At 37.7% G+C, this 72,089-nt stretch overlaps 1 protein-coding gene and 2 non-coding genes across 3 annotated transcripts; 2 read left to right on the top strand and 1 right to left on the bottom strand.

The window, feature by feature from the left end:
* Positions 1-20,796: 20,796 nt before the first annotated feature.
* On the bottom strand, positions 20,797-20,900 carry LOC112798837 (small nucleolar RNA R71). The gene has a single exon (XR_003200434.1). It is a non-coding gene; the product is annotated as a small nucleolar RNA R71 (small nucleolar RNA).
* Positions 20,901-39,115: 18,215 nt separating this feature from the next.
* Positions 39,116-47,855, top strand: LOC112796817 (beta-glucuronosyltransferase GlcAT14C). Its single transcript, XM_025839444.2, has 4 exons — positions 39,116-39,938; positions 46,124-46,199; positions 46,296-46,411; positions 47,262-47,855. The coding sequence occupies exons 1-4, from the start codon at positions 39,395-39,397 to the stop codon at positions 47,765-47,767; spliced, it is 1,242 nt and encodes a 413-aa protein (XP_025695229.1). The 5' UTR covers positions 39,116-39,394; the 3' UTR covers positions 47,768-47,855.
* Positions 47,856-54,434: 6,579 nt separating this feature from the next.
* Positions 54,435-54,506, top strand: TRNAR-UCU (transfer RNA arginine (anticodon UCU)). Its single transcript has one exon. It is a non-coding gene; the product is annotated as a tRNA-Arg (tRNA).
* The last annotated feature ends 17,583 nt before the right edge of the window (positions 54,507-72,089 follow it).

The raw sequence follows: 72,089 nt of genomic DNA on the forward strand, positions 1-72,089 counted from the left end.
GGAGGAACTGCAGCATCCTCTGTGGACTGGCTGGTAGTGGCAAGTGGTGGCCTGAGATATCTCCCGTTGGGGATGTACTGATCATCCCGTGGAAGTATGGCTTTGGTGTCTCCAGCTCTGTAGGGGACTCCGACTGCTGAGATAAGATCAGAGACCAAGGCGGGAAAAGGTAGGTTGCCCGCGATCTGCACGTGTTCCATAGCATTCCGGATATGTCTCGGTAAATTTAGAAGCTAGTTTGTGAGGATGCACCATAGTAGAACGGCCATGTCTGCGGTGAAGGAGGACTCATGAGTACTCAGGAAGACGTAATGGGACATAATCTGTGCCCATACGTGAGCCTCTAAGGTAAGTGCGGAAGCCGAGATTCCCTTAGGATGGGAACGATGGTATCCGAAGATCCATTTGCTGCCAAGTTGAGCGATAACTCTAAGAACAGCGTCCTAGTCAAAGTTGTACGCCTGGCGCTTGATGGCGGCTTTCTAAAAAGCGTCCAATCCTTCTGGAGTAGGGGGAAGATCTAAGGCTCACTGAATGGCCTCTTCTGTAATAGGGACTTGCTTCTGACATATAAAGACAGACTGTAGGGTTGGCAGGTGGAAGTTGGAGTAGAACTCAACTACCCAAGAAAGATTGACCTGCCTTGGCTGTCTTTGTAGGAAACCCCATTGTCTTCGTTCAATTTGTGGCTCAACAAAGTCGGCAATACAAGGCGGAAGGATAAGAAGGTGTTCGTTGTTGTAATTCTGAGTTGCCAAAATAGGAAACATATGCTCACAATAGTGATTTGGAAATTGTGCAGTGTCCTTTGCTGGGAAAGCTCTCTCCTTTTCACCAACCTTTATGATCCTTTTAATTCTTTTTGTTGAGGGCTTGACTGCAGTTGAAGAAGGCTCTGTCACTAATGCTCTTTTTGTTCCTTTCCTTGCTGTGGGTTTGGGGGTAGCTTTCTCTTTGCCTTTCTTGGTGGCCATTCTGAAAAAGGGAAGAGAAAGTAAATTAAGTTTAAAAAGATAGAGCAAGGAAGAGGATTGAATGAGTGATAATCAGTGCACGGTAAAGATGAATGAAGTGAACACATGGTCATGACAACATGTGAAAAGTTCATCAAAGAGAATAAAACAAGTGCATGATAGGGTAAGTAGATGCAAGATGTTTATTGGCATGCTGGCAAGGGCATGAGTAGCATAGATCAAGCATCACTTTGTAACAAACCATCACGTTTATATTGACAATTAAATTCAATTAATACAATAGTAAAGTGAATTTGTGAAAAGCAGGCATTGAATAGTAGAATAGAATAATGTAGAAAAGTGCATGATGCCATATGAGCTTTTTCACAAACACATAGCATGCATGGTAACTAAGGTATGGAAAGTATTAGATGGAACATGTAAGCAATCCTAAAAAATATATAATTGTCAAACTATTTCTTAACAATCCACAAGCAAAATAATGACCCAAATAAATTTTCAACACCAATTAAAAGAAAAAAAAAGAAAAGAAAGGAGCAGAAAATATGGATAGTGAAAGTAAAAGGAAAAGAGAAGAAAAGAAGATAACATATAAAAATAAGAAGAATAATAGAAAAATAAGGGGATAAGAAGAAAAGAAAACTTTGTTAATGGAGGTGAAAGAGAGAGAGTAGAAAGTGAGAAAGAAGGAACAAGGAATAAGAGAAAATAGGATTTGGAGAAAAGAAAGATAAGATAATTGGCAAATTAGGGACGCTGTACGGCGCAAGCAACGCGGCCGCGTGGGGCACACGGTCGCGTGAATTACACTGAGACTGATTGACGCGGTCGCGTCGGTCACGCAGTCGCGTGACTCATTTGATGCTACTGGTGCGAGGGTGTCGCGTGACTCATTTGATGCTACTGGTGCGAGGGCAGCCTCGCACTTGCACAATTCTCTATTCGAAATGTTATTTTTGCCAAGTCTTGGGTCACCCGATCGCATGGGTCATGCGATCACGTGGTTAGTTATTAGAAGGCTATAACGTGGACGCGTGAGCCATGCGTCCGTGTTGGAAGAATTGGGCGTTCAGCGCCAATCCAGCACCTCTCTAGCACAACTTTCGGTCGTGCAACCTTTTTACGTCGAATTTCAGGGCACACGGCCGCGTGGGTGATGCGGTCGCATGGGAGGCCAATGTTCCCATTCGACGTGGACGCGTCGGTGACGCAGTCACGTGGGGCGATTTCTTCCACTGGCATGCTTCCAGCCACGCTCCTGCGTGACTCTCTGTTCGTTTCTTAATCTTTCTGATCCACCTGCGACGCAGACGCGTCAATGATGCGGTCGCGTCGCGTAAATATTATTATTATTATTATTATTATTATTATTATTTTAAATAAAGGTATGTAAATGCAGATGCACGAAATGTACTAATAAAGAGAAGAGTTATTGAATATGAAAATAAAAAACAAAGAAAAGAATGATCATACCATGGTGGGTTGTCTCCCACCTAGCACTTTGCTTTAATGTCCGTAAGTTGGACGCTCCACTAGCTCAGTCTACGGCTATGTGGGGATCTTCCAAGAGAAAGATCTCAAGCTCCATATTTTTCTTTATCTTCTCGCCATGGTACAGCTTTAAACGATGTCCATTGACCTTGATAAGTTCGGAGCTGGAAGGATGGCTTAAGTGATAAACTCCATACGGTTCGGCCTTCTCTACTTTGTATGGACCTTCGCATCTGGATCTCAACTTGCCTGGCATGAGCCTCAGTCGAGATTTGTAAAGGAGGACTAAGTCTCCAGGTTCGAATTCTTTTCTCTTGATGTGCTGATCATGTACAGCCTTCATCTTCTCCTTGTATAGTCTTGAGTTCTCATAAGCTTCTAGGCGAAGGCTTTCCAACTTTTGCAGTTGCAACTTTCTTCAGCTCCGGCTTTCTCAATTCCCATGTTGCACTCCTTTACTGCCCAAAAAGCTTTGTGCTCTACTTCAACTGGAAGATGACAAGCTTTTCCATAAACTAAGCGGAAAGAGCTCATCCCAATGGGTGTCTTATACGATGTTCTGTATGCCCAGAGTGCATCTTGTAGCCTGGTGCTCCAGTCTCTTCTATGAGGTTTGACTATCTTCTGCAAGATACGCTTTATCTCTCTGTTTGACACCTCGGCTTGCCCATTAGTCTGAGGATGGTAGGCTATCACAACTTTATGAATGATCCCATGCTTCTTCAGTAATCCTGTTAATCTCTTGTTACAGAAATAGGTGCCTTGATCGCTCACGATTGCTCGTGGTGATCCAAAGCAACAAATAATGGTTTCTCACAAAGGAAACAACAGTGTTAGCATCATCAATACGGGTAGGAATTGCTTCTACCCATTCAGAAACATAATCTACAGCTAACAGTATATATAGGTGGCCATTAGAATCTGGAAATGGACCCATGAAGTCAATGCCCCAAACATAAAAAATTTCACAGAAAAGCATAATTTGTTGAGGCATTTCATCCTTCTTGGATATATTACCAAATTTTTGGCATGGGAAACAAGATTTACAAAATTCAGTAGCGTCTTTAAGAAGAGTAGGCCACCAGAATCCACAGTCTAAGATTTTTCTAGCTGTTCTTTGAGGGCCAAAATGTCCTCCACTCTCAGATGAGTGACATGCCTCTAAAATGGACTGGAATTCTGATTGAGGCACACACCTTCTAATTACCTGGTCAGCGCCACATCTCCATAAATATGGGTCATCCCATATATAATATTTAGACTTGCTTTTCAGCTTGTCTCTTTGATGCTTAGTAAAGTTTGGAGGAAAAGTGCGGCTAACTAGAAAGGTCTTCAAGAAAGGTCTTCCGAGTAGGATTGATGATGGCTTCTCTGAGTCATGTTGGGGCATCTCCGGGATGTAAAAATCAATAGGGAAAGTGAGACATTTAATGCCCACTAATACATCTTCAGCAACTCCAGCCACTGTAATAATACTTTTATCTGCTAACACAAAACGAGCTGTCGACCTTTTTAAGGGAGGTAGCCTCAAAACATCATATACAGACAAAGGCATTATACTAACACACGCTCCTAAATCACACATGCAGTCAGAAAATATCACACCTCCAATGGTACAGTTAACCATGCATGGGCCTGGGTCACTACATTTTTTAGGTATATTTCCCATTAAAACAGATATAGAACTTCCTAAAGGAATAGTTTCTAATTCATTAATTTTGTCTTTATGTATGCATAAATCCTTTAGAAACTTTGCGTATTTAGGTACCTGTTGAATAACATCAAAAAGGGGAATAGTTACCTCAACCTTTTTGAATATTTCTACCATTTTGGGATCAGGTTCCAACTACTTCTTGGGCTTCTTTACAAGTTGTGGAAATGGAATAGGAATGGCATTTTCTACAGTGTCTGCGCCCTTTGGTGCTTCTTCCTGTGATTTAGTGTCTTCTTCCTCAGCCATGTCCTGTAGATCCTTTTCTTCCTCAACATCTTCTAATTTCACTACCTCTTCAGCTGAGGTGTGTTCAGGTAGGTTTGGTTCTTCTTGGTTCCTCTCGTGCAATGTGGTTCCGGACCTTAGGGTGATGGCATTAATACCACCCTTTGGATTGGGTAATGGTTGAGAGGGGAGTCCACCAGAGCTTGAGGACTGGTTGTTGGAGTTGTTCATTGATCCAATCTGTGAGACAAGGGCTTGCAAAGTAGAAGTCAGACCATTCAGAGTAGTAGTAAAGTTGTTTTCCATGGCCTGTTGTCTCCGATCAATAGATTGTAGTAACTCATCATTAGGAGATGAAGAGGGATAAGTGATCTGAGAGGGCTGCTGAGATGCTTGAGGCTGTCTTAGATGAGGTGCTCTGTAGGCCTGATTCTGATTCTGCTACCTGAAGTTGTTATTGTTATTCCACCTCTGATTTCCATTGTTATCTCTGCCTCCTCTGTTATGATTGTCCCTCCAACCCTGGTTAGAATTATCTCTCCAGCCTTGGTTAGAGTTATCCTGCCATCCTTGGTTATAGCTGCCACCTTGATTGTACCCTTGATTGGGGTGGTCATAGAAGTTATGAGTGGCTGCTACAGTGTGGTCTTCTGGTTAGAGTTGCAAGCACTCATCAGTGTAATGACTATAATCTGCACAGATTCCGCATACTCTTTGTGGAACCAACTGCTGACTGTGCTGTGGTGGAGAAGGCTGAACTTGCTGAAGCTGTTGTTGATTTAGTTGCATCTGCTTCAGCAAGTTAGTCATTTCACATAAGCTCTGAGCTATAGCAGCAGTCTCTTTGCTAGTGGATACTTCTGCAACAGCTCTTGACCAACTTTGTTTCTGCCTGTGATTCCTAGTAGATTCAGCTAAGTCGCTGATCAATTGCCATGCTTCTTCCGTAGTCTTGTACTTTTTCATAGACCCATTGCTAGCACCTTCCAATGTGGTCCTATCTTGAGATTTCATGCCCTGTGTAAAGTAGCTGAGCAACAATATCTTGTCAATCATATGGTGGGGGCATGCTTCTAAAAGATTATTGAAGCATTCCAAGTATTCATAAAGAGTCTCAAATTCATCTTGAACAATCATGGACATGTCTTTCCTCAGTTTATCTGCAACCTCAGTTGGGAAGAATTTCTCCAAAAATTCTCTTCTAAGCGTATCCCAGTTGGAAACAGTTGTTCTGGGTTAAGTGTAGTACCACTCTCTTGCCTTTCCCTCAAGAGAGAATGGGAAGGCTTTTAACAGAATGGAGATTTCATCAGTGCCATCACGCTTAATAGTAGAACAAGCAGTCTGAAAATTCCTAAGGTGCTTGATAGGCTCTTGAGCAGGTAAGCCATGAAACTTGGGCATCAAGTTGAGTAGCGAAGATTTTATTCCGAAATCCTTAGCCACTGCTGGATGGTGTGCTTGAAATGATTGGAGTGTAAAATCAAGGGCTCCTTCCTCCTGGATAGTGACTCCCTTGGGTGCTGCCATGTCACCTATGTAACATCCTAAGTTAATATTCTACCTTTAAAGGTCTTTAAGTAGGGTGTCACACTTAATATGAAAAAGCAAGGAACTAAATCGTTAGTTAAGAAAAGAAGGAAAACACGCGCGAAACTTTGGGTGGAGATCGAGTAGTACTAAAAGGATGAAATTGAACAAAACTCAAAGAGGTTCAAGCAAATATAAAAGAATTCCCATGAACACGATTCTAAAGGAGATAGTGCTTAAAGGTAACTATGACGAAAAGGAAACTAACGCATCCTAACTAGTTTCATCGAAGAAACTTCCATCCTTGTGTCATGTCCTATCCTTGGCTCGGGTTGTCGGATTCCTCTTCCTCGGTTTCGAAGTCAGACTCGAGGTGTACCACCTTAGATGACCGCTTCTTAGATGCTGAAGCGTTCCTATCAAGGAAGGTTACGACGGGCAGCTGGGGTTCTTCGTCCACGAACTCTCGATCTAAGTAGATAGTTTAGAGCACGGTAGTAGTGGTCGCAACTACCCACGCGTGCTTCGAGGGGTCATACTCAGAAGTTACCTTCGGGGACACTGCGTCGTCTCTATCCGTTGTGCCATGTTCCTCTGGAGACAGTATGGGAAAAGAAAGGGAGTGAGAACCTAACGTCTCAGTAGGAGTGCTATGCAACACCTCCATATCCATCTCCAGCCCACGTGCGGGATTTTTAAAAAGAGCGCATAACATGGCATGTAATATGTATCTTTCTTGTAAAACATGTGTGAAAAAAGGAAAGCATATAGGAAAATAGAAGGATAATATCTTAAGTAACATCAACATAATCATAATTAAATCTAAAGAAAAAAACATAAACATCAAACTTTCATTCATGCTTTCTTCTTTCTTAACTTTTAACTTTTATGGAAGGTATTGAGCTCAAACCGGTATAAATGAGAGTCCCCTTCCCTTACCGAAGGTTCTTATCTCGATTGTCTTGGCGATCACCTTCCCTTACCGAAGGATCATCTCTATCGATCACCCTCCCTTACCGAGGGATCATCTCGATATCTTGTCTTTGGGGGTCACCTTCCCTTACCGAAGGATCACTCCCTCAGTTCAATTTACAATAAAGGTTATTTAGACATACACAAGAAAAGAGTTATATCAACAAAGATATCTTATTATATAAAATTGATGGGAGTTCCCTTCCCTTACCGAAGGTTCCCAAAGGTTTGCCGATCACCTTCCTTACCGAAGGATCATCTCGATTCGATCACCTTCCCTTACCGAAGGATCATCTCGATTATCTTGTCTTTAGGGGTCACCTTCCCTTACCGAAGGATCATTCCCTCAGTTCAATTTACACTTAAGTTGTTTAAACATACATGAGAGAAAAATCATATAAGAAGAGATCATGTAAGAAAAGGAACAATTGTGATAATAAAAGGATATATGAAAATCATGAGACTCTAGCATGTGTATAGATTTTCTAATTAAAAGATCTTGGTAATATAATAGCAGGATTGAAAGAGGTCATATCAAAGTGCAGAAAATAGGGCATTTTAAATAATTGCATAAAATATTAAAGAAATTATGTATTCTCGATGCTAAAGGAGTAATATAATGGTGCAACGGTCATATAATAAGAATAGAGTATATTATATATTTGAATAAAACATTTAAGAAAGCATGTACTCTTGACTTTGAAGGAGTAACAATAATGATATGCACATAGTAGAATAGGGTATATTAGATGTTTAAATAAAATATTTAAGAAAGAATGTACTCTTGGCTTTAAAGGAGTAATAATGACATAATAATATAACAGGTCACATAGATGCACATAATAGAATAGGGTATATTAAATTTTTGAATAAAATACTTAAGAAAGCATGTACTCTTGACTTTAAAGGAGTAATGATAACATAATGATATAATAGGTCACATGGATGCACATAATAGAATAAGGTATGTTAAATAATTGAATTAAAATATTATAAATAATAATATAACCATGTAAGAGATCACACATATGCCTATATGTTGAACAAGACATAAGAAGGCATGTACTCCCGGCCCTAAGGGAATATTAATATAATAATATAGGATATTGAATAAGCATTATAAGAGGGCATGTACTCTCGACCTAAAGGGAATATTAACAACATAATTATATGAAAGAGCACAAAATGGGTATAGTAAATAATTGAATGAACATCATAAGGAGACATATAATAATGATTCAAGAAGACGTGAATGACATGGTGGAAAGACATGCTCAACATGAAAGATGAGTGAAAGAAAATTAGTGTCATGATAACATTCGTGAATGGAAGAAAGTAATAATAAAAAAATGGAACATAACACATGCCAAGCATTTAAAAAACATAATTTCCTACACTTTTTTCTAACGCTTCCTTGTTGCCTATGAGCTTGCCTCTTGTGTTCCTTGTATTTGCACACAGAATATATTTTTGTAGAGAGAGAAGAGAGAGGATTAGTGTTTGAGAGAAGTGATTTTCTACCTATAGGTGCACCCCTATTTATATACATTTGGTGATAGGGTGGTTGGGATAATTTTAAATTCAAACGGAAGGCAGTTACTAGATTCCTATCCATAAATTCAAAATTCTAAGCCCAACTCCCAACTGACTTTCGAATTTCGAATTTAATTTTTGTTTCTAGAAGGGGTGGTTGTTACATTATCACCCCCGTAAAAAAAGAATTTGTCCCCAAATTCCATATCCGAAATTGGTCGATGAGGATTGTTAAATAACTTAGGGGTCTTATTGTAATCTTCTACTGTTGGAAAGGAAATCTTCACCATGATCGTTACCTGTAAATAATTCCGGGATCTTCTGTGGTCTGTCTTACTAATTCGGGTTCTAAGTAGCCTTTCTCTTTTGGTCTATACCAGCATAAAGGAGATTGGCACTTTCGCCCGTAAAGTGCCTCATATGGTGCCATCCCGATGCTATTATGGTAACTGTTGTTATAAGCAAACTCGATCAGTGGTAAGTGACTTTTCCGCTCTCCAAGTCTGTGTAGGACACAAGCTCGTAACATATCTTCCAACGACTGAATGGTCCTCTCCATTTGTCCATCTGTTTGTGGGTGGTATGACGTGCTTAAGCACAATTTTGTCCCGAACGCCTTCTGCAATGCGTTCCAAAACCTGGAGGTAAATCCGGGGTCTCTGTCCGAGACTATGGTTGATGGTACCCCGTGTAACCCCAGGATCTCTTTGATATATAGCGTGGCTAGTCTTTCTAACGAGTCGGTCGCCTTGATTGGTAGAAAATGGGCAGTCTTGGTAAGCCGGTCCACAATGACCCATATGGCGTCACGTCCTGCTTGAGTACGAGGTAGTCCCATGACGAAATCTATCGATATGTTCTCCCACTTCCATTCTGGGATGCCAAGAGGTTGCAATACCCCCGATGGTTTTTGATGCTCGATTTTTACCTTCTGACAAACCAGACATTTATTCACGACTGTAGCCAAATCCTTTTTCATCCCTGGCTACCAGAACATCTTCTTCAAATCATGGTACATCTTTGTCATGCCTGGGTGAATGGTAAAGTCTCCTTTATGGGCTTCTTCCGCAATCTTGTTTTGAAGATCGCCTTCTCTTGGGACACAGATTTGACCTTGGTATCTCCATACCTTGTCCTCTCCTTTGGTGAAACCTTTCAATTTTCTTTCCTTGACAAGGCGCATGATTTCTTGAAAGTCGGGGTCGGAGCTCTGTGCCTTAGTTATTTGTTCCTTGAATTGACTTGTCATTGTTAGGTGGCTCAAACGTATGCTTTCTGGAGTGAGGGTGACTTGTAAGTTCATGTCTCTGAAATTCTTCATCAACTCTGCCTCTTTTATCATCAGCCATGATGCCTTGAGTACCTTCCGACTTGGAGTGTTAGCCACCAAGTTAGCCTTCCCCGGGTGGTAGTTTATAACAAAGTCGTAGTCTTTAAGAAACTCCATCCACCTCCCTTGTCGCATGTTGAGTTCCTTCTAGTCGAACATGTACTTTAAGTTCTTATGATCGGAGAATACTTGAAACCCAACTCCGTACAAATGGTGTCTCCATGTCTTCAGTGCAAATACTATTGCGGCTAGTTCAAGGTCATGAATTGGATAGTTGGCTTCGTGGGTCTTTAGTTGCCTTGACGCATACGCCACTACCTTCTTGCATTGCATTAGTACGCAACCCAAAAGACATTACTGTAAACTTCGTTCGAAAAGCCATCTTCGGAATGTCTTCTTCTTTTACCCTTATTTGATGATACCCTGATCTCAGGTCAATTTTTTGAAAATGCCGTTGCACCTTGTAGTTAGTCCATTAAGTCATCTATTCTTGGGAGGGGATACTTGTTCTTCACCGTGATTTTGTTGAGTTGTCTATAATCTACACAGAGACGCATACTGCCATTATTTTTGAACAATACTGGAGCTTCCCAGGGAGAAATGCTTGGTCTGATGAATCCCTTTTGCAGCAGTTCTTTTAGTTGGTTCTTTAGTTCAGTGAGCTCCAACGGAGCCATCCGGTAAGGGGCTATGGAGATTGGCCCTATTCCAGGCACCAATTCTTTGGAGAACTCGACTTCTCATGTTGGGGAAAAGAGGGTATATCTTCGGGAAAGATATCTGAAAAGTCTCGTACTACTGGTATCTCACACAACTCCTGATTGGGATCTGTTTTTACCGAATTTAGCAAGGCACATTCTTGTCTCGTACTTGTACCTTTGGAGGATCTTGGAAGGTCATTTATCACTTGTGTCATGTATGGATGGAGAAAGAAAGATGACTTTTCTCTCTAACAAGACTCGGTTTTTGTTGAGCCAATCCATTCCTAGGATGATGTCTAGTCCTACTAAAGGGAGGCACACTAGGTCAGCAAGGTATGACCTATCTGAAATGAGGATGCAAGTCCCCTGACAAACCTGCTGAGTTTTAACACTCTTATCGGCTGGGGTAGTCACCAGTAGGACATATGGTAGTTTGGTCATGGGTAAACTGATTCTACTAGTAGCAGAGAGAGATATAAATGGATGAGAAGCACCAGTATCGTAAAGAATAGTTAAAGAAACTCCATTAATTGTGCACTTACCCTTGATTCAATCTTCTGACTGGTGGGCTCCTTTGGCTTGCCATAGGTTTCCTGTTCATGGGTAACTATAAGGAGAAGTTCTATCAGTCGTACCTTCTAAAACAGGATCTCTAGGATCGACTTTGCTCTAATACCAATAATGTAACATCCTAACTTAATATTCTACCTTTAAAGGTCTTTAAGTAGGGTGTCACAATATGAAAAAGCAAGGAACTAAATCGTTAGTTAAGAAAAGAAGGAAAACACGCGCGAAACTTTAGGTGGAAATCGAGTAGTACTAAAAGGATGAAATTGAACAAAACTCAAAGAGGTTCAAGCAAATATAAAAGACTTCCCATGAACACGATTCTAAAGGAGATAGTGCTTAAAGGTAACTATGATGAAAAGGAAAATAATGCATCCTAACTAGTTTCATCGAAGAAACTTCCATCCTTGTGACATGTCCTATCCTTGGCTCGGGTTGTCGGATTCCTCTTCCTCGGTTTCAAAGTCAGACTCGAGGTGTACCACCTTAGATGACCGCTTCTTAGATGCTGAAGCGTTCCTATCTAGGAAGGTTATGACGGGCAGCTGGGGTTCTTCTTCCACGAACTCTCGATCTAAGTAGATAGTTTGGAGCACGGTAGTAGTGGTCGCAACTACCCACGCGTGCTTCGAGGGGTCATACTCAGAAGTTACCTTCGGGGGACACTGCGTCGTCTCTATCCGCTATGCCATGTTCCTCTGGAGACAGTATGGGAAAAGAAAGGGAGTGAGAACCTAACGTCTCAGTAGGAGTGCTATGCAACACCTCCATATCCATCTCCAGCCCACGTGCGGGATTTTTAAAAAGAGCATATAACATGGCATGTAATATGTATCTTTCTTGTAAAACATGTGTGAAAAAAGGAAAGCATATAGGAAAATAGAAGGATAATATCTTAAGTAACATCAACATAATCATAATTAAATCTAAAGAAAAAAAACATAAACATCAAACTTTCATTCATGCTTTCTTCTTTCTTAACTTTTAACTTTTATGGAAGGTATTGAGTTCAAACCGGTATAAATGAGAGTCCCCTTCCCTTACCGAAGGTTCTTATCCCGAGTGTCTTGGCGATCACCTTCCCTTACCGAAGGATCATCTCTATCGATCACCCTCCCTTACCGAGGGATCATCTCGATATCTTGTCTTTGGGGGTCACCTTCCCTTACCAAAGGATCACTCCCTCAGTTCAATTTACAATAAAGGTTATTTAGACATACACAAGAAAAGAGTTATATCAACAAAGATATCTTATTATATAAAATTGATGGGAGTTCCCTTCCCTTACCGAAGGTTCCCAAAGATTTGCCGATCACCTTCCCTTACCGAAGGATCATCTCGATTCGATCACCTTCCCTTACCGAAGGATCATCTCGATTATCTTGTCTTTGGGGGTCACCTTCCCTTATCGAAGGATCATTCCCTCAGTTCAATTTACACTTAAGTTGTTTAAACATACACGAGAGAAAAATCATATAAGAAGAGATCATGTAAGAAAAGGAACAATTGTGATAATAAAGGGATATATGAAAATCATGAGACTCTAGCATGTGTATAGATTTTCTAATTAAAAGATCTTGGTAATATAATAGCATGGATTGAAAGAGGTCATATCAAAGTGCAGAAAATAGGGCATTTTAAATAATTGCATAAAATATTAAAGAAATTATGTATTCTCGATCCTAAAGGAGTAATATAATGGTGCAACGGTCATATAATAAGAATAGAGTATGTTATATATTTGAATAACACATTTAAGAAAGCATGTACTCTTGACTTTGAAGGAGTAATAATAATGATATGCACATAGTAGAATAGGGTATATTAGATGTTTGAATAAAATATTTAAGAAAGAATGTACTCTTGGCTTTAAAGGAGTAATAATGACATAATAATATAACAAGTCACATAGATGCACATAATAGAATAGGGTATATTAAATTTTTGAATAAAATACTTAAGAAAGCATGTACTCTTGACTTTAAAGGAGTAATGATAACATAATGATATAATAGGTCATATGGATGCACATAATAGAATAAGGTATGTTAAATAATTGAATTAAAATATTATAAATAATAATATAACCATGTAAGAGATCACACATATGCCTATATCTTGAACAAGACATAAGAAGGCATGTACTCCCGGCCCTAAGGGAATATTAATATAATAATATAGGATATTGAATAAGCATTATAAGAGGGCATGTACTCTCGACCTAAAGGGAATATTAACAACATAATTATATGAAAGAGCACAAAATGGGTATAGTAAATAATTGAATGAACATCATAAGGAGACATATAATAATGATTCAAGAAGACGTGAATGACATGGTGGAAAGACATGCTCAACATGAAAGATGAGTGAAAGAAAATTAATGTCATGATAACATTCGTGAATGGAAGAAAGTAATAATAAAAATTGGAACATAACACATGCCAAACATTTAAAAAACATAATTCCCTACACTTTTTTCTAACGCTTCCTTGTTGCCTATGAGCTTGCCTCTTGTGTTCCTTGTGTTTGCACACAGAATATATTTTTGTAGAGAGAGAAGGGAGAGGACTAGTGTTTGAGAGAAGTGATTTTCTACCTATAGGTGCACCCCTATTTATATACATTTGGTGATAGGGTGGTTGGGATAATTTTAAATTCAAACGGAAGGCGGTTACTAGATTCCTATCCATAAATTCAAAATTCTAAGCCCAACTCCCAACTGACTTTCGAATTTCGAATTTAATTTTTGTTTCTAGAAGGCGTGGTTGTTACAACCTGCACGTAAATCAACTGGATCAGTAGAGAGGGAGCTTGCTTCTTCCTTAAATGAAGTTTCAGGTTCATCCTCAGAGAGGACTCGCCGACACCGAGCTTGCCTTATACGTGAAAAAGTTCTTTCAATCTCAAGGTCAAATATTGGCAAGCTTGGATCAGGAAGTGAACGCGTCATTTAACGAAAGAAACGTACAGCTCATAGTGACAAAATAAAAAGAAAAATTACAATTAAATAAATGCCAATCAATAAATTAGCACACTATTGCAACTCCCCGGCAACGGCGCCAAAAATTGACGTGGCAGAAATTGGCAAGTTAAGAAATTATCAATAGAAATACGTTGCAAGTACAGTCCTTAACCAGCCGAAAATCCGCTTATCAATTTAAAAGGGTTGTCACAAAGATTAAAATTAAAATACTGGGAATATGAATCCCAGGTCGTCTCCCAACGAGTTGCAGAGGGATGTGCTATTTTATCAATCAGGTGTTTTCAAAAATGGTTGAGTTGATAAACAGGAAATTAATTTAGAGAATTTAATTAATTTTAAATAAAACCCTTGACTGGGAGTAGATTAGTTGGAAACCCTATTCTTGTTGAAGTACTCTCAAGATTAATTGATAATTGAAGGTTGCTCTGTTTAGTTATCCCTTACTAGGTAAGGGAGAGTCAAACAAGTTAGAATGATGTTTCTATTCACAAGTCCCAATCCGCTCATTGAAAAGGATTAGTGTCAGGGACTAGAGGGCATCCCAACAATGAACCCAATTACAATTTTTCCTTTAAGCACCCCAACTCAAGGGTTCCTTTCAATCAACTCCCCATCAAGTTAGGGAACTACTCGCTCATTGTGAATGTAGAACTCATAACATTGGAAAAGGAATTAAAGAAAGACATGATAAATAAAAAATCAAAGGAATCAATTAAAAATAAAGGTAATTCTTGTATTGATAAATTCTAAAATAATCCAATAATAGAATTGAGTAAATTAAAGGACATGGAAGAGTAAAGCCAAGTAAAGAAAATGAACTAGAATGACGAAGTCTTGATAAGGTAATAACTCTTCTCAATATCCTGATGCAAAAAGAAATAGAAAATAAAATCCTAAGAACTATGAATGTGTAGAGAGAAAACCTATAGGAGGAGTAAAAACTAGATCTAAAACTGAAAATTGTGTGGAATGAATGTTGTGTCTTTTTTTTGCATGTTCCCTGGCTCTAGTCTGTATTTCTGGGCCAAAAACTGGGTTGAAATCCGGCCCAGAAACACTGCCAGTGACTTCTGAGATTCTGCAGATCGCGCACGTCACGCGGTCGCGTCATTCATGCAGTCGCGTCACTTCTCATTGGTCATCTCCTCAATTTCTTGTATTCCTTCCATTTTTGCAAGCTTCCTTTCCAATCTCCCACTCATTCATACCCTATAAAGCCTGAAACACTTAACACACGGATCACGGCATCGAATGGAATAAAGGAGAATTAAAATACCTAATTAAAAATCTCTAGGAAGTAAGTTTTCAATCATGTGATAATTTTAGGAAGGAAATATAAATGCATGCTAACTATATGAATAAGTGGGTAAAGATCATGATAAAACCACACAATTAAACACATTGTAAACCATAAAATAGTGGTTTATCAATAACTCACTTGACTTTCCCTTGCTATTAGTTAGAGGATGACTAAGTGGGATTAATCCTTGCAACTACCATACTTGTGGCTAGTGATAATGATGAAGACCCTTGACAACCAAACCTTGCCAAGACCATTTTGTTAATAAAATTTTATTACCATTTACTATTCATGTTTCTCATCTAACACCCCAAAATAAATAAATCCATAACCAATAACAAGAACACTACCCTGTAAGTCCTTTGAGAGACGACCCAAGGTTTAAATACTTCGGTTTATAGATTTTAGGGGTTTGTACTTGTGACAAACAAATTTTTGTATGAAAGGATTATTGTTTGGTTTAGAAACTATACTTTACAACGAGATTTCATTAGTGAAATTCTAAACCGTCAAAAATCTAATCATCATGGTCGCCAGAAGAAGGGGTGGCCTGGGTGGCTGGGTTGGGGTAGGGTGAATAAGGAAGAAAGAAAGGAGGTGGGGAGTGTAAGGCACGGCAGGGAATCCTTCCTAATTAACGCCCAGAACGTGACTTGTGCGTACGCACAAGGGGGAAAATTGGGGGTGCTCATACGCACAGTTGTGTGCGAGCACTCCCAGCAAGAAGGGTGCTACTGTGTGCGTACACACAGGGCTGTGCGCACGCACAAAAGTCTCTCTTTTTTTAGTCAAAAGGATCATGTGTGCGTACGCACAAACAGGCGTGCGTACGCACAAGCGGCTGCGAGCGCTGTGAACAGAGTGTGTAAATCAAGTGTACGTGTGCACAGGTGTGTGCGTATGCACAATTGTCGAAAAGTAAGAGGAGTGTGTGTGCGCATAGGGTTTTCAATGTTTTTAATGCCTCTAAGTCACCTCCCATGATATCAATCAAAGGTTTTCAACCCCAAAACATATCATTCTTCAAAAACACATGATCGAACATAAAATGCAACTAAATTAAACCTAGAATTCAATCAAACTAAGCTAATCGAAGAGACAAAATTCAATAAGCAAAAACTAAAAGAAAGAAGAGTTAGAAAGATGTTACCATGGTGGGGTGTCTCCCACCTAGCACTTTGGTTTAAAGTCCTTAAGTTGGACATTTTTAGTGAAGCTTGTGTCATGGTAGCTTATGCTTCCACTCATCCTTGAGTCGCCACTGATGTTTGCTATTCAAAGCTCCTTCGGGGTCCCAAATTCTAGGTTCCCGGCGATCCTCTTATTGCTTCTTGCTCTTGTTCTTGGATGGGCAACCTCTCAAATCACCCTTGAAGTACCCAATTATACCTTGGAATCTTCCTAATTGGATCTTGCATCACTTATACCTTGAATTCCTTTCGCAACCAACACCCATGTCTTCATTGTGGAACACTCCAAGAAGGATCTTAAGTTGGTGATCCATTTCCAAGATAGCAAAGTGATGTGAGCCTATGAAGTTCATTGAGAATATTGTTACCCACTCAAATTGCCCTTAGAATGGAATTTTCTCTTGTAGACTCCCCTTCTTAGTTGTCAACCCCTTTCTCACCAACCTCTTCCCCATCACTTAAGTCATATTTTAGAGGTTGTGTGAAATCCACATCAACCTCCTCTCCATATCCAATGGGGGGAAAGTTCATCAAGCTTATTTAGGGGATTGACCAATTGATGAGTGGATAATTTATACGCTTTTTGGCATTATTTTTAGGTAGTTTTTAGTAAGTTCAAGCTACTTTTAGGGATATTTTCATTATTTTTTATGTTAAATTCACATTTTTGGACTTTACTATGAGTTTGTATGTTTTTTTGTGATTTCAGGTAATTTCTGGCTGAAATTGAGGGACTTGAGCAAAATTCTGAAAAAGGCTGGCAAAAGGACTGCTGATGCTGTTGGAATCTGACCTCCCTGCACTCAAAATGGATTTTTTAGAGCTACAGAACTCCAAATGGCGCGCTCTCAATGGCGTTGGAAAGTAGACATCTAGAGCTCCCCAGAAATATATAATAGTCCATACTTTATTCGGGAATTGACGACGTAAAGTGGCGCTCAAGGCCAAGTACATGCTGCTGTCTGGAGTTAAACGCCAGAAACACGTCACGACCCGGAGTTGAATGCCCAAAACACGTTACAACTTGGCGTTCAACTCCAAGAAAAGTCTCAGCTCGTGGACAGATCAAGCTCAGCCCAAGCATACTCCAAGTGGGCCCCGGAAGTGGATTTATGCATCAATTACTTACTCATGTAAACCCTAGTAGCTAGTCTAGTATAAATAGGATAAGTTACTATTGTATTTGACATCTTTTGACCATTCGGTCTTTTGATCACCTTCATGGGGGTTGGCCATTCGGCCATGCCTGAACCTTTCACTTATGTATTTTCAATGGTGGAGTTTCTACAACCATAGATTAAGGGTGTGGAGCTCTGCTGTACCTCAAGTTTCAATACAATTACTATTATTTTCTATTCAATTTTCTTTTATTCTTATTCCAAGATATACGTTGCACTTCAACTTGATGAATGTGATGATCCGTGACACTCATCATCATTCTCATCTATGAACGCGCGTGATTGACAACCACTTCCATTCTACCTTAGGCCGGGCGCATATCTCTTAGATTCCCCAACAGAATCTTCGTGGTATAAGCTAGATAGATGGCGGCATTCATGGGAATCCGGAAAGTCTAACCTTGTCTGTGGTATTCCGAGTAAGATTCCGGAATTGAATGACTGTGACGAGCTTCAAACTCCTGAAGACTGGGCGTTAGTGACAGACGTAAAAGAATCAATGGATTCTATTCCAACCTGATTGAGAACTGACAGATGATTAGCCGTGCTGTGACAGAGCATTTGGACCATTTTCACTGAGAGGATGGGATGTAGCCATTGTCAAGGGTGATGCCTCCAGACGATTAATCATGCAGTGACAGCGCATAGGACCATTTTCCCGAGAGGATGAAAAGTAGCCATTGATGACGGTGATGCCCTATATACAGCTTGCCATGGAAAGGAGTAAGAAGAATTGGATGAAAGCAATAGGAAAACAGAGATTCAAGAGGATTCTAGCATCTCCACACGCCTATCTGAAATCCCCACCATTAATTTACATAAGTATTTCTATCCTATTTTATTTCTTTTTATTATTAATTTTCGAAATCCATAATCATTTAATCTGCCTAACTGAGATTTACAAGGTGACCATAGCTTGCTTCATACCAACAATCTCTGTGGGATCGACCCTTACTCACGTAAGGTATTACTTGGATGACCCAGTACACTTGCTGGTTAAGTTGAACGTAGTTGTGATCACATATGCCAAAGAGCCATTAAATAAATCTCATGCAAATACAAAGAGGGCAATCACAATTTCGTCCACCAAGTTTTTGGCGCCGTTGCCGGGGATTGTTCGAGTATGGACAACTAACGGTTCATCTTGTTGCTCAGATTAGGTAATTTTCTTTTCAAAAATTTTTCAAAAATCTTTTTCAAAATTTTTCTTTTCTTTTTCGTTTTTCCAATCTTTATTTTCGAAAAAAATATAATAAAAATACAAAAAAATCATAAAATCGTAAAAACCAAAAATATTTTGTGTTCTTGTTTGATTCTTGAGTCAATTTTTAAGTTTGGTGTCAATTGCATGTTTTTAAAATTTATGCATTATTTTTTTTCGAAAATCTCATGCATTTATAATGTTCTTCATGATCTTCAAGTTGTTCTTAACAAGTCTTCTTGTTTGATCTTGATGTTTTCTTGCTTTGTGTTGTTTGTTGTTTTTCATATGCATTTTTCGTTTGTTAGAGTCCATGCATTAAAGATTTCTAAGTTTGGTGTCTTGCATGTCTTCTTTGCATTAAAAATTTTTCAAAAATATGTTCTTGATGTTCATCATGATCTTCAAAGTGTTCTTGGTGTTCATCTTGACATTCATAGTGTTCTTGCATGCATTAAGTGTTTTGATCCAAAATTTTCATGTTTTGGGTCATAATTGTGTTTTTTTCTCTCATAATTAAAATATTCAAAAAAATCAAAAAATATCTTTTCCTTTTTTCTCTCCAAATTTTTGAAATTTTGGGTTGACTTGGTCAAAAATTTTTAAAATTAGTTGTTTCTTACAAGTCAAGTCAAAATTTCAATTTTAAAAATCTTATCTTTTTAAATTCTTTTTCAAACTATTTTCAAAATCCTTTTCCTTATTTTTATATCATATTTTCGAAAATATGCTAACAATTAATGTGATTGGTTCAAAAATTTGAATTTTGTTACTTTCTTGTTAAGAAAGGTTCAATCTTTAAATTCTAGAATCTTATCTTGTAGTTTCATGTTAGTTAAGTCATTTTAAAAATTAAATCTTTTTCAAAATGCCTTTTTCTTAAAAATCTTATCTTTTTATCTTATCTTTTTCAAAATTTGATTTCAAAATATCTTATCTAACTTCTTATCTTCTCATCTTTTCAAATTTAATTTTAATATCTTTTTTAACTAACTATTTGACTTTTTGTTTGTTTCTTATCTTTTTCAAAACTAACTAACTACCTATCCCTCTCTAATTTTCGAAAATACCTCTCTCTTTTTCAAAAATTCTTTTTAATTGTTTTAAATTTTAATTTTAATCATATCTTATCTTTAATTTTCAAAAATCACCAACCACTTTTTCAAAATTATTTTCGAAATTCTCTATCTCTTTTCTTTTTCAATTTAATTATTTATTTACTAACACTTCTCTTCACCTCTCTTCATCTAAAAATCCGAACATATTCTCCTTCACTCTTCTCCCCTTTCTTCTTCTACTAACATAAAGGAATCTCTATACTGTGACACAGAGGATTCATCTTCTTTTCTTGTTTTCTTCTCTTTCATATGAGCAGGAACAAGGACAAAAGCACTCTTGTTGAAGCTGATCCTAAACCTGAAAGGACTTTGAAGAGGAAACTAAGAGAAGCTAAATTACAACAATCCAGAAGTAACCTTTCAGAAAATTTCGAACAAGAGAAGGAGATGGCAGCCGAACCCAATAATGATAATGCAAGAAGGATGCTTGGTGACTTTACCAAACCCACGTCCAAAATTGATGTAAGAAGCATCTCCATTCCTGCCATTGGAGCAAACAATTTTGAGCTGAAACCTCAGCTAGTTGCCTTAATGCAACAAAACTGCAAGTTTTATGGACTTCCATCTGAAGATCCTTATCAGTTTTTAACTGAATTCTTGCAGATCTGTGAGTCTGTTAAGACGAATGGAGTAGATCCTGAAGTCTACAAGCTCATGCTTTTCCCTTTTGCTGTAAGAGACAGAGCTAGAATATGGTTGGATTCACAACCTAAGGATAGCCTGGACTCTTGGGAGAAGCTGGTCACGGCCTTCTTGGATAAATTCTTTCCTCCTCAAAAGCTGAGCAAGCTTAGAGTGGATGTTCAGACCTTCAAACAAAAAGATGGTGAATCCCTCTATGAAGCCTGGAAAAGATACAAGCAGCTGACCAAAAGGTGCCCATCTGGCATGTTTTCAGAATGGACCATATTAGATATATTCTATTATGGTCTATCTGAGTTTTCGAAAATGTCATTGGACCATTCTGCAGGTGGATCCATTCACCTAAAGAAAACACCTGCAGAAGCTCAAGAACTCATTGACATGGTTGCAAATAACCAATTCATGTACACTTCTGAGAGTAATTCCGTGAATAATGGGACACCTCAGAGGAAGGGAGTTCTTGAAATTGATGCTCTGAATGCCATATTGGCTCAGAACAAAGTGTTGACTCAGCAAGTCAACATGATCTCTCAAAGTCTGAATGGATGGCAAAATGCATCCAACAGTACTAAAGAGGCAGCTTCTGAAGAAGCTTATGATCCTGAGAACCCTGCAATAGCAGAGGTAAATTACATGGGTGAACCTTATGAAAACACCTATAATTCATCATGGAGAAATCATCCAAATTGCTTATGGAAGGATCAACAAAAGCCTCAACAAGGCTTTAACAATGGTGGACGCAATAGGCTGAGCAATAGCAAGCCTTTTCCATCATCTTCTCAGCAACAGACAGAGAATTCTGAACAAAACACTTCTAATTTAGCCAATTTAGTCTCTGATCTGTCAAAGGCCACTTTCAGTTTCATGAGTGAAACAAGATCCTCCATCAGAAATCTGGAGGCACAAGTGGGCCAGCTGAGTAAGAAAGTCATTGAAACACCTCCCAGTATTCTCCCAAGCAATACAGAAGAGAATCCAAAAGGAGAGTGCAAGGCCATTGATTTAATCAATATGGCCAAATGCACAAGGGAGGAGGAGGACGAAAATCCTAGTGAGGAGGACCTCCTGGGACGTCTCTCAAGCAAGAGGGAGTTTCCTATTAAGGATCTAAAGGAATCTGAGGCTCAAATAGAGACCATAGAGATTCTATTAAATCTTCTTCTGCCATTCATGAGCTCTGAAGACTATTCTTCTTCTAAAGAGGATGAAGATGTGACTGGAGAGCAAGTTGCTCAATATTTAGGAGCTATCATGAAGCTGAATGCCAAGTTGTTTGGTAATGAGACTTGGGAAAGTGAACCTCCTTTGCTCATTAATGAACTAGATACCTGGATTCAACAAATTTTACCTCAAAAGAAACAAGATCCTGGCAAATTCTTAATACCTTGTACCATAGGCATATTGACCTTTGAAAAAGCTCTATGTGATCTGGGGTCAGGGATAAATCTTATGCCACTCTCTGTAATGGAGAAGCTGGAAATCATTGAGGTACAACCTGCCTTGTTCTCATTACAATTGGCAGACAAGTCATTGAGACAAGCTTATGGAATAGTAGAGGACGTGTTAGTAAAGGTTGAAGGCCTTTACATCCCTGCTGATTTCATAATCTTAGACACTAGGAAGGAAGAGGATGAGTGTATCATCCTTGGAAGACCTTTCCTAGCCACAGCAGGAGCTGTGATAGATGTCAACAGAGGTGAATTAGTCCTTCAATTGAATAGGGACTACCTTGTGTTTAAGGCACATGGCCATCCCTCTATGATAAAGGAGAGTAAGCATGAAGAGCTTCTCTCAGTTCAAAGTCAAGAAGAGCCCCCACAGTTAAACTCTAAGTTTGGTGTTGGGAGGCCACAACCAAACACTAAGTTTGGTGTTAAGACCCCATATCCAAACTCTAAGTTTGGTGTTGGGACTATACAACATTGACCTGATCACCTTTGTGGCTCCATGAGAGCACAATGTCAAGCTATTGACATTAAAGAAACGCTTGTTGGGAGGCAACCCAATTTTATTTATCTAATTTTTATTTTATTTTATTTTATTGTTATTTTGTGTTTTATTAGGTACATGATCATGAGGAGTCACGAAAAAATCATAAAAATTAAAAACAGAATCAAAAATAGCAGAAAAAATTCGCACCTTGGAGGAAGGACAGACTGGCGTTCAACGCCAGTAAGGAGCATCTGGCTGGCGTTCAACGCCAGAACAGAGCATGAATCTGGCGCTAAACGCCAGAAACAAGCAACATTCTGGCGTTTGAATGCCAGGAATGTGCCTTGAGGAAAGATGGCGCTGAACGCCAGTAACAAGCATGGAACTGGCGTTCAACGCCAGAAACATGCTACACATGGGCGTTGAACGCCCAGAACATGCTTCACATGGGCGTTGAACGCCCAGAACGTGCATCACCTTGGCGTTTAAATGCTAGAATGGTATGCAAAGGCATTTTACATGCCTATTTGGTGCAGGGATGTAATTCCTTGACACCTCAGGATCTGTGGACCCCACAGGATCATCTCAAGATCTGTGGACCCTACAGGATCACCTCAGGATCTGTGGACCCCACAGGATCCCCACTTAACATATTCCCACCTTACCTCCTAATCCTATTTCACTCTTCCCCATGTCACATTTCCCATCAACTTCAATCTCTCTTCCCAATTACCCCCTTCACCACTCACATCCATCCACTCTTCCCCAAAAAACCCCACCTACCTTCAAAATTCAAAAAACACTTTCCCACCCAAACCCACCCTAAATGGCCGAACCTACCCTCTCCCATTTTCCTATATATACCCTTCCATTCTACTTCAGTTTCACACAACACAAACCCCCTCTTCTATACCTTGGCCGAAACCTACACTCCCCCTTCTCCTCCATATTTTCTTCTTCTTCTTCTCTTCTTTCTTGTTGCTCGAGGGCGAGCAATATTTTAAGTTTGGTGTGGTAAAAGCATAAGCTTTTTGTTTTTCCATTACCATCAATGGCACGTAAGGCCGGAGAATCCTCTAGAAAAGGAAAAGGGAAGACAAAAGCTTCCACCTCCGAGTCATGGGAGATAGAAAGATTCATCTCCAAAAGCCATCAAGACCACTTCTATGATGTTGTGGCAAAGAAGAAGGTGATCCCTGAGGTCCCTTTCAAGCTCAAGAAAAATGAGTATCCGGAGATCCGACATGAAATCCGAAGAAGAGGTTGGAAAGTCTTAACCAACCCCATGCAACAAGTCGGAATCTTAATGGTTCAAGAGTTCTATGCCAATGCATGGATCACTAGGAACCATGATCAAAGTATGAACCCGAGTCCAAAGAATTATCTCACAATGGTTCGGGGGAAATACTTTGATTTTAGTCCGGAGAATGTGAGGTTGGCGTTCCACTTGCCCATGATGCAAGGAGATGTACGTCCCTACACTAGAAGGGTCAACTTTAATCAAAGGTTGGACCAAGTCCTTATGGACATATGTGTGGAAGGAGCTCAATGGAAAAGAGACTCCAAAGGCAAGAAAAGACTGGACCTCAAGCCTGTAGCTAGAGGATGGTTGGAGTTCATTCAACGCTCCATCATTCCCACTAGCAACCGATCTGAAGTTACTGTGGATCGGGCCATCATGATTCATAGCATCATGATTGGAGAGGAAGTAGAAGTTCATGAAGTCATTTCCAATGAATTCTACAAAATAGCCGAAAAGCCCTCCACCATGGCGAGGCTAGTTTTTCCTCACCTTATTTGCCATCTATGTTACTCAGCTAGAGTTATCATAGAAGGAGACATCCCCATTTAAGAGGATAAGCCCATCACCAAGAAGAGGATGGAGCAAGCAAGAGAGACCTTCCACGGATCTCAAGAGATGCATGAGGAAGCTCATCATCAAGAAATCCCTGAGATGCCTCAAGGGATGCACTTTCCTCCCAACAACTATTGGGAACAACTCAACACTCCTTTAGAAGATTTGAGCCACAATGTGGAACAATTAAGGGTGGAACATCATGAGCACTCCATCATTCTCCATGAAATAAGAGAGGATCAAAGAGCAATGAGGGATGAGCAACAAAGGTAAGGAAGGGACATAGAAGAGCTTAAGGACATTGTTGGACCTTCAAGAAGAAGACGCCACTAAGGTGGACTCATTCCTTGTTCTTATTTCTTTCTACTTTTCGATTTTTATGTTGTGTTTATCTATGTCTTGTGTCTCTACTTTATGATCATTAGTAGTTAGTAACCATGTCTTAAAGCTATGAATAAAATCCATTAATCCGTCACCTCTTTTAAAAGAAAAATGTTTTTAATTCAAAAGAACAAGAAGTACATGAATTTTGAAATTGTCTTTGAATTTAATTTAATTATATTGATGTGGTGACAATATTTTTTGTCTTCTGAATGAATGCTTGAACAGTGCATATTTTTTATCTTGTTGTTTATGAATGTTAAAATTGTTGGCTATTGAAAGAATGATGAACAAAGAGAAATGATGTTGATGATCTAAAAAATCATAAAATTGATTCTTGAAGCAAGAAAAAGCAGTGAAAAAGCAAAGGCTTGCGAAAAAAAATAATTGGCGAAAAAAATAATAGAAAAAGAAAAAGCAAGCAGAAAAAGCCAATAGCCCTTAAAACCAAAAGGCAAGGGTAAAAAAAAGGATCCAAGGCTTTGAGCATCAATGGATAGGAGGGCCCAAGGAAATAAAATCCAGGCCTAAGCGGCTAAATCAAGATGTCCCTAACAATGTGCTTGTGTCATGAAAGTCCAAGTGAAAAGCTTGAGACTGAGTGGTTAAAGTCGTGATCCAAAGCAAAAAGAGTGTGCTTAAGAGCTCTGGACACCTCTAACTTGGGACTCTAGCAAAGCTGAGTCACAATCTGAAAAAATTCACCCAGTCATGTGTCTGTGGCATTTATGTATCCGGTGGTAATACTGAAAAACAAAGTGCTTAGGGCCATGGCCAAGACTCATAAGTAGCTGTGTTCAAGAAACAACATACTTAACTAGGAGAATCAATAACACTATCTGAAATTCTAAGTTCCTAGAGAAGCCAATCATTCTAAACTTCAAGGGAAAAAGTGAGATGCCAAAACTGTTTAGAAGCAAAAAGCTACAAGTCCCGCTCATCTAATTATAATTAATATTCATTGATATTCTGGAATTTATAGTATATTCTCTTCTTTTTATCCTATTTGATTTTCAGTTGCTTGGGGACAAGCAACAATTTAAGTTTGGTGTTGTGATGAGCGGATAATTTATACGCTTTTTGGCACTGTTTTTAGGTAGTTTTTAGTAAGTTCAAGCTACTTTTAGGGATGTTTTCATTAGTTTTTATGTTAAATTCACATTTCTGGACTTTACTATGAGTCTATATATTTTTCTGTGATTTCAGGTAATTTCTGGATGAAATTGAGGGACTTGAGCAAAATTCTGAAAAAGGCTGGCAAAAGGACTGCTGATGCTGTTGGAATCTGACCTCCCTGCACTCAAAATGGATTTTCTGGAGCTACAGAACTCCAAATGGTGCCCTCTCAACGGCGTTGGAAAGTATACATCCAGAGCTCTCCAGAAATATATAATAGTCCATACTTTATTCAGGAATTGACGACGTAAAGTGGCGCTCAAGGCCAAGTACATGCTGCTGTCTGGAGTTAAACGCCAGAAACACGTCACGACCCAGAGTTGAACGCCCAAAACACGTTACAACTTGGCGTTCAACTCCAAGAAAAGTCTCAGCTCGTGGATAGATCAAGCTCAGCCCAAGCATACACCAAGTGGGCCCCGGAAGTGGATTTATGCATCAATTACTTACTCATGTAAACCCTAGTAGCTAATCTAGTATAAATAGGATAAGTTACTATTGTATTAGACATCTTTTGACCATTCGGTCTTTCAATCACCTTCATGGGGGGCTGGCCATTCGGCCATGCCTGAACCTTTCACTTATGTATTTTCAACGGTGGAGTTTCTACACACCACAGATTAAGGGTGTGGAGCTCTGCTGTACCTCAAGTTTCAATACAATTACTATTATTTTCTATTCAATTTTCTTTTATTCTTATTCCAAGATATACGTTGCACTTCAACTTGATGAATGTGATGATCCGTGACACTCATCATCATTCTCACCTATGAACGTGCGTGATTGACAACCACTTCCGTTCTACCTTAGGCCGGGCGCATATCTCTTAGATTCCCCAACAGAATCTTCGTGGTATAAGCTAGATAGATGGCGGCATTCATGGGAATCCGGAAAGTCTAACCTTGTCTGTGGTATTCCGAGTAGGATTCCGGAATTGAATGACTGTGACGAGCTTCAAACTCCTAAAGGTTTGGCGTTAGTGACAGACGCAAAAGAATCAATGGATTCTATTCCAACCTGATTGAGAACCGACAGATGATTAGCCGTACTGTGACAGAGCATTTGGACCATTTTCACTGAGAGGATGGGATGTAGCCATTGTCAAGGGTGATGCCTCCAGACGATTAGCCATGCAGTGACAGCGCATAGGACCATTTTCCCGAGAGGATGAAAAGTAGCCATTGATGACGGTGATGCCCTACATACAGCTTGCCATGGAAAGGAGTAAGAAGAATTGGATGAAAGCAATAGGAAAATAGAGATTCGAGAGGATTCTAGCATCTCCACACGCCTATCTGAAATCCCCACCATTAATTTACATAAGTATTTCTATCCTATTTTATTTCTTTTTATTATTAATTTTCGAAATCCATAATCATTTAATCTGCCTAACTGAGATTTACAAGGTGACCATAGCTTGCTTCATACCAACAATCTCTGTGGGATCGACCCTTACTCACGTAAGGTATTACTTGGATGACCCAGTACACTTGCTGGTTAAGTTGAACGTAGTTGTGATCACATATGCCAAAGAGCCATTAAATAAATCTCATGCAAATACAAAGAGGGCAATCACAATTTCGTCCATCACCAATGTGGACAAAAAATCGTCAATGATAGAATCCACATCTTGGTCAATCTCGCACAATTCTCCATTTACTTCTTTTGGTGCATGATGAGCCCATATTTGATGAGAATATTTGACTTGATTTGGATGGATTTCATCACAGAAACTCACACTTATTCACCAAAATAGCATACTTTTGTGTTTGATCCCTAAATTGATCCTAAATGTGAAAACATGCATTTTTGTGTTTAAATAGTGATTTTAATTCCACTTTTATGTCATTCGATGCTGTGATATATTTGTTGAGTGATTTCAGGCCCTAGAGGCAAGATTGGCTAGGCAAAAGTAGAAGAAAGTATGTACAAGGTAGAACACATGAAGAAAACAAGGAAAAGCACACACAATCAAGTGTGCGTGCGCACAACCCTCTATGCGTGCGCACAACCCTCTGTGCATACACACAGGTGAACATTAAGTAAAGTGTTCATACGCACAGGTCCATGCACATGGTTTCATTAATGAAACATGTGATCCCTGATTTTTGGGGGCTTTTGGCCTAAGTTTGGAAGGCTTGATGCTGAATGGGAGTGTTATATGAAGGGGAAATAACCACATATGAAGACATTAGTTAGTATGAGTTAATAGAAGCTTACCTTAGGTTTTAGTTGAAGTTTTCATTAGTTGTAGGAAGCTTCCATCAGAGTAGGAGTAGTGTAGATAGAAAATTCTCTCTTAGGGTTTATTAAATTTCCATTGTAGCATTTTATAGCAAGCTTTGATTTTGGATTTCACTCATCTTTATTGCAGGTAGTCTCAATTTTCTCTTTAATATATTTATATAATAGATATATAGAATATTATTCTAAATTTTCAGTTTTATTGGATGGACTGATGTAGACAACAAACATTTAAATGAAATATGCATTAAATATTCTAAACTAAATATTAAATATAATAATATATAAATAAGATTATTTAGTAAGATAAATATCGGCGCTCAACAGACCTTTTTGAATCCTCTAAAACTCCTTCTGGACTTTGAATTTCAATTCAATAATTTTTTTGTGCAACCTAGGCTAGGGGATTCAGATTTGAATTTGAAATTCAAAGATGGAATTATTACATCATCTTTAATTTCATTTTCTCTTGGTTCAAGTCACTTTGTTAATATTTCCAGTTTTGAGTTTCTTGAAGTTTTGATTGATGAATTTAATGTTTTATGCTTTATATATGCTTGGTTGATTGTTTATTGTTGATATTGTGAATAGTTTGGTTATAGTTTACATTTTCCTTTGCAATTTCCTATGTTTTGGTTTTATACCCGCCAAGTGTTTGTGAAAATGCCACTTGGTAATTTTGAGTAGATTTTCACACCTTGGTTTGGGATATGAGTTCCTAGAATACTAGAGTCATAATGTCTGACATTTAGTGGTAATTCTTGGGTAGTTACTTGACTCTTATTTCCATTAAAGCTAGCTTTTTACCAATTAATTTGGTAAGTTAGCTAGGACTTATGGATCAAGGTCAATTATGCTTGCTTGACCTACTCCTCAATGTTATGGGTTTACTAAGCGAGATTGACTCATCATAGTTGCCATAGTTGTGGTTATGACAATGATAGGATTCCTTGGATCCTCATTCCCAAGTCAAGGCTCTTTTATGCATACTGTTCATGCCCTGGGTCGAGTTATATGACCCGGACTGATTGATGACAAGTCGACCGACCTTTTCAGGTAAGGATTACTCGACCTCTTCTCAAAGAGCTCGGTCAAACCGCTACGAAAGCCCAAAAAGGGGCCCAAATAGAGGAACACAACCCAAGTCCAAGGGCAGCCCAAGCTTAGAAGGATAAAGGCGGTTCCCTCAAAGATAAGATGGCTTCCCTCAAAGATAAGATAAAGATAGCTATCTTATCTCCAAAAAGATCACTCCACACTATTATAAATACACTGGAGCACCCAGGTATAACTCATACTCTAATTCTACTAAAAACCTGCTTAAAGCTCATGCTAACTTAAGAATCGGAGTCTCTTGCAAGTACCACCACCCTTCGGTGACGAAGGATCAGCTGCACCCTCAAGTCAAACAAGTCAGACACGTCAGCTCCGACCACCACCGCAGACCTCATCCGAGATCGACCTATAGTTTTAGGTAAACCCTCGGAACACATACATAGCATTTTCACTAGTTTGACCTTGCATTAATTCCAATTTTGATCGTTCCTTAGTTCTTTTATTTCTTAGTTCTTTTAATCTTTTGTTCTTTAATTTCAGAACTTTTTTTCCTCGCCACCGAAAACGTGACATTTCAATTGCATACCGAGAGAGAACGACCCGAGGTTTAATCACTCTCGGTTATATTTTGTTTTTATTGGAAAATATCAAACTTTGATGTTTGGAATTTAATTTTTGGTTTGGACTATACTCACAATGGAACTATTTTATCTAATTTCTGAATCGATGCAAATCCTACACATCAGTGCACTCATCTCACCTTCCTCCTCTTGTGACTCAATCCTTAGCTCCTCTTCTTCTATTTTAGGCTCTAGGTTCTCCTTCTCACCATACTTCTTAGTTGATCTTCCACATTCTTCAAGGGGGATGTCTTACACGCTTTAGCATAGTAGGGCTAGGCAGTTCATGGCTTCGGTTATGGTGGCCATGAACTCCCTTTGCATCCATTGAAATTCTTCTTGCTCTTGGAGAAAAACTTGAAAGTCTTATTTTTCTTGGGGCAAGGGTTGGAGAACTTCTCATTTAGGTGTAAAAGAAGGTTTATAGTTGGGAAAAAGGTTGTATAGTTGGAAGTTGTGTTTTATGGGTGAGTGAATTGAGGTGGTGTGTAAGGAGGTGATGGTTCATATGGTTGGTGGCAAGGTGTGTAAACATTAGAACTCCATGGGGGTAGAGGGTGTGGTGCTTGAAGGTTTGGTAGTTGAGGATTGTGTAGGGGGTATCGTTTATATCTTTGGGTTTGGTATGCACATTGGAGAGAGTTTAGCTCGTTGTAGCAAGGAAGAGGTGGTTGCCATGAGTGTTTCTCATACACGTATGGTTCCTCCTTCAATTGATTCTTCCACTCCATAGTGCAATCCAAAGTAGAAGTTATCATACCCTACAAAATTATCACAACCAAACTCCAAGTAACAAGGGTGATAACTCATAGAAAAAGTAGAAAATAAAAGTAAAAGACATCAACAAACAAGAAAAACAAACACCTAAGTATTAACAAAAATGACCAAACAACCAAAAAGTAATCTATTTACACTATTGACATATTTACAACAACCAAAAACATGACACCAATTGCATTTCCCGGCAACGGCGCCAAAAAGTTGATGAGTAGGATTTGTGCCGGTCTAGAATTTCACAATATAAAATCTCTTCATCGCAAGTATAACCTAGACCGACAAGCAATCCCTACCATCAAAGTTTAAATTCAAATAAAAATTAACCAAGAGTAATTGAACCTCAGGTCGTTCTCCCTCGGGCAATGCAAATAAGATGTCACACTCTTGGTTGTGAGGAAGAGGGGAATTTTGAAGTATAGAACGAAAGATTGAATAACTAAGAAATAAAAGAACTAATAAATGATAAAAAAGGGCAATAATGCAAGTGAAAAGGATGATAAGGTCAAAACTAGTGAAAATGCTATAAATGCATAAAAGTGCCTTGACTAGGGAATGAGAATTAAGGAATCATATCATTGTTATAACCCCAACTATGGCAACTATGATGAGTCAATCACACTTCGTCAACCCCTAACATCGAGGAGTATGTCAAGCAAGCATAATTGACGTTAATCCATAAGTCTTAGCTAACTTACTATTTTCTTAGTAAAAAGCTAGCATCAATGGAAACAAGAGCCAACTAACTACCCAAGAATTACTACTAAATGTCGGACATTATGACTCTAGTATCCTAGAGACTCATTTCCCAAACCAAGGTGTGAAAAGCTACTCAAAATTACCAAGTGGCATTTTCACAAACACTTGGTGGGCATAAAACCAAAATATAAGAAATTGCAAAAGAAAATAAAAACTATAACCAAACTATTCACAAAATTAACAATAAACATGCAATCAAGCAAATATAAACCATAAAACACTAAGTTCATTAACTAAAACTTCAAGAAACCAAAATTGCATATATTAACAAAGTAAGTTGAACCATGAGAAAATGTAACAAAAGTAGTGAAATTAAAGAGAAAATTAAAGAGTACTTACAATGAGATAAGCAAAACCCAAGATCAAACTTGAAACTATAAAATACTACAATGGAAATTTAGAAAAACCTAAGAGAGAAATTCTAATCTACTCTACTCCTACTCCTACTACGCTTTCTACCCTAAAAATGAGCTCTCAAGTGTGTTCCCTAATATGAAATGATCTTCCTTCGTATAGCACTCAAACCAGCTTCAACACACTCAAAATTGGGCCAAGAAAGCCCTAAAATCGCGAGCTACGTGTTTCATTAACGAAGTCATGCACTGGGACCTGTGCGTATGCATGGGAGGTTGTGCGTACGCACACTTGCTGATTCTTCTCTTGTGTGTATGCACACTTGCTATGTGCTTCTCCTTTGTTGTCTTCATGTGTTCTCCCTTCTTGCATGCTTCCTTCCACTTTTGCCTAGCCATTCTTGTCTATTGGACCTGAAATCACTTGCAAAACATATCGCGGAATCGAATGGAATATAAGTGGGATTGAAATCATCAATTTAGGCACAAAAATGCATGTTTTCATATTTAGGTCCAAATTAGGGAGAAATCACAAAGGTATTCTATTTTGGTGATTAAGTGTGAGTCTATGTGATAAAATCCGTCTAATTTAAGCCAAAATTTACCATTAAACATGGACTAATCAAGATGATACCGGAATTTTTCTAAAAGTTTGAAGGAGTTTTGGTTACAATTTCAAAAATGAGTCTGGTTTAAATAAATTATCAAAATAGATAAATCTTGAATACTTTTACGAATTTTAAAGAGAGTCGTATTTTCATAATTTGGTTGAATTGAGATTTTAACTAATTTGATTTTTAATAATAATGAAAAGAGATTTGATTAACTAGCTAAAGACTTTATCATAGTAATTTAAGTATGAATTCGAGGGTTTAGGAATAAGAGAGTGAGTTGGAAGGTTATGCTTGAAGTTGAGATGTGATTAGTGACAATTGGTTTTGATTGAGGTTTGATGATGATTTCGAGATTGAGAAAGATGATAATGATTGAGTTTGATCGAGGTCTGGTAATGACTAACGACGATTTTGAGTAGGCTTCATTTTGATTGATTGTGAATGAGTGGATTGAAGTAGTTTGGGGTTGTTTTGTTGAGTTAGAATCTGTTTTGGCTTATGAACTTTTGAAAAAGCTTTACGAAAAATCTTACTTCAAAATGGTCGTAAAGAAACTCTTGTAATTTACAAATCCGGCTGCTGAATAATTTAAAGGACAAGAAGAACCAAAGAAATGCGTGACGGCTTTCTACCCCATAACTTACCCAACTCAAATCGAAAATCGGGTATAAATACAACATACACATTCAAGCTTTCTTCCAACACTCCACTCAATCTATCTCTTTTCATTTACATGGTCTATCAGAATATATAACTCAGGAATTCAGCATTAAAACTCAGTTTTTCAACAAGCATCACATCATCAACATCAGGAGCCACCCTCAACGTCACCACCGCAAACATGAGGGATCTCTCAGTTGTCAAACACAGACAAGATAGTGCAAAGCATACACAATTAGAGGGTACAGGTAGAGCAATTAGGTCAATTAGCAGATAGATGCAATTACTCAAGTAGGCAAACCCACAAACAAGATTCACACAAAATAATACACACAAATACTAATGATATGCATGCTTGCCCTATAGCTAATGAGCTCATCTGTCGGTTATAAAGCCAACTCTACATGTCATGGTAGCCAACCATTGGACAGTCCTTGTGTGTGTGTATCTCCACCAAGATCAAAATTCATGTTCATATATCAAATACATTGGGGGTACCATCCAAAAAAGGTCTAAGTGTCCGGCCACATCTTGTGATGGAGGGTCAATAGAAACTCAAATCTCAACTTGGAGCAAGTGGAGCCGACCCACTCCATCTACCCAGAGAAATTTGGGAATCAGATAAAGTTTTAAAATCACATACCATTCTCAACCAGGAGCAAGTGGGGGAGAACTACTGCATCTACCCTAGGAGTCTCAAACCAAACTCAGAGCAAGTGGATCAATGCCACTGCATCTACCCAGGCAGGTATCAATATCAATTATATATATATATATATATATATATATATATATATATATATATATATATATATTAATCAGAATGATAATGAAATTGATATTGATAATGATTCTGATTAATATATATATAAAATTGATATTGATACCTGCCTGGGTTGATGCAGTGGCATTGATCCACTTGCTTTGAGTTTGGTTTGAGACTTCCAGGGTAGATGCAGTAGTTCTCCCCCACTTGCTCCTGGTTGAGAATGGTATGTAATTTTAAAACTTTATCTTATTCCCAAATTTCCCTGGGTATATGCAGTGGGTCGGCTCCAAGATGTGGCCAGACACTCAGACTTTTCTAGATGGTTCCGCTTGTGCATTTGATATATGAACATGAATTTTGAGCTTGGGGATGCGTGCACAAGGGATTGTCCAATGGTTAGATACCAGGACATATCGGGTTGGCTATATAACCGACAAATGAGCTCATTAGCCATAGGGCAGGCATGCATCATTCGCATTTGGGTGTTAATCTTTTTTGTGGGTTTGCCTAATTGAGTAATTACATCTATATGCTAATTTACCTAATTGCTCTACCTGTACCCTCTAATTGTGTATGCTTTACACTGTCTTGTCTGTGTTTAACAACTAAGAGATCTATCATGCTGGTGGTGGTGATGCTGAAGGTTGTTCCTGATGTTGATGATGGGATGTGTGTTGGAAAACTAAGTTCTAATGCTGAATTACTGAGTTATATGCTAATAGACTGTGAAAATGGAAAGAGATAGGCTGAGTGGAGTGTTGGATAAAAGTTTGAGTGTGTATGTTTTAGTTATACCCAATTTTGGATTTGAGTGGGGTAAGTTATGGGGTAGAAATCCCTCAAGCATGTCTTTGGTTTTTCTTGTCCTTTAAACTATTCACCTGTCGGATTTGTAAATTACAAGAGTTTCTTTTCGACCTTTTTTAAGTAAGATTTTCCGTAAAGCTTTTCCAAATGTTATTTCAAGGGTAAACTATTTTTATAATGAAAATTATTCTATATGCAAGTATTTCTTTGGTTTGATGGTATTCCCATCCCTATTGAGAACCTGCGAGGATGATATTTCACCCCCTACAGAATATCTTTTTCAGGGACAGGTTCAGGAAGCTTTGGCGTGAAATCGTGACCGACCTACAAGCTATATATATATATATGTTGTATTTTCAATTTGTTGGTTTAGTTAAGGTTTTATCCCTCGTCAGTTGTCATTTTGAGATTTTAGAGGGGTAAGACTTGTAATTGAGAAGTTTTGAATTAGTTTATGTATTTATTATTATGTGGATATAATTGTGTGATTAAGTGAATTAAAGTAAAGACTTTTCGATTTTGTTATTAAGGATTTGGTTTATATTTGTGAAGGCTGAATATTAAATAAATATAGTATAAAAATTAAAGGATTAGAGATAAGTAATGCTTGAACTTTTAATACGATCATGATTTGTTAAAAGTAAGGGTGTTACGTCCCAGTTGGGTTTGGGTCTATGTTACTAGTGTGGGGTGCTAGGGCATATCTTCAGAGATTGTCCACACAGGAAGAATCAGGATGCCTGTCGATCCTAACAACAAGGTCAAGTTTGGCTATGACAGCAAATGATGCTACTAGATTTGAATCCCTGATCCAAGAAATTTGTGAAATTGGTAATAGAACTTTAATTACATTATACGATACTAGAGCATCGTATGCATTCATATCATTTGACAGAGTTGAAGACTTAGGGCTGAAATTGGCAGATTTACTTTATGAATTACATATGCATACACCAGCTTCTCAAGTTGTGATAATTAGACTGTGTTGTCGACAAGTGCCTGTTTGGATAGAAAAAATACAATTTGTTCATGATTTAATATGTTTGCCTTTGACTGGAATATATTTAATTATGGGTTTGGATTGGTTGTCAATGTATCATGTGTTGTTAGACTATTTTGAACATTCTATTCAGTTTATATTTGAAGGGTTTGAAAGGCGAGTAATAGCCCAGGATTATTATTTGAATTATGTGATGGTGAGTTGTAGTGAAAATGAGTGTCAAAAGTATGTTCTCTTAGCCGCTAGCTCGTCTGAAAATGAACAAAACTTATACCGAATTTCGATAGTAAAAGAGTTTTCCGAGGTATTTTCTAAGGATATACTTGAATTTTCCCTTTCTCAAGAGATAGAGTTTGCAATAGAGTTAGTGTTGGGAGCATGATCAGTCTAAATCACACCGTATAGAATGTCACTGTTAGAGCTTGCAGAACTTAAGATTCAGTTGGAGGAGCTTATGGATAAGAAGTTTATCTGGCCAAGTACCTCCACGTGGGAGCACCATTTTTTTTAGTAAAGAAGAAGAAAGATTACAGTATGCAGCAATGTGTGGATTACAGATAGTTGAATAGGGTGACGGTGAAAAATAAGTATCCCTTGCCGAGAATTGATGATTTGATGGATCAACTGCAAGGATCCGATGTTTTCTCAAAGATTGACTTGAGGTCAGGATATCATAAGATCAGGGTAAAAGAGGAGGATGTTCCTAAGATAGCTTTCAAGACTCGGTATGGACATTACGGATACCCGTCCTTCGGGTTGACGAATGCCCTTGCCGTGTTCATGGATTATATGAATAGAATGTTTTGACCCTTCTTGGAAAAGTTTGTCGTGGTGTTTATAAATGACATCTTACTATACACTAAGACTGCAAAGGAGCATGAAGAGCATTTACGGATAGTTTTGCGAATCCTGAAGGAAAGGAAGCTCTATGCAAAGCTTTTCAACCGCAAGTTTTGGAAGAAAGAAGTGAAATTTTTAGGGTATATGGTAAGCTGAGAAGGCATTTTGGTAGATTCTACTATGGTTGAGGCAGTCATTGAATGGGGAGGACCAACGTATGTTACAAAGATAAGGAGTTTCTTGGGTTTGGTTGGCTATTATGAAGGTTTATTAAGGAATTTTCGCAAATTACCTTACCTATGACCAAGTTGACTCATAAGGATATGCCATTTGTATGGACGTCCGAATGTGAAGAGAGTTTTCAGACTCTGAAGAAGATGCTAACTACAACATCAATGCTTGTATTGCTCTGAATCCCACAAACCGTTTAAAGTTTACTATGACGCTTCGCTAAAAGGTTAAGGTTGAGTTTTGATGCAACACCGAAATGCTATAGCCTATGCTTCGTGAGAGTTAAGACCGCATGAAGTGAGTTATCCAACTCACAACCTGGAGCTTGCAATAGTTGTGTTTGCACTAAAAGTGTGGAGATATTATCTTTATGGAATAAAATTCCAACTCTCTTTCAATCACAAGAGCTTAAAGTATCTCTTTATTAGAAAGAACTCAATATACGTCAAAGGAGATGGATGGAATTGTTGAAGGACTATCACTTTGAGCCGAACTATCATTCGGGAAAGGAAGATGTAGTGGCAAACACCTTGAGTAGAAAGTTTCTAAGTGTTTCTTGGATGATGACCAAGGAATAAAAACTGTTGAGAAAGTTTGCAGGTCTTGTGTTGGGCGTTAAAGAGGTTGCTGGAAGCGTATGTCTGAACTAGCTGCATATTTCTAGCAACTTCAAGGTTGATATTCAGAGAGTTCAGCAAGATGATCATGAGCTGCAGAGGATTAGAGAAGGAAAACAAGGAGAAGTCACCAAAGACAAATAGGGAATCTGGAGATACAAGGGGAGGATCTATATACCAAATGTAGGAGGACTGCGACACGAGGTGTTAACAGAAGCTCACAAGAGTGGGTTCTCAATTCACTCTGGAGCTACCAAGATGTACCAAGACCTGAAGGAGATTTTCTGGTGGCCATGACTGAAGAATGACGTAGCAAAACTTTTATTCAAATGCCTTACGTGCCAGAAAGTGAAGATAGAGTACCAAAAGCCATCTGAAACATTGCAACCCCTTGAGATTCTACATTGGAAGTGGGAAGGTATCGCCATGGAATTTGTGTCAGGCTTGCCAAGAACTAGAGAAGGATATGATGCGGCGCGGGTGATTGTGGATTGATTGACGAACGCCGTACATTTCTTGCCAATTTGTATGAACAATTCCTTATAGGAACTGGCAAGGCTATATATCAAGGAGATTGTGAGGTTACATAGTATGTCCACAACCATAGTATTGGATTGAAATCCCCGGTTTACTTCAAGATTTTTAGGAGCCTTTCAGAAGGTATTCAGAACACAATTGTGTTTGAGCATAGTGTACCATCCTCAGACGGATGGCCAGTCGGAGAAGACAATTCAAACCTTAGAGGAAATGCTGAGGGCGGGTATATTAGATCAACTAGCCAGTTGGGATTATTACATGCCTTTAGCAGAGTTCGCATATAACAATAGTTACCATACAAGCATCGGAATGGCTCCGCACGAGGCTTTGTATGGGAGAAAATGTCAATATCTGTTGTGTTGATATGAGGCTAAAAAGTCAAACATCTTAGGTCCCGAATTAGTGGCAGAGTCGACGGAGCAAATAAAAAAGATCCGAGCTAAAAAGACTATGTGTTTTTGAAAGTTACTCCTACTACGGGTGTTGGAAGGGCTATAAAGACTAAGAAGCTGAATTTCCGTTATATTGGTCCATTTCAAATATTGAAGAGGATTGGGCCAATAGCATACCAAATAGCTTTTCCACCAAACTCCTCAAATTTGCACGATGTGTTCCACATCTCTCAGCTTTGAAACTAGAAAGTATACCCCTAATATAACCCATGTGCTAGAAGCGAAATCAATTCAACTGAAAGAGAATCCGATGATTCAAGTTACTCTCGTTAGAATTGATGATGTTAGTGTCAAATATTTCGTGAAAAAGGAGTTTCATTGGTAAAAGTTGCTTGAAGTCAGGCCGGAGTGAAAGAGTACACATGGGAACTTGAGTCCGATATGAGGAAGGATTATCCTCATCTTTTTACAAGTAATTAAATTTTGAGGACAAAATTTCTTTTAAGATGGGTAGGATGTAAAATCTAAAAAAATTTACTAGTTAATTATATTTAAAACTTGAGTTAAGAATATTTGAACTGTCTGAATTAAAAATTTAAATTTTATAATTTGAAAATTTATAAATAAAATTAAATTAAAAAATTATTTAGAATGTAAAAATATAATTATTTATGAAAAATGTATACCAATGTTATAATTGATAGTACACACTTATAACTATTCAGTACAACGTATGAAAAGAAAATAAAAATATATAAATAGGAAAAAAAATATTTAAAATGCAAACCGAAATATATACCCTTACAATTTTGACCCTAAGTAGAGAATTTTCGGTTACTGATGATTAAGCTGTTAACATTTTGCACTTTGCAACTTATGAATTAATTTTAAAAATGAGAGCAGTTGGTATTTCCCTCTCCCTCAACTCTCACACCATCTCATGGATGAAAACTTTTGAGCTATAAGTACCCATCACCTTGCAGAGATCACAAATCAAACCAACCTAACATCTGAAAGAGAATTAAAACACATAGTTCCCACAAAAAGAGAATTAAAAAAAAAAACCTTAAAATTTCCCCCAAAATTCCAAAACAACAAAAAAAAATTACACACCCTGCAGATGCTATGAAGAGAAATCATAGTTCCCACCACCAAGAACGGAAATGGGTCATACCCACCACAATCACAATAACCGTTCTCTTCATCACTCTCCTCCTCACACTTTCGGTTACCCACACCAAACCATATCCAAATTCTCCCAATTTTACCCCTTTCCATGTTGACCATTCGGGTTCCGACGACGGCGAAACGGGTCTTCCTACCTTGCCAAGGTTTGCCTACCTCCTCACGGGAAGCAAAGGGGACGCGCCGAGGCTCAGGAGAGTCCTTCAGGCAGTGTACCACCCTAGGAACTACTACCTGGTCCACCTCGATCTAGAAGCTTCCGATGCGGAGAGGCTTGAGCTCGCGAAGTATGTGAAGTCAGAGAGTGTTATGAGGGTGTTTGCGAACGTTATGGTTGTTGGGAGAGCTGATTTGGTCACATACAAGGGCCCAACCATGATTGCTTCTACCCTTCATGGCGTTGCGCTGTTGCTCAAGAAGGTCAAGGACTGGGATTGGTTCATCAATCTCAGTGCCTATGATTATCCTCTCATGTCTCAGGATGGTAAGTGTAAAATTCGGAAATGTTGTCTTTTCTTGAAAAAACTTGATTTCTATATTTAGAGAAACGGTATAAATGATGAATGATGAATTGGGTATGTGTGAAAAATCTAAAAGGGCTATTGGGAATGGGAAGTCAATATTATCAAGTCGTTTAAGGTTAATAAATTTGAATAATTTGATGCTGAGATCATGTCCATTCACCATATAAGTTCATTTACCATATCTAAGGATTATCATAAATTTTTTGGTTAGTTGAGACTTGTCACTCTTGTGTATTGATGAATTTATCCTCTTCATAGTTCTCATTAAGCATGCTGAAGCTTCTGGTGCCCACTCTTCATTGGTTTAAATTGTAACTACTATTTTTGGACTTTTGACTCCTTTTAAACTAACAAGTAAAAGGGTATGTTGGCAGCTCAGCATGTTGTTTTACTAACCCTATTGAGATACTGACTAATTTTACTAGCATAAGTAGATGAATAGAAATTTCTTCTAATACCATATACAACAACAAACAACAATAATAGAGCCTTGTTCCATTAGGTGGGGTCAATTATATGAATCAAACGATGTCATTGAGTTCTATCATGTATCATGTCTACAGAGAGACTGTTTATATGTAGATCTCATTTGACCATCTCATGGATGGTCTTCCTAGGTCTTCTTCTACCTTTCACCCATTGTCCATCTTCCATCTCATCCACCCTCCTGACTGGGTGCTCTGTCGGTCTTCTTCTCATATGTCCAAACCACTTGAGACGCAATTCTATCATCTTTTCCATAATAGGTGCTACTCCAACTCTCTCTTATATATTCGTTCCTTATACTATGCAATTGCATATGACCACTCATCCATTTCAACATCATATATTAACAATAATTTCTTCTAAGGTTTTCTTGAGTTTCTCTCTACCTCTACCTATAGGACTATCCTCCATTTTATCCACTATCATAAGTAGTGCCTCCACTTGGCCTTCTCTGAATGTTTATACTGCCTACAAATGAGATTTTACCATTGTCTCTGTAATTGATGCTGCCCTAACTGTCCATCTAGCATCATCATTGCTAATCCAGTTTGGTCTGGTTGGTCTGCACATCTGTTGAAGCATCCTCGTATCTACTACATTAACATTATGTTCCAGTTGACTCTTGAAAGAATCTTGGTATGAATCAATTCTGCAGAATAATGCAGAACCAAAAGAGAAGGTAGAAAGAAATGACCATGATTGAATATTGAATGATTCTGTATTCTTGAAGAATGAGTGAAAGAAAGTTGGAATACACTACAAGCCACTTAGTCCTTATATAGCATTCTAACAGCATTACCTAAATAAGGAAAGGAAGCTAATTCTAACTAATTCTGTTACAAAACAGGTTAATAGAATTTTGAACACTAACTAACTTCCTTTTCCCTCATTCTCTCTATTATTTCTCCTCAAACTTAATGTGGCTTTGGAAGCCACTTTAAGTTTGACTTCACATCGATTAAAGGCATCTACTGAAAGGGCTTTGGTAAATATATCTGCAACTTGATCAACCGAACCAATATGGATAACATTAAGTAAACCTTTGATTCAGTCTTTCGCGCACAAAATGTAAATCCAACTCGAAGTGCTTTGTCCTACTGTGGAGAATTGGGTTAGCTGCTAATAAGACAGCATTCATGTTATCACAATAAAGAGTTGGAATTATTGGTAATTGAACATAGAGCTCTTGAAGTAAGTTCTGGATCCAGATTAGTTGAGAAGTCAGTTTCAGCTAATCCTCTATGTTTTGTCTCTGCTACTTCTGCTCGTAGATGCTTGTTTGCGGCTAGACCAAGTCACTAGGCTCCGAGATACACAACATGTTCACAGGTTGATCTTTGATCGGCCAAATCTGACCCCCAATCCGAATCTGAAAAAGCAAAGAGTTGTAGTTCAGTGCTGGAATAAAAAATCAATCCCTGATCCAATGTGCCAGCCAAGTACCTCAATATACATTTAACACATTTCCAGTGAGAAATTAAAGGTTGTTGCATCTATTGAACAGAATAAAAAATTTCAGGTCTCGTTAAAGTGGCATATTAAAGGGAACCAAATATTGATCTATAAAGAGTGGGATTTTCAAAGAACTCATTGCCATGCTTAGTCAATTTTACACTGGTAATCATAGGTGTAGGCACCCCTTTAGTCTCGGTCATGCCAACTTTCTTAAGGTCAGAGATGTATTTGGATTGAGAGAGGTGATAAGCACCAGAGGGCAATTTCTTTGCTTCTCTGCCTAAGAAATAGCTTAATTCATCAAGATCCTTTAGAGAGAAAAGGTGATGTAGTTGAGGAATAGTAGTTTGAACAGCACTTGAATCACTCCCAGTTATCAAAATATCATCTACATACACCAAGATATATATAGTAACAGCAGCATTATGTTTAACAAATAAGGAATGATGTGACCTTGTTTTCTTAAAACCAAATGTGGCTAAAGTAGAGGATAGTTTTTCGAACCATGCTCGAGGAGCTTGCCTTAATCCATACAAGGACTTGTGCAACGACAAACCTGATCATGTTTGCTTGCTGAAACCTGAAAGTTGCTTCATAAAACCAATTCATTAAGGTCACCATTTAAAACGTATTATAAGTCGAATTGACGAATTTGCCAACCAAATTTCAATGCAATAGGTAAAACAATCCGAATGGTGGAGGGTTTAATTACAGGTGCAAAAATCTGGTCAAAATCCACTCCTTCTACCTGATGATTACCTTTAGCAACTAATCGGGCCTTATATTTAGCAATAGCACCATTTGGATGTCTCTTGATTGTGAAAATCCATCTACACCCAATTACTTTGGCATCTGATGGAGGAAAAACTATAGACCATGTTTATTGTTGTGACGAGCATTCAACTCTTCTTGCATAGCTCTATGCCATTGAGGTGTTTGTAAAGCTTGGGTGATAGATGTAGGAATGTGTTGTATGAGGTCAATGTTAGGTGTTGTACTGGCAATAAGAGCTTTAGGCTTAGAGATGCCGGTTTTAGATCTTGTTTGCATGGGGTGATGGTTCTTGGTGACACCGGTAGGTGGAGCAGCGCCAAATTGTATGCTGTTAGAATGTGATGTGAGGGTGAGAATTAGTGATGGTGTTTAAAGGGACAGGACTTCAAGGGGAAGAGTCTGGTTGAGCATCAGAATCTGTGTTTGAAAGGAGATGTATTTATGGTAGTGTGGTCAGAAATATTAGATGAGGCTTGTGGAATATGTGTGGGTTATGTGGTTGGAGGAGTTTGGGGTAATTCAACATTATAAGGTGCAGAGGTATTACGTATAGGAATTGGGAGGATCAGTAGGAAAGAGGGTAGAATAAGGAAACTTAGTCTCATCAAATTTAACATGGCGAGTGATGATGATTTTGCCAGATTTGGTAAGACATTTGTAGCCTTTGTGGTTTGGTGCATACCCAAGGAAAACTCATAATTCTGATTTGAAATCAAATTTGTTTTGAGCGTAAGGTTTGAGCCATGGGTAGCAAGCACAACCACATACTCTTAGAAATGAGTAATTTCATTTGTGATGATGAAGTTTTTCATAAGGAGAGGTATTTTGAGTTGTCAGGGAAGGCAAACGGTTAATGATAAATGTGGCTGAAAGGAAGGCATCATCCCAATGGATTAAGGGAAGAGAAGCCTTACCAACATAGCAAGGCCAGTTTCAGTGACATGGCGATGCTTCCTCTCAACACGTCCATTTTGTTGATGTGTATATGTACACGGAAATTTGTGAGTGATTCCATTCTCTACAAGGTATTGAGTGAATGACTTGGAGATATACTCCCTTTGATGGTCAGTTTGGAAAGCTTTAATTTTGGTCCTGTATGCTTTTCAATCATAGCTTTAAATTATAAGAATGCATTAAAGGTTTGAGATTTGGAATGTAAAAGATAGATGCAAGTGTAACGGGTATAAGCATCAACAAACAAAACATAATAATTAAAGCCATGATATGATGTAATTGGAGCTGGTCCCCATAGATCAGAATACATCATATCAAGAGGAGCATGAAAGTTAAAGGAATCAAGATTAAAAGTCAAGTGGTGCATCTTAGCCATATAACAAACCTCAGATACACTTTCTTTATTGATGTTAGATGGTAAGTTGACATTACAAGTTTTTAGCAGATTGAACTACTTTGGGTGGACAATGCCCAAGTCTATTATGCCATAAAGTGTAAGAATCAACAAAGCCAGTGAGAACTTTAGGTGGTACATTAAGAGGATTTAAAGAAAACTGATTTGTAGAATGTGTAGGTAATCTTGTAACAGCAGCTCTATTAAACTCATAACGCCTTTCTTAGGAGTTCCTTGAAGGAGGATCTCCGTGGTGGCCTAGGATTTAACATAGCAAATATTAGCATGAAATTCAAAAAGGAATGATTGTCAGCACAAAATTTTTGAACACTTACTAGATTTTCAGCAATATCTGGAGAATGTAGAAGTTGATCTAAAAGAAATTTTTGTTCAGTTTCAAGATTTACTAAATAAGAATAACCAGAATGTGCTATGGATGTACTTGTACCATTACCTAACAGGATTTGTTCTGGCCCATTATATTTGGAGGCAGCAACGAAGTTACTTGGATCAGATGTAATATGATGACTTGTGCCTGTGTCTGGGAGCCAGGAAGGATCTGAAATCGATGATGGAGTTGCAAGATAGGCCCTAGGTGTATGGTATGAGGGGGGGTGGTGGTAGTGCCAGATTATTAGAGGCTTGTGATGGAGGCATATTTGTGGAAGGTTGCCGGAAAGTCTGATCGAATCTATGGAAGCAATTGACAAATTGATCTTGAGTCTTTACTCCACCTCTGTAGAATCTTCCCCCTCTACCTCTTCTTCCATTAGAATTTGCTCTTGATGTTGTACCAAACTGTGATGGAACCTGAATATAATTTGCTTGAAAGGATCCAAATTCTGGTTTTCGAAACCTTTCAAACATATCCTCATGAGCTAGAAAAGTGCTTCTGCTTCAATTAGAGTTATTGTTTCTGATTTGTTTAAAACAGAAGAAATGTAGAGAGCATAGTCTTTGGAGAGTTCATCAGTTATGGCAGTGATGTGATCCTCTAAATACAAAGTATAACCTATGGCAGCTAAAGAATCTACAACCTTCCTGATCTTGCACAAATAATCAGCAGCAGATGTACCTCTCTTCTTGATTGATTTGAGCTGTGCTTTCAATTGTTGGACTTTGATCTTGGAGAATTTAGAAAAGTAAATCTTGAATCTTGGACCAAGCTTGGTGTGCATAATCACAATCTAGCATTCGGTTCTTGAAACTTGAATCAACAAATGAGAGCAGCCAAGTCATAATGTAGTGATCCTTAATTTTCCATTGCTTGTAATTTTCAGATTCTGTCCCTGAAGCTTTGGTTGCCTTGAACTTTTTTCTGGAACTTTTTCTGGATTCAGATGATCTGCAAGTTCATTTGCATTTATGACATATAGAGCCAATTGTTGCCAAGTTTTGAAAGTATCCTCATTCAATTTGTCAAGAAGAGAAGCAGTGAAGGTGTTAGAATTGTTGTTGGAGGAGGAGGATGAAACTGGAACGATCAATGCCATGGATTGTGACCCAATGCTCATGATACCATGAAAGAATCTTGGTATGAATCAATATTAAACTTAATTACTTCTATAATGGGTTAATACAAGGTATCCTGAATAGGGAATATGTTTGTGTAATTGTATAACTGAAATTGAAGCCTTGGGAGGCTGGAGCTACTTGCTAAATCAATAGTCAACTTCCTTTGGTTTGAAAGCATGGAATTTTGACAAGATGCTATGTCCATGCTAATTTAGGTGAAGGAATCCTTCATTTCCCTCCTTTGCGGTTGTTAATAATTTTAGGTTCTTTGTTTCTTTCTTTTAGGGTGATACTTGTTTGTCGTAGTCAGCTATGCAATAAATTTTTAATTAATTTGTTTTTATATATGGATATTAGAAAATAAATATTTTGTGCTCTCGTATGATCATTTTCACATCATAACTGTTAAGATTGTCATTTGATTCAAATCTCGTTGTACGTCAGGTTTTTCTACTTCTCGCTTTCATGATTTTCGTGGCTCTTGATGAATAGATCCATGTCTGATATTTCACATATATAAATTATGTTTGTGTTTGCTGACTTATTTTCTCATATAACTTGCTTCAGATCTCTTGCATATCTTCTCATTCATACCCAGGGATCTAAACTTCATAGAGCACACTAGTAATATGGGTTGGAAAGAGTGAGCATATTATTTTATGTTTGATATTGTTTTAGTTTGTTGCTACACCTAGTCGTGTTAATTGTAAACTTTGTAGAAATGTAATGATGATTGCAGGTATCAGAGAGCAAAGCCTATAATCATAGATCCAGGGTTGTATCATTCTAAAAAATCTGGTCTCTTTTATGCTAAAGAGAAAAGATCAGTCCCAAATTCATTCAAGTTATTCACAGGTATTTATTCTCTTTGATGCATAATTTTGTCATTGTGCCTTGGAACTGATAGTAGATTAATATGTCTACAAGACAATAGAGGGTTTTGTGATTAATAATCCTATTAGATGCATTGTGTTAAATCACCTTATTTAGTGCAGTTGGATGTGTTCTTTTGGCAAAAAAAAAAATCACTTTTTTGAACAACTTTTGTTTTGTTTCGTGTTTTGTGGTTTCCCCACCCCCCCCCCCCCTTTTTAGCTAGATGCTGATAACATATCTTATGACAAAAAATCAATTCCCATCTTTTCATAATATCAACAGTTTTAAGTTTTGGAATCACAATTTTCAGAATCTGAAACAAGGTAACAAGGGCACCTTTAGTCTAATATGTCAAACTGATCTTGAACTCTTATCGGGAATTCTTTTGATATTTATGTAACACAGATCAGCTTGATCCAGACTATCAAACAATGGCATTGAAGCATCTTGACAATTTCTTTTGTTCTACAGATATTATCCAACAATTATATATTAGTATTTTTCAGACAGAACTTCAAATCTTTAAATGGTTGTGTAATTTTCTTGGGAAGTTTGTGATGTGGTAACGTCTACTGTTTATCTGGTAGTCACTTCTGGAAAATGTAACTGAGGTCTAGTTCTTGTTTTACGATTCTTTGTTGCATAGATCTTTTGCATAGCCATCTTTAATTCGTGGTTAAAACCTTCAGTTTTCAACTTCGGTTTACCTGTAGTAAAACAAAGTGGGAAAGAGAGATTTGGATTTTCTCTTTGATATTCCATTCATGTATGTGTTGAAACTTGAAACATCTCTTGGATATTTCAGCTAAATGTATTTTGTGTTTTACAGGCTCTGAATGGGTTATCCTAACAAAATCCTTTCTCGAGTTCTGTATTCATGGTTGGGATAACCTTCCGCGCACTCTCCTTATGTATTATACAAATTTCTTTTCGTCCCACGAAGGCTACTTCCACACTGTCATGTGCAATCACAAGGACTACCAGAACACCACCGTGAATCATGATTTGCATTATTTAAAGTGGGACAACCCGCCGAAGCAGGATCCAATGTTTTTGACGCTGGTGCATTTTGACAACATGGTCCAAAGTGGTGCACCTTTTGCTAGAAAGTTTAACAAGGATGATCCAGTTCTCGATAAAATCGATAAGGAACTCTTGAGAAGAAAAGATGGCTACTTTACTCCCGGTGGTTGGTGCATTGGCAGTGGGAAAGCTCCGTGTTCTGTTTATGGAAATCCAGTTGTAGTTAAACCAAGTATAGGCTCAAAGAGGCTTGAGAAACTAGTGGTTAAGATATTGGATTTGGAAAATTTTAGGCCGAAACAGTGCAAGTAGTATTCAAGATACATTGTCCATCTGTATAATTTTGATTAACAGCTGCTATTGAAAGCCTTTTGATATATAAATTTTACTGGTTTTTGAAGTGGACTTAACTTGCTGCACTTGTTTATTTTTATTCAATCCTTGGATTTCCTAGGAACTTTTATGCAGAAGACCTCAAGTTGATTTTTAAGTGTAATTTTGGTGGAAGGAGAAAAAAAAGGGATCAACAAACCGAAGTATTTGATGGGCTAGATTACAATAATAATATCGTTTTATTTAGTTAGAAGTCAGAAGAATGAACTGCATTTCTCCTTAACCAGGATAGTATTGCTCTGCTTTTCTTCACCAAAGAATGATATTGTTTCTGCATCGGATATGGTGATCAAATTATTTTTTTTTATTAATGGTTTTTTGTCATTATGTGCAGTATTGTTGGAAGAGAGAAAAACTGAGCCGAATGATATTTGATCAATTATCAAATGATACTAGGAGCTGAGTTTATTGTGTACAAGTGTAAATGTAACCCACATGTAATAACCAACTCTATTCTAAAATAGAATAACAAAATCTAACTGATACGAGTAAGATTGTTGAGGTGTCAAGTAGGAAGTTAGAGGTGGTTAGAGTTGTTAGAATCTAACAAATTTGAAACCAATTTGTACTAATGTCAAACAAAATTTTACATTAACATAATTATAACTGTTGAGTTTGAGAAACAATTTAATTTATTAGTGATGACAAACATAAATATTTAGTTGGGTTGAAAGCCTAAAAATATTTTAGAGAAGTTGACTCTACCCACTAGTTCAAGTTTTGGAGACATTACCCCATACAAAAGGGAGTAGTCAGCCAATAATTGAAGAAAGGAGAGTGAATCCAAAATTCTGAGATAACCTAGCACCCTTACCACTCAAAGTTTGAAGTTTTGGAAGCAAACACCTATATTAAAGGGAGCATTCTGCCAAGATAGAATGCAATATTTGAGAGTGTTTGAATCTAGTTCTTCACATAGCTTTCAAGCTACCATATTTCTTCTCCTTCGTGAGGTTACATTATTTATCTTACTTTCTTAATTTATCTTTCTTTGATTTCTCTTGGTAAAAGCAATGTGTGAGGTATTTAAAAAAACTATTTGAAAAAAAAAAAGACAGAGAGAGTCAACTTGGAGAGAAAAGTCATTTTATGTCAGTCTCTTTTGATGTATTTATGTTTTGTAATCATAAACCTGAGATGTTTTTTTTTGCTAAGTTGGGTGAGCAATTAGTGTCATCTAGCTAAATCAAGCATGGTCAGAAGTTTGCTTTGTCCTGGATAGGATTAGGAAGAATCCTAAAAAATGTGTGTATGTAATCTTTGAAAACATAGTGAAAATTCTACCATAGTTATGGTGGAGACTAGATATAGGCCACATGGCATAAGATGCTTGAACCAGGATACTTGGCTGTAGGGGTGTGCAAAAAAACTGGTTTCACTAAACTGAATTGAAACTGAACTAAAACTGTTTTAAATAAACCAGTTTTTTTAAATAAAAAACTGAACTGAAACCGTAGTTTTTATGAAAACCAGTTTATTAAAAACCAGTTTTTATGGTTCAATTTATATTTAAACCAAATTAAAAATGGTTTTATTTAAACTCCAAAATTAGTTTTTACATACTCTTTCTCTCTCTCTCCTCTCTCTCTCTCTCTCTCTCTCCCCTTCCTCTCTCTTCTCTTTCTCCCCATCTTCTCTCCCTTCTCTCTTTTCCCTTTCTTCCTTCTCTCTCTCTCTCTCTCTCTCTCTCTCTCTCTCTCTCCCTCCTTCTCTTTCTCCCCCTCCCCTCCTCTCTCTCCTTCTCCCCCTTCTCTCTCCTCTCCCTTCTCTCTCTATCTCTCTCTCTCTCTCTCCTTTTCTCTCTCTCTTTTCCTTATCTTTCTCCTTTCCCTCTCTCTCTCTCTCTGTCCTCCTCTTTTTCCCTCTCCTCTCTTTCCCTTTGTTTCTCTCTCTCCTCTCCCTCTCCCATTTCTCTCTCTCTCTCTCTCTCTCTCTCTCTCTCTCTCTCTCCCCTTTCCTTCTCCCTCTATCCTTTCCTTCCCCTACTTGGTTGTGTCCTCTTCTCTTCTCTGTTTTTTTTTGTTCATTTGTTATGAGACAAAAATAAATTGTCTCCTGCATAATCCATATTGCAGACATAGCAGAACTAAAGTTACAAAATCAATTTTACTGTACCAGTTTAAATGTATAAAAAGAGGCCATACATTCAACCTTCCTTCTATGGGCCATTGTAAACCTTCAATTGGTATCAAGAGCTAAGGTCTCAAGCATCAAGTTTAACAACTTGGAGGAAAAATCCAAATGGGCAACATGGGAGCAAACGTGGTTGCTTATACTCTTATCAAATGGCAGTCCAACAACAGGCCACCATTTTTCAATAGCAAAAACTACACCTACTAGAAAGAAAGGATGAGGATCTTTGTACAATTCGTGGACTACAACATATAAAAGATAATTGTAAACATCCTGGATGTTTCAACAAAGACCAACACCGAAGTTGAAGTTATTCCAAAAGAAGATATTGAGTAGAATGATGAAGACAAGAAGAAAGTGGATCACAACACCAAGGCTATCAACATGATGCACTGCACCATTAGCTTTGAGGAATATCAAAAGGTGTCAAGGTGCAAAACACAAAAGGGATTTGGGATAAACTTCAAGTCACACATGAGGACTGATGCATGAGCATCTTATACCCATTTTCTGCTTATTTTCTAGTTAAATTTAGTTAGAATTTAGTGAGTTTAGTTATATTTTAGTATTAAAATCCTCTTTGTATGATACTTTGAGTTGTTTTGGTATTTTTATGATTTCAGGTGAAATTCGGATCAATTTGGCAGAGTTTTGTGTGAGAAAGAAGGGAGAAAGTGGATGCTGTCAACCCTGACCTCTTTATACTCCAACGAGCATAACTTGAACAACCAAGTCCAATGGACGTGGTTCTAAGGCGTTGGAAAGCCAACTTTCAGAACTTTCAAACGAAATATAATAGTGTATACTTTTTTTTGGAATCACTACCTTGAAGGGCGCTAAATGCCGAGCCTGGCGTTTAGCCCCCAAGAAGACAGAACCAGCACCCGAGCCATTGCCGATTCTAGTGCTGAACACCAGAAGTGTGGGTCAACTTCACCCAAGAGAGCATCTTTAGTGGGATTTAGCTTTTAATTTTTATCTTTTATCTTATTTTAGTTATTTATATATACAACAAAATCTTTTAGGTCTAGAATTTATTATTTTATTTTATTTTCAAATCAAAATTAGGTTAGATATAAAAGAGAAAAGAGTTAGCCCTTGGGGGCTCACTTCTCCCCGAGGGAGATCTTCTCACTTCCGCACATTCACACCTTTTAGAACCCTTGTTTTCTCTATAAGTCACGAGCCAGTAAACCTCCTTAGTTAAGGTTAGGAGTTCTATTTATTTCTATGGATTAAGACTATTGCTTTCCTATTTTAGTTAGTGTACTGATTCAATTTCAAGGATTACTTGTGTTCTTAATTTTATGAATCTAGGTAGAACGGGAGTATGACCCTTATTCTAGATGCATTGTTGTGACCTTTGGGAGAGGTCTCTCACCTGAACACAACTTGAAAGAAAATTTCTCCTAAATTGCTAATTACTTTAACTAATCTGGATACGTGACATATAATCCGTTTAGCTTTGGGTAATTAGGGTTTTTGTGACCATAAACTAGATTTGAACTTAACCCTCTAGTCGAAATCAAGTGACCAATGGATTGGCAGTTGATGAAGATTAGAAGAGACTAAATCACTAAGGGATTAGGGTTTAGTCAATTATAGTTTGCCATGAAATGAATCTTGCATGATTAAAATAGTTGGTAAGAAACCTTAATCTGGAAAAATAAATATCTCCAATACCTTAACTGTTTCTCTCATTAATTTCTACACCAAACTCATTATTTGCTTTCTTTCTTATTGATTTATTTTTTAATGCTTTTGAAAACCACCAAACCAACTTTTCTGTCTGCCTAACTAAAACAATCAGTCAACCATTGTTGCTCAGTCTATCAATCCTCATGGAATTGACTCTCGCTCACCTGAGGTATTACTTGGATGACCTGGTGCATTTGCCGATTCAGTTGTGGATATTGTCAAAATCTGCACCAAGGACACACAACAAGTAAAAGAGGCGAGGATTGATATACTTCAAAAGGAGTATAAAATGTTCTCCATGAAGGAAGGATAAACCATTGATGAAATATTTGAAAGATTCTCAAGCATCATCAATAGCTTGGATGCTATGAAAATCACTCATACTGAACCAATTCTTGTGAGGAAAATACTTAGAAGCTTAACAAAGAAGTGGGAAACCAAAAATACTATCATAGCAAAAAATAACTACCTAGATAGGATGACATATGATGAGTTGACAGAAAGTTACTAGCCTATAAAACCACACACTTCACCCGAGATGTAAAAAAAAAAAAGAAGTGGCCATGAAATAAAAAAATGGAACCATTGGAAGATGATTCCAATGATAGTTTTTTCTGATTATGAATTTGTATTTTTTGCTAAGAGGTTGAGAAGATTGATGAAGAGCAAAGGCAAGAATAGGTGCTCAAGCTTGAAGAACTACAAGAAGGACCTTAGCAAAGTCATTTATCATCATTGTAAGAAAGTTGGCTGCTACAAATATGATTGTCCTAAACTCAAGGAGCACAAGGTGAAGAAGGAGAAGAAGAAAGTGTTGATGGATTCATGAGAGGACCTTGAAAATGACTCAAATGAAGAAGACAAATCTAAATATGAAGCTCAAGTGTGCTTCATAGCTGGTCATGATCAACTAGATGAGGTAGATTACTTTGACCTGTCTAAAGAGAATTTGCACATTATCATTGATGATTTGATTGATCATGAAAATAAAATTCTAGTTAAATATGAAAAATGCAAGTTAAAAATAATTCCTTAAAAGCTAAAAATACTTCTCTCAAAGAAAAATTGATGAAAACCAAAAGTGTTGTTGATTTCATTGAGAAAAATATATTTCTTAAATCTAAACTTGAAAAATTTAAAGGAAAGCACATGATTCATGCATCATTAGATCTCATTTGGAAAATGAGAGATTGCACAAAGTGATTAGAGGCTTGAATCAAAATTTGGCACAAACTTAGACAAATTGTTAGCTAGTCAATAACTCTTTTTTCAAAAATCTAGTTTGGGTATGGTGATGAAAATGAAGTTGTTTTTGAAAAACAACATATTAAAACTAAAGTTTTAACTTCAAAAACCAAAACTCCTCAAGTCTCACATCACAACCAAAATTCAGCAAAAAGGAAAAATTGCCAAAATTGTAAAAGACATGGTCACACTTCTCTTCAATGTTTTATTGTTGAAAGAAAAATTGAAAATAAAGTGTACAAAATGGTGAATTATTTCAATATTCTTGGGTAACCAAGGTGGATTAGAATCAAAGGATCTAAATTGATTTGGATACCTAAGATTGCTTGAAGCTTTGTGGAGATTTTTCTTGCATCCAAGAAGAAGAAGGGCATGTGGTACTTAGATAGTGGACGTTCAAAGCATATGACGTGAAAGGCAACATTTTTCATCAAGATAAACAAGTATGATGGAGGATTTGTGACATTCAATGATGATAGGAAGGGAAAAATCATTGCTATAGAAAAAAGTCGGTAAAGATCTTTCTACCTTCATTGATACTGTATTTTTGGTTGATGGTTTAAAGCACAATTTATTAAGAATTAGTAAACTTTGTGATTTAGTCTATTGGGTTATTTTAAAAAAGTTAGAATGCTTGACTGTTAAAGAAATTTCTGGTAATGTATTGTTTGTTACTAAAAGATATGATAATGTATATGGCCTCACTCTAGAGGAACTAAGAGGACAAAATGTAGCTTGTTTCACTTCCATGGACTAAAAAAAAAATGGTTATGACACAAGAAATTGGGACATGCAAGCATATTTCAAATCTCTAAGCTAGTAAAGAAGGACTTAGTTAGAGGTCTTCCTAAGATTAGGTTTGTCAAAGATATCACATGTGATGCTTGTTAAATGGGAAAATAAACCAAAAGTTCTTTTAAATCAAAGAAAGATATCTCAACTAAGACACCTTTGGAGTTGTGACGGGTAGAAAATTGCCAGTTAAGAATTTCTAATAAAATAGCGTTGTGAGTATAGTTCTTAACCGGCAAAAATTCCACTTATCAATTTATAAAGGATGTCACAATTCAGAATAAAATACTGGGAGTAGAATTCCTAGGTCATTTCCCAATGAGTTGAAACAAGGTGCGAATTATTGATCAAGAATTTTTCTAAGAAATTTTTGATGTTGGAATTAGAAAAATAAATAATGGAAGATTAAGACAAGAAATAATAATTTGAGGTGTTATGTTTTTGAAATTAAAGGCCTTGGCTAGGAGGAAATTAATTGGTTATCATTTCTATATTTTGTTTTTAGTTATTTTATTCAATTTTATCAATTAATACAATATTCAATTTTCCAATTTGAATTCAAGATTATTGAATATAATATTCATTATATTATATATATTTATATATATAGTATATATATCTATATATTATATATTAGTATTTGTAGATATTATTCCATTTTTTCTTCTAACTTTTCACTAAATTGAATTTAGTGAAAAGTTAGAAGAAAAAGAGAAAAGCGTCCATTGTCTAATGGATAGGACAGAGGTCTTCTAAACCTTTGGTATAGGTTCAAATCCTATTGGACGCAAATAATTTGCATTATGTATTTAATATTTTTATATTATAAATATAAAAATATAACTCTAAATAGAATTTCTATATTTTTAAAAACTAAAAATAAAAGATAAAAAAAAAAGATTTTGAATGATTTGAATTGAACAAGAACCACTTATCCTTTGAGAATTAATATAAATATAGAATATCTAATATAATTAATTTATTATATTATTTATTCAAAGAAAAGATATTAAACATGAAAGAATCAGAATAATAATCTAAATTTTAATTTGAAAGTTGAATTAGAAAGGAATTCAATTTTTAATCAATTTTTTTCTACTTGTTCCTAGAGTAAAACGACTTCCATTTGTTCCTGAATAGCCTCCTTTAAAAAGGCTTCTGCTTCCCCAGTGAATGTCTTCGTAAAAGATATTATTTCTTGGAATTGAGGTTTATTCGTTTTTAAGTAAGCACGTAATTCAACGAGAAATTTCCTTACCTGTCCAATTTCTAATGAATCAAGATAACCATTTGTTCCGGTATAAATAGTTATTATCTGTTCTTCCACAGTGAGAGGAGCTGATTGGGATTGTTTAAGTAATTCACGTAATCGTTGACCTCTTGCCAATTGATTTTGAGTAGCTTTATCGAGATCAGAAGCAAATTGTGCAAAAGCTTCTAATTCCGAAAAATTGCACCAATTCCAATTTTAATTTACCAGCTACTTGTTTCATGGCTTTAATTTGAGCCGCAGATCCAACTCTGGAAACCGAAATACCCACATTAATCGCAGGTCTGATTCCAGCATTGAATAGATCAGCGGATAAGAATATTTCGCCATCTGTAATAGAAATCACATTTGTAGGAATATAAGCCGAAACATCTCCCGATTGGGTCTCAACTATTGGCAAAGAAGTCATACTTCCTTCACCTAACTGAGAACTTGATTTAGCGGCTCTTTCCAAAAGACGTGAATGCAATTAATTATCCTCTTGCAGTTGCAAAGGAAGGTCAATTGGGTATGCTGACTCTGACTCACAAGGCCTAGCCCTTTCCTAGGGAAGAGCTAGACTTAGTGAAAATAGAGTAAGGCTACAATTTCAAAGTTCAAATTAACTCTTGAGTTTTCCAAATCAAGGAGTTCCAATTAATTAACTCCAAAGCCAAGTTGGAACTTTACTCCATTGACTTGAATGCCATTTTCATGAACATGTAAAGGGAGTAGAAAAAAGACATAGTAATTAAAACTAAATTAATAAAGCTAAAATTTGTATTGAGAAATGAATGGAAGAAAATTAAACTAATTAACGGGATTAAATATAAAAATGGTTCATTGCATTAATAAATTCACTATTAAGAAAATCCGAACATGAATTGGAACAACTAATAGAAAATAAAAGAGCAAGGTAAGAGAAAAGCAAACTAAAATGGTGAAAACTTCAAGCGAAGGTAGTAATAGCTCTCTCTGAAGCCAATCCAAAAGTGAAAACTATGAAAATGCAAGAACCCTAGAAGAGGTAGTGTGTTTCTCTCTCTAGAATTCAAAACTAAAAACTGAAACTAAAAAATGAGAATGAAGAAAGTCTCCAAGTCTCAGCTACACCCCTGCCTCTAATATGGACTTTCGGGCCTGAAATTGGGTTAAAAAGGGTCCCAGAAATCGTCCCCAGCGGATTTTGATATCTGCAGCACGTGACGGCTTGTCACGCGTATGCGTCATCCACGTGTACACGTCTATGCGCATTATCCTAGTCACGCGTACGCGTGCTTCACGTGTGCGCATCGCTGCTTTTTCTCCTAACCACACGTACACATGCTTCACGCGTGCGCGTCACTGCTCGCCCATGAAATCCTTAATTCCTTGTGTTCCTTCCTCTTTTACATGCTTCTCTTCCATCCTCTAAGCCATTCCTGCCCTATAATTCCTGAAAACACTTAACACACATATCACGGTATTGAATGGAGATAAGAGAGGATTAAAAATAACGAATTTAAGGCCAAATAAGCATGCTTTCAATCATAGAATCAATTTGGGAAGGAAAATGTAAAACCATGATTTTTCATATAAATAAGTGTATAAAAGATTGATAAAATCCACTCTATTTAGCACAAGATAAACCATAAAATAGTGGTTTATCAATCTCCTCACACTTAAGCACTAGCATGTCCTCATGCTAAGGTCAAGGAAACCAAAAGAGTAAAGGAGGAAAGGTGAGACTTATACAATGCAATCTATCTATATGAATGCAATTACATGCTAAAATGTTCTACCTACTTGGTTAAAAGCAAACAAACTCTCCAAGACAAACATTAATAGATTCCACTAATTCAAATTACACAAAAAGATACAAGTAAACTTGTAAGAAGAAAGCCCATGAAAGTCGAGAACATCGAGTTGAGCATTGAACCCTCATTAGAAGTGTATATTGCACTCTAATCGCTCAAGTGTCTAGGGTTATACCACTCTAGTCTCCTCTAGTCATGCTTTCCAAAACTTTGTTCTTCATCTAACCAATCAACAAATATTTAGTGTACTAATGAAAACATCATGAGGGCTTTTCACGGTTGTAATGGGGCTAAGGTAAGGGTGAGCTTATATGTATGGCTAAGTGAGCTGTGATTTGAATCTTTGACTAACCTAAGTTTTCACCTAACACATACACACACTCTATATAATTCTCAAATCATGCTTAGCTACCCAAATTCTCATTTTTGCAAAATTTCACACACTCATGTATTAGTTTTAATTCCATCACATATGCATTGATATTTTTATTGAACTTAACATTGGGATAATTTTGTCCCCTATACATTTATTCTTTTTTTTCAAGCATAATATATCAATGCATATGGTTTCTCTAATTTTACACGAGTGAGCACCCAAATTCCCAATATTTGTCGATAGGAGCAAAAATACATTTTCATCAACCATAGTTCTCACATTTCCCCATACTAAGTTGACACACTATCTCTATCTTAAGCTAATCAAAGACTCAAATAGGGTAATCAATTGTTTTTCCGCTTAAGGCTAGTGATGTGGTATTATAAAGAACAAATGGGGTTTAAAAGGCTCAAGGTGGCAAACAAAGGTAAATGAAATGGAAGGCTATTTGGGATAAGTGAGCTAATATCAAATGATGGCTTCAATCACATGTATGCATGAATATACACTAAACAATGGATATATAAAGTGGAACAAACCAAAGATTGCAATCATAGAGAAGAAAACACACAAGAAGAAAAACCATGGTTAAATAATGTAACCATATAATTAAGCTCAAAATCTCACAGGTTGTATGTTCTTAGCTCTAAACTATGTTCCAAGTTAAAATCTTCAAAAAAGTTTAACAAATTTTTTTAATTTGAATTAATGAAATACTATAGAATAGTGTCTTGAGAAAGAATATTGGTGTGGTGATTTAACACCACAAACTAACTGGCAAGTGCACCGGGTCGTACCAAGTAATACCTCAGGTGAGCGAGGGTCGATCCCACGAGGATTGATGGATCAAGCAACAATGATTGAGTGATTGGCTTAGTTAGGCAAGCAGAAAATAGTTATGAGATGTTCAAAAGGTTTAAGTTGAAAATATCAGAATGCAGGTGGTGCACGAAATTGTGATCTCAATGGCGCCAACAACTTGGTACGCACAATTGTAATATCACTCTTTTTTCACAACTTTGCACATTTAACCAGCAAGTGCACTGGGTCGTCCAAGTAATAAACCTTACATGAGTAAGGGTCGATCCCACGGAGATTGTCGGCTTGAAGCAAGCTATGGTCACCTTGTAAATCTCACTCAAGCGGATTCAAACGGTTATGGAGTTTTAATAATTAAAAGATAAATAAACAGAAAATAAAGATAGAGATACTTATGTAAATCATTGGTGGAAATTTCAGATAAGTGTATGGAGATGCCTTATCCCTAATAAATCTCTGCTTTCCTACTGCCTTCATCCAATCCTTCATACTCCTTTCTATGGCAAGCTATATGTAGGGCGTCACCGTTGTCAATGGCTACTTCTCATCCTCTCAGTGAAAAAGGTCCTCTACGATTTCCCGCATGGCTAATCAGCTGTTGGTTCTCGATCATGTAGGAATAGGATTTACTATCCTTTTGCATCTGTCACCACGCCCTACAGTCGCGAGTTTGAAGCTCGTCACAGTCATCCCATCCCAGATCCTACTCGGAATACCACAGATAAGGTTTAGACTTTCCGAACCTCAAGAATGCTGCCAATGGATTCTAGCTTATACTACGAAGATTCTGATCTCATGAAATAGAAGGCTCTGTTGTCAGGAGAGGCAACCATGCGTCGTGGATCAGGAATCCAAGAGATACACACTCTAGCTTTTGCAGGTAGAACGGAAGTGTTTGTCAAGCACATGTTCATAAGTGAGAATGGTGATGAGTGTCACAGATCATCACATTCATTAAGTTGAAGTGCGAATGAATATCTTAGAATAAGAATAAGCATGAATTGAATAGAAAACAATAGTAATTGCATTAATACTCAAGGAACAGCAGAGCTCCACACCCTTAATCTATGGTGTGTAGAAACTCCACTGTTGAAAATACATAAGTGATAAAGGTTCAGGCATGGCCGTGAGGCCAGCCTCCAAAACATGATCAAAGGATCAAAAGATAATCCCTAGATCCCCAGATGATCAAAAGATAAAAATACAATAGTAAAAAGTCCTATTTATACTATACTAGTTACTAGGGGTACAGAAATGAGTAAATGATGCAGAAATCCACTTCCGGGCTCACTTGGTGTGTGCTTGAGCTGAGCATTAAAGCTTTCACATGTAGAGGTCTTCCATGGAGTTGAACGCCAGTTTGTAACTTGTTTTTGGCGTTTGACTCTGCTTTGCAACTTGTTTCTGGCGTTTAACGCCAGAATAGGGCAGAAAGCTGGCGTTAAACGCCAGTTTGTGTTGTCTAAGCTCGGGCAAAGTATAGACTATTATATAAAGCTGGAAAGCTCTGGATGTCTACTTTCCAACGTAGTTGAGAGTGCGCCATTTGGATTTCTGTGGCTCCAAAAATTCTAGTTCGAGTGTAGGGAAGTCAGAATCCAATAGCATCAGCAGTTCTTCTTCAGCCTCTGAATCAGATTTGTGCTCAGGTCCTTCAATTTCAGCCAAAAAATATCTGAAATCACAGAAAAACACACAAACTCATAGTAAAGTCCAGAAATATGAATTTTGCTTAGAAACTAATAAAAATATACTTAAAACTAATTAAATCCTACTAAAAACTATGTCAATGACAAAAAGCGTATAAATTATCCTTTCATCAGTAGGAACGCAAGTAAATAAATTGAAAATAAAATATTGGAGAAACAGTTAAGGCTTCAGAGCTTTCTATTTTTCCAGTGTAATTTTTCTTACTAACTATTTTAATCATGTAGGATTTAATTTATGGCCAACTATATGTGACTAGACCCTAATTCCTTAGACCTTTCTAGTCTCCTCTAAAATTCATTAACTACCAATTCCTTGGTCAATTAATTCCAATGAGATGCTGCATATCAATTTTCAGTTTATATGCTATAAAAATTCTAATTACCCAAAAATAAAAAGATTATTGACAAATGAATTTTGCCGGTATAGAAATTTTTCAAGTAATCAATCGTAGTATAGTCTAAACCGACGCAAAATCCATCATCAAACAAATCTACAATCTATAATCGAGAGTATTAGTCCCGAGTCGTTCTTCCCTAGGAATGCTACAAGGATGCATGTTATTGGTTAAGTGGTCTTTTTGTGGCTTGAAGAGTGTGGCATAAAAGTGTGAATAAAAGAAAACAACAATCAATCAATATTAAAAGCCTTGGCCAAGGTTGAACATTGGAAGTCCCATCACTATAGCTTCATTCAATTGTGATAACAAAAGAGTGTTGCTTTACTTAGTTAACCCCTAATTATAGAGGAAAGTCAAGTAAAAGTAACTAACTTGAGTCACAAGTCCTAGTCTCACCCTAGGGAAGTCTAGCTTTAGTGCACTCTAAGTCAATTAGCAATCCTCAATTCTTAATCAACAATTGACATCCATTATTCAAGTGTCTCCAATGACTCAACCACTAGGCCAAGTGAGGGAATACTACTCCATATCTAAAGTTGGCATTTTCTCAAACACTTGGAGGACAAGAATGAAGGACATAGTAAAATGGAGAGAAAAGAATTAGAATCAAAGCAATTCAACACAAGAGATTAACAACAATCAACAATGAACAACAATGAAAAGGAAATCTTCAATGAATCAATAGAATCCAAAACAACAAAGTTAAACCTAAGATCTATGACATTTGAACAATTACAAATACTAATGAGATTAGAGAAGAGGATCTACAACATGAACAAAGTAAATTGAATGTTGTAATAGATCTCACCAAGGAATGGTTGAGAATTGAGAAGATGAAGATGAATCCTAGAGAGAAGTTGGAGTTTCTCTCTCTACAAAATGTAACTAACTAAAAAAATCTACCTAATGATCTAAAATTTTGTCTATGGAAGTGAATGTGTGTCAATGTGTGAGTGAATGTATGAATGTCAATCCCCTTCAATCCTTGGCTCTTGTATGCATTTTGGCGCCAAAGTTGGTTGCTGAAACCTTCCAAAATCGCCAGGCACGTGTTGTAATAAAAGAATCACGTGCGGGCTTCGACGCGTGCGCGCACGGTACGCGTGCGCGTCCCTGGCCAATTCTGCGATGTGCGCGCGAGCGCCTTGTGCGCGTACGCGTGCTTGGCCGAGATCAACTCTTTGGCTTTTTGTGCTTCTCTCCACTTGCATGCTTCCTTCCTTGCTTCCTTTGATCCATGCCTAGCCTATTTCAATCCTGGAACTACTAACAAACACATCAAGGCATCTTATGGAATCAAAGAGAAATTGAAATTCATCAAGATAAGGCTTAAAAAGCATGTTTTTACACTTAAGCACAAATATGGGAGAGATAACAAAACCATGCTAATTCATAGGCTAAATGTGACAAAAGGTTATCAAAATACTCTAAATTCAATACAAGATAAACCCTCAAATTGGGGTTTGTCAACCTCCCCACACTTAAACCTTAGCATGTCCTCATGCTAAAATAAGAAGGAACTAAGGTTATGACATTTATTGAATGCAACTAAACTATATGAATCCTATCTAAATGCAATTATCTAAGCAAATGGAAGTGCTTAGTTCAAACAAGTCAATTCCCAAGAGAACATGTGTAAGCACAATAGTTAGGCAATAGGAATTAATTCCAAACCACAATTGAATTGAATTACCAAAAAGAGTGTAAACTTGCAAGAATATAGATAATATGGGTGAACACATGTAGTTGAACTTTTGAACCCTCACCGGATGTGTATCCGCTCTATTCACTCAAGTGTTTAAGGGTCAATCCACTCAATTCTCTTCTAATCATGTTTTCCAAAATTTGATTTTCTTCTAACAATCAACACTTATTCCATGCATGCATACATTCATCATGAGGTCTTTCATTTAGGTTGTAATGGGGTTAGGGTCAAGGTAGGATCATTTATGGTTAAGTGGACTAGGATTTGAATCTTTGATTAGCATAGACTTCCCCACCTAACCTATGTGATGACCTATACAAACTCAAACTACTCTAACTACCCATTCTTCACTTTTTCTTACATATTCATGTATCCTTATTTGATTCATAACACCTATGCATTGATTTCTTTTTATTGACTTCACTTTGGGGCATTTTGTCCCCTTTATTGCTCCTTTTTTTTCTTTTTTCTATATACATTTTTTTTCTTTTCTTTCACTTTTATTTCCTTTTCTTTTCATCATTTTTTTTTTCATTTCTTTTTCTTTTGTCAAACTATATACAAGAACATCAATGCACAAGGTTTATTCATTTAATCAATACATGAGTATGTACCCAATTCCTAAACATAAAAGTGTACTACCCCTTTTATCCCCTCCAATGTTCCCAAACCTCACCAACTTTGAATAATAAACACTCTCACTAGCCTAGGCTAATCAAAGATCCAAACAAGGACTTTTATTGGTTTTTCGCCTTGGGCTTGTAATGTGCTATAATAAGAATAAGTTGGTTAAGCATAGGCTCAAAATTGGCTAACAATGGAGAATAAAGGGTTGGCTATTTGGGTAAGTGGCTAATGAAGTAATGGCCTCAATCATATAAATGCATAAATACAAGAAATAAATGGACATATAGAATCAAGCAAATCAAGGATTACAATCATAGAAAGAGAACAATTTCACACAAGAATGGAAAATAAGTGGTTATAAAGTGTAACCACATCAATAGGCTCAAGTCTCACAAGCTTGTGTTCTTAGTTCAATACATGCTTCACAAAGTATGAAATTCAAGCAAGTTTTACCAAAAATTTTCTTTCAATCAATTGGGTTGATGCCCTATATTTTAAACTTCTTGGAAACTTTCAATATTTGAATAAGCATTGTTGTGATTGAAAAATTCAAAAATTTTCTTAGTTCACCCTTTTCTTTTTCTCATTTAAAATCAATTTTTCATGTAAAAAGGGTAACTAAATATTTGCAATCCAAAATATGATTTCTAATCACAACTACAACTAAAAGTAAAGATAAACAAAATGTATAAAGAAAATCCAACTAAAGTACGAAATCTAAAAGTATCCAAAATATCTAAAAATATCCACAAGCATCAAAGTCATCAAAGTAACTAAAATCCAAAATAGGCAATAAAAGTATCTAAAGTAAACTAAAAGTGCATCCAAATATATACAAAATGTGCAAAATAGGATAACTAGGCTGAAAAAGTTCACCGGTTCCCAAATAGTGCTACCGGTGCCCTCCCCACACTTAAAACCAAGCATCGTCCTCGATGCTAAACCGGAGGATCAGTGGGAGGTACAACGATAGGTGCAGGCTCTGTCTGTGGGACCGGCTCCTCAGGAATCTCTAGTGGCTCTGTAGTGGCAGGGGAATGCTGCTGAACCGGCGCATCCGCAACCTCCCCTGATGATCCTGATCATCGGAGGCCGGAGAGTCGGGAAGTGGGGGTAGCTCAAGGCCCTGGGCCACAAACATCTGATCTATCCTATCCAGGCGGCGTCGAATATGGCGCTTCTCGCGCTCTAAAAACCGGAAAAGGCGCTGGACTAGGAGATAAGTAGGCTCGGGTGCTGCCGGCGGATCAGTGGATGAAGAAGGAGCCGCAGTAGTAGAGGATGATGGGGCAGCCGTAGGGGCGGAAGGACGGGAGCTCTGGCCCGAGATCGGCGTCTAGCAACTGGCCTCTCGTGCACCCACCCACCCCAAGGAATAGTAACCTCCTTGTCATCATCATCAGGGGGCGGGGGTCGCACATCATCATCCAACCATGGCACCTCGGCTAGGGCTGCCATACTCGTGACCAAAGTAGGAAATGGGAGTAGGCCACGAATATGCGCCCGCCACATACACTGTCTGATCAGTCTAGGGAAAGAGACTTCCTTCCCCTCCATAACACACCCAATAAGTAGGAGCATCTCCATAGGAATCTCAGAGAAATGGGTGGTGGGAAGGACATAGCTAGCAAAGATCATCTGCCAAGTCTTGGCCTCCCTAGTCAGATGAGAAAACATCATCCCTTTCGGCTTGGTATTGTTGGCATCCATAACCCAAGTAGCCTCTGGTATCCCAATAACAGTCCTGAGTGCCTCATAATCGAAGGTCATACTGTGTATGGCTAACTCAGCCTGCTGGTGGGCACACAACTCATCCGAAACATGCCTGCACTGTAGTGCCTCCTCAATGGCAGTCTCAGTGATCATAATCTCCCTACCCCTCACCTGAACCGAATCTAATGTCGGACGGAAGAAGTTACAGTAGAATTCCTTCACCCAAGATACATTAATATCCCCCAAATCTCGGTCAACAAAGTCAATGCCCAAATCAATGATCCGACCGGAAATAGAACGTCTCACATCCATCGGGAGAAGTAGCTTCTTCTCAATGTTGAGCTTTGTAGTCCGATATTTAGAAAATCGGAGCTCACAGTAGAGATTAGGGAATTTTTCAGGATTGGTGGAAGGTAACTGTTGATTTTCTTTGTCCACATCATTTAATGGATTCTTGGCATAATGCTTATATGTGGAAGGGAGAGAAGGGGTAGAGTGTTTTCGCTTTTTGGAGGTAGTGGCTATGGCTTTGCCTTTGTCGGTCATCCTGAAAAGTATGATAGGAGATATAAGACATTTAGCATTTAACAAATAAAGCATGTTCAGGAGACAAATGACAAAAAGAAACAACCTTGATGTTGCAAAAGTGAACAAATGAACCAAAGAAGCAAGTTCCATTAAAAGTAGCAACTCATATTCACAATGCAAGAATATCATCATAATTTTGAAAGAATTGTTAAAGAGTAAGCAGAAGTTAGATGGTTAAAGAAATTAATGAGGTTAGAAAAATGGATTAGAATATGATGATATTTATGCAAAATGAAAAGAAAAGTTGTGGTTCAAGTTCACAATGAGAAATGCAAATCGGGGAAGTCAAATAGAGACGGAATGTTGCCCAAAATTGAATTAAAGACCAAAATGAATTAATTTCCTTGAAAATCGGGCAGCATTCCGGCTTAAAGTTGGATGCTCCCGGATAACAAAGTAGCACAATTAGCGCAGAGAACAACATCAAGTAAGTACAGCAACAATGGTATATTAATCAGGCAGCATGAGATGCACAAAATCAGTCCAAGAGCAGCATACAACTTCAAATAAACAGATAGCACATAAGCACATACGGAGCACTTATCAGGCCTAGAATCCTCTATCCAGCCCTAGCTACCTAACCGCAGTTATTTCTATCTAACCTAACATGCAAAGTTTGAATTGAAACTAACTAACATGCAATTTACTAACTAGCATACATGAAGCAGTAAAAAGAAAACAGAAAAGAATACAGAAACGGAGCGGGAACCTGGGAGCGGGGGAAACAGTAATAGAAGGGAAAATGAGAAAGAGATGAGCCCAAGAACTGCGCCGCCGTGAATGGTGGTCGGAAAGATGAGCAGCGGCGGTGAATGGTGGTTCTGCCCCGGGAAAAAGGAGAGAGGGAAGTGAATGAGAGAGAGAGAGCGAGCGAGGACAGAGCGGGAGAGAGAGAGATGGAAGGGTTGCCGGCGGCGAGGACTGGGTGGCGGCGGGTGTTGCCGACGTTGGGACGGCGGTGAGAAGAGAGACAGAGGGAGGGAGAGAGAAGGAGAGTGTGCGGAGGAGAGAGAGAATGGGAATAAGCGGTGGTGGTTATGAGGGTGTGTGGGTTGGCCGGAGGTGGGGCCGAAGGAATGAGACGGTGGTTATGGGGGTTGAGAGAAGAAAGAAGATGGTGATGGGTGATGGTATACGCGACTGCGCAATGCGCGTCGCGTATTAGGGTTATCCTAATTTGAAATCGACGCGAGCGCGCACCTTGCGCGTCCGCGTCTATGAAGAAAACTCGGGGTCTACGCGTGCGCGTACCTTGCGCTTACGCGTGGATGAGAAAGATAGGAAGGGACGCGTGCGCGTACCGTGCGCGCACGCGTGAAAGGAGTTGGGCTGTAGGCCTAAGGTTGGCCCATAGGAGGCCTAACTCTCTGGTCAATGGCCTGGAAGTTGCACAACTAGGTCTGCGCGTACGCGGCATGTGCGCGTCCGCGCGAGATGAATTGGGCCAGGGGCTTAAGGGTGGCCCAGAGCTGGCCTAACTCTCTGGAGCTTGGCGCAAGATTTTGCAGCAGCAACTCGACGCGTACGCGGCAGGTGCGCGCACGCGTGCTACATCCTATGTTTGTATGGCGCGCACGCACATAGTGCGCGTAAGCGTGAGGTGGGTTGGGCTCGAGGCACAATGCTGGCCTAGGAGGGGCCCAACTCTCTGGATTATGGCTGATGATGCATCCGCTCATGGACGCGTGCGCGTAGAGCGTGCGCGCGCGTCCACCCCCTCTTTTTTTTTTTTGATTTTTGAACAGGATAATGCCTAAAAGCTTCCACTTGCCCAAAGACTCCCCATGGTGCCTACAACTCCTTATTTAGTCAAAAACCTACACTTTCTAAAATGCAAGTTGGTTTTGAGATTTATTCTATCTCTACTAATCACAACATACATGTTAATATTCTAGCTACTAATGTATACAAACAAGCTAATTATGATATGCAAGCCTACCTACAATGGCAACCCAAATCACTTATTAACAAGGTTAGAAGAGAGTGGAAAGAGTTTACCATGGTGGGGTGTCTCCCACCTAGCACTTTTAGTTAAAGTCCTTAAGTTGGACATTTGGTGGAGTCCTTGCTAGGGTGGCTTGTGCTTAAACTCTTCTTCGAATCCCCACCAGTCCTTGCACTTCCAATAGCCTCCGGGATCCCAATTTAAGCGTACAAGGCCTTCAAGGGGGCCTAAGCAAGTAACGAGGCCCTTAAGTTGATAGTGGTCTATGTATGTTCCGGGGTCCCATACTTTGTTTGTTAACTCCTTTTCTTCTTGATCTTCATGCTTCCAATAGGGTAACACACTTATTGAATTCTGCTTGTAACTCATACTCATCATCCTAATCCCATTGAATTCGGCTTCACTCCATCTTTGAGATTCGAAGTTTGATATTCCCTCCTTTATGCACCTTGATTCAATTTTTCCACCGACATCTAATCCGTTCTTACTCTTTAGCCCGCAAAGAGCTCTAAGTTGGCCGTCCGTTTCTAACAATGCATATTGATATGGGCCAAGAAAATTAAAGGATGAGATGATTACCCACTCAATTTGTGATTGGGACGGCGACTTAGCAAGGAAAGTATCCAATGGTCTTGACATTGTAAGTTCCACTTCCCTTGGCTCCTCCATGATGATTTCCATCTTTTGATAACTCATTTTAAATTCTTCTTGTTTGCTAACTTCCTTCAAACCTTTATTATTGATCAAGTCATGTGTCGGAGGTTGCGCACCCTCTTTAACATTGATTTCACATTCGATGGGGGAAGCTTCAACAAGATCACCATTGTTACTCGATGTAGAGTTATTTTTATTGATGGAACTTCCTTCTTGTTCAACCTCCTCTAGGTCTTCTTCCACTTCTTTATTTTCAACAATCTTCATTTCCTCCGTTTGTTGCGACATACGCTCCATTTCCTTGTACTCAACTTGAGATTCTAAAGTCTCCCTCATACCTCCCTCTTTGGTTGCTTTCTCACAATTATACGTGAACTCATTTCGGTTGTGATATGAATCCCAAGAATCTATCTTTTGACGGATGGTTGCTTGAAATCGGTCCATTTCTTCCTTGAAACGATCCCTTAATTCTTGTTCCGCTTTACCAACACAAGTAGGATCATATTGCTCTTGGATTAATGGACAATGATATGCTTCCATGGAGGTTTGTGGTGGAGAGGGGAATTCATGATATGGTTGGAAAGAAGATTCATCAAAGCCTTGAGGTGGGAAGTTATTTTCGTTATTGGTGGAAGGTGGAATTATACGGGACGTAAATTCTTGGAGGATAGAGGTGAAACTAGTGAAGGCGGTTTGGAGTTCTTCTTGCTCTTGAAGGATGATACCAAGTGTATCATTCATGGGGATTTGAGTTGGAGGGTAGAAATGTTGGAGTGGTGGTGATTCAAGGGTTGCTTGTTCATAATCGTCATAAGGATATGCATAGGGGGAATATAGATTTGGATCATATGTAGGCAATTGGTGGAAATAAGATGGGGGTTGAGAATATGGTGTGTAGAATGATGGTGGTTGAGTGGTATAACCATGATAAGAGTCATCATATCCATAGGAATGATATGCATTATAGGAAAGATTACCATTATAGTAACTTGGAGGGGAAGGTTGACATAGTGATTGCTCATATGGATATGGCTCTCTTCCTGAGAATTCATCTATCCCATAATGTGAGCCATCATTCAAGTTTTCATCGCCTACAAAATAGTCATAGTCATATCCAAAACCACAAGGACGAGAATTCATAGTGGCTAATAAGAACAAAACTAATAGAAATTTAAAACTAACAAAAACTACCAAACAAACAAAAGACAAACATATTCACAATATTCACATATTTACATTAACCAAAAACATGGCACTCATGCGCATTCCCCGGCAACGGCGCCATTTTGACAAATGAATTTTTGCCGGTATAGAAATTTTTCAAGTAATCAATCGTAGTATAGTCTAAACCGACGCAAAATCCATCATCAAACAAATCTACAATCTATAATCGAGAGTATTAGTCCCGAGTCGTTCTTCCCTAGGAATGCTACAAGGATGCATGTTATTGGTTAAGTGGTCTTTTTGTGGCTTGAAGAGTGTGGCATAAAAGTGTGAATAAAAGAAAACAACAATCAATCAATATTAAAAGCCTTGGCCAAGGTTGAACATTGGAAGTCCCATCACTATAGCTTCATTCAATTGTGATAACAAAAGAGTGTTGCTTTACTTAGTTAACCCCTAATTATAGAGGAAAGTCAAGTAAAAGTAACTAACTTGAGTCACAAGTCCTAGTCTCACCCTAGGGAAGTCTAGCTTTAGTGCACTCTAAGTCAATTAGCAATCCTCAATTCTTAATCAACAATTGACATCCATTATTCAAGTGTCTCCAATGACTCAACCACTAGGCCAAGTGAGGGAATACTACTCCATATCTAAAGTTGGCATTTTCTCAAACACTTGGAGGACAAGAATGAAGGACATAGTAAAATGGAGAGAAAAGAATTAGAATCAAAGCAATTCAACACAAGAGATTAACAACAATCAACAATGAACAACAATGAAAAGGAAATCTTCAATGAATCAATAGAATCCAAAACAACAAAGTTAAACCTAAGATCTATGACATTTGAACAATTACAAATACTAATGAGATTAGAGAAGAGGATCTACAACATGAACAAAGTAAATTGAATGTTGTAATAGATCTCACCAAGGAATGGTTGAGAATTGAGAAGATGAAGATGAATCCTAGAGAGAAGTTGGAGTTTCTCTCTCTACAAAATGTAACTAACTAAAAAAATCTACCTAATGATCTAAAATTTTGTCTATGGAAGTGAATGTGTGTCAATGTGTGAGTGAATGTATGAATGTCAATCCCCTTCAATCCTTGGCTCTTGTATGCATTTTGGCGCCAAAGTTGGTTGCTGAAACCTTCCAAAATCGCCAGGCACGTGTTGTAATAAAAGAATCACGTGCGGGCTTCGACGCGTGCGCGCACGGTACGCGTGCGCGTCCCTGGCCAATTCTGCGATGTGCGCGCGAGCGCCTTGTGCGCGTACGCGTGCTTGGCCGAGATCAACTCTTTGGCTTTTTGTGCTTCTCTCCACTTGCATGCTTCCTTCCTTGCTTCCTTTGATCCATGCCTAGCCTATTTCAATCCTGGAACTACTAACAAACACATCAAGGCATCTTATGGAATCAAAGAGAAATTGAAATTCATCAAGATAAGGCTTAAAAAGCATGTTTTTACACTTAAGCACAAATATGGGAGAGATAACAAAACCATGCTAATTCATAGGCTAAATGTGACAAAAGGTTATCAAAATACTCTAAATTCAATACAAGATAAACCCTCAAATTGGGGTTTGTCAATTATATGTCACGTATCCCGTTAAATCCAGATAATTAAAATTTAGGAGAATATATTTTCAAGCTGTTGTTCAAGTAAAGAGCTTTTCCAAGTTTTACAAGAACTCAAATAGAAAGAGGGTCATACTTCCGTTCCACCCAAATTCATAAAATAAAGAGCAAAAACAATTCTTAAATTATAAATCCATACATGAATTAAAATAGAAAAAGTAATAAAATCAATCCATACAAATAGATAGAGCTCCTAACCTTAACAATGGAGGTTTAGTTGCTCATGGTTCAGAGAAGAAAATAAGGATTCTGGTAAAATATACAGAGTTCCAATCCGATGGCATCTAAAATCGTCTCCCATTCCCTAATGGAATTCCCTTTTTTTTACCTAATCCTAATAAATTTTAAATCTAAAATTAAAATAATATCTTTTCCTATTTTAAAAATCAAATTTGAATTTAAATCAGAATTAATTATAGCAATCAGCAAGTCTTCAATTGATGGATGGGGACCACTTGATTCCTTCACTCTGCAACCTCTGATCTGTACTTTCTGGGCTGAAAACTGGGTTAAAAACAACCTAGAAATCGCCCCCAGCATTTTTCTGCATTTTCTGCATGTGGCGCATGTCACGCGTATGTGTCAGTCATGCGTACGCGTCGATGGTCTTTTTCGCAGGTCACGCGAACGCGTCAGTCACGCATACGCGTCGCTGTACAATTATTCAAATCACGCGTGCGCGTCACCGTGGAAAGCTCCAAATCACGCGCACGCGTCAGTCACGCGTACACGTCGCTCTTCGCTGCCATCTCCTTTGATTCTTATGCTGCAGAAACTCCATCAAATCTAGCCGAATGCTACCTAAAATAAATAAAATTGCACAAGACTCAAAGTATCATCCATATTGGCTAAAATATAATTAATTCTTTATTAAACTCAACAAATTAGATGCAAATTCACTAGGAAAAGATAGGAAAGATGCTCACGCATCACAATACCAAACTTGAATTGTTACTTGTCCTCAAGAAACCAAAATTAATATAGGCTTAGGATGTGAATTTGCATGAGAATGAGAGTTCGATTAAGCCCATGTCTCTTCTTATAGTGGGGTTTACAATTGCAATCCTGAATAGTTTTGGCATCTCACTCTCCTTTGAATTAGAAGAATGTTACTATCATCTGGAATTAGAATCCGGATAATATTATGAATTCTCTGATCTTTTGTAACTTAATTTAATCATTGAACACAACAATTTTTTCTGGTGCTTTGCACCTTGAGCCTAGCCGTTACTTTAAATGTTTTGTCTCATGTTTTACTTCACACGGAAACACCACAACCACTTAACTGGGGAACTCTCCTTAAGTTCTAAATATTTTTATTTTTATTTTTTTAAATTTTAAATTTTTTATTTTATTTTATATTTTATATTTTATATTTTATATTTTATATTTTATTTTATTTTATTTTATTTATCCCCAGACAGTGGTGCTCAAAGCCTTTGGCGTACTCTTCAATTGATCTCGACTCTAAATGCTTTGTCTCAAGGATTACTTGACACAAGAACACCACAAGCATGTGACTAGAGAAACAACTCTTTGAGCTTTTAATCATGTCTGACCTCCTTAGTCATTGATGCTCAGAGCCTTGGACCTTGCTTTTATTTTTCTTTTACTGTTTCTTTTGCTTCAAAGATTAAACTTTCATTAATTTCAGAGAAATCATAATAATTCTCTAAATTCTTGTTCCTTATACATCAACATTCTTTGATTCAAATTCAAATATGTATTGTTCATGTCATGCATTCAGAATCACAGAAAATACCACCACATTTAAGTAAATAAGACTACTCTTAAAATTAACTCAATTTCTTATGCAATACATCACTTCTATATTTTTTTATTTAAATTCAAGCTCAGTGAGTAATACATAAGACATCTTTTCAGAATTAAAGCAATTAAGAGAAAACTAAACTAGTCCTAGGATTCTAACTAATAAAGGATCATGCAATAAACAAAGCAAAATAGCAAAAAATCGGAACATAACATAGAAAA

Source organism: Arachis hypogaea, chromosome 4 (genome assembly GCF_003086295.3).
Source record: "Arachis hypogaea cultivar Tifrunner chromosome 4, arahy.Tifrunner.gnm2.J5K5, whole genome shotgun sequence".
In the NCBI taxonomy this organism is placed as follows: domain Eukaryota; kingdom Viridiplantae; phylum Streptophyta; class Magnoliopsida; order Fabales; family Fabaceae; genus Arachis; species Arachis hypogaea.

Coding starts and splice junctions, on each gene's coding strand:
- LOC112796817 (XM_025839444.2), top strand. CDS start 39,395: ATGAAGAGAAATCATAGTTCCCACCACCAAGAACGGAAATGGGTCATA. Junction 39,939..46,123: donor TCCTCTCATGTCTCAGGATG/GTAAGTGTAAAA, acceptor AACTTGCTTCAG/ATCTCTTGCATATCTTCTCA. Junction 46,412..47,261: donor TTCATTCAAGTTATTCACAG/GTATTTATTCTC, acceptor TGTGTTTTACAG/GCTCTGAATGGGTTATCCTA.